Source organism: Acipenser ruthenus, chromosome 7 (assembly GCF_902713425.1).
Source record: "Acipenser ruthenus chromosome 7, fAciRut3.2 maternal haplotype, whole genome shotgun sequence".
In the NCBI taxonomy this organism is placed as follows: domain Eukaryota; kingdom Metazoa; phylum Chordata; class Actinopteri; order Acipenseriformes; family Acipenseridae; genus Acipenser; species Acipenser ruthenus.
Genome location: NC_081195.1, coordinates 51,913,785 through 51,985,873, shown reverse-complemented (window position 1 = coordinate 51,985,873; position 72,089 = coordinate 51,913,785). Strand labels below are relative to the sequence as shown.

The 72,089-nt window shown below is 43.5% G+C and overlaps 2 protein-coding genes across 4 annotated transcripts; one reads left to right on the top strand and one right to left on the bottom strand.

The window, feature by feature from the left end:
* The first annotated feature begins 55,655 nt into the window (after window positions 1-55,655).
* On the top strand, window positions 55,656-59,034 carry LOC117420690 (uncharacterized). Of its 2 annotated transcripts, XM_059027260.1 has the most exons (5): window positions 55,656-55,971; window positions 56,585-56,730; window positions 56,883-57,106; window positions 57,368-57,512; window positions 57,784-59,034. In XM_059027260.1, the coding sequence occupies exons 1-5, from the start codon at window positions 55,744-55,746 to the stop codon at window positions 58,553-58,555; spliced, it is 1,515 nt and encodes a 504-aa protein (XP_058883243.1). In that variant the 5' UTR covers window positions 55,656-55,743; the 3' UTR covers window positions 58,556-59,034. The 2 variants fall into 2 exon arrangements, with proteins under 2 accessions (XP_058883243.1, XP_058883244.1); XM_059027261.1 differs by lacking the exon at window positions 55,656-55,971 and having other exon boundaries at window positions 55,986-56,730.
* Window positions 59,035-59,486: 452 nt separating this feature from the next.
* On the bottom strand, window positions 59,487-65,958 carry LOC117420546 (G2/M phase-specific E3 ubiquitin-protein ligase-like). 2 transcript variants are annotated; one of them, XM_059027258.1, is made up of 10 exons: window positions 65,673-65,958; window positions 64,070-64,285; window positions 63,725-63,881; window positions 63,326-63,549; window positions 62,989-63,090; window positions 62,202-62,500; window positions 61,945-62,126; window positions 61,232-61,407; window positions 60,351-60,565; window positions 59,487-60,148 (listed from the first exon to the last, which is right to left on the bottom strand). In XM_059027258.1, exons 1-10 carry the CDS (start codon window positions 65,954-65,956, stop codon window positions 59,889-59,891), a joined length of 2,115 nt encoding a protein of 704 aa, XP_058883241.1. In that variant the 5' UTR covers window positions 65,957-65,958; the 3' UTR covers window positions 59,487-59,888. The 2 variants fall into 2 exon arrangements, with proteins under 2 accessions (XP_058883241.1, XP_058883242.1); XM_059027259.1 differs by lacking the exon at window positions 64,070-64,285.
* Window positions 65,959-72,089: the final 6,131 nt, after the last annotated feature.

Below are 72,089 nucleotides of genomic sequence, written 5' to 3'. Positions count from 1 at the left end.
GTTTTATTTCTTTGATCACCAACTGCCACGACAACACACTCGTTTTTTTATGCAGTACTCCTGACGAACTTCACCAATTGACCGCATCGTACCGGCTCTTAAGGTAGCTTGTGTTGGAGCAGCAGGACAAGCTCGCCATCCCGCCCGCTGCTTTCCTGCATTATTGCTCACCAAAACCGTTCGCCGAAACAAAAATAGGTAAATATGTAACCTATTTACCATGGTATCTCTCCCCTGGGTGCCTTGTGTTTTGCGCCGGCTGCTCTTGATCTCCGTGAACGCACCCGCTGTCTCCAAACCTTGCTGAGCAGCACATTGAAGCGCTTGAAAACACAGCACAACATTCTCTAATAACACTTGCAATGCATAATGACTTCAAAGGTATGGCTTTAAGTCTATGACATTATTATTTATTGATTTTATTTTGTTTTATTTCTTTGATCACCAACTGCCACGACAACACACTCGTTTTTATATGCAGTACTCCTGACGAACTTCACCCATTGCCCGCATCGTACCGGCTCTTAAGCTAGCTTGTGTTCGAGCAGCAGGACAAGCTCGCCATCCCGCCCGCTGCTTTCCTGCATTAATGCTCACCAAAACACAACGCACCCAGGGGAGAGATACCATGGTAAATAGGTAACCTATTTACCATGGTATCCCTCCCCTGCGGCGGCTGCTCTTGATCTCCGGCTGCTCTTGATCTCCGTGAACGCACCCGCTGTCACATTGAAGCGCTTGAAAACACAGCACAACATTCCCTAATAACACTTGCAATGCATTATGACTTCAAAGGTATGACTTTAAGTCTATGACATTATTATTTATTGATTTTATTTTGTTTTATTTCTTTGATCACCAACTGCCACCACAACACACTCGTTTTTTTATGCAGTACTCCTTACGAACTTCACCCATTGCCCGCATCGTACCGGCTCTTAAGGTAACTTGTGTTGGAGCAGCAGGACAAGCTCGCCATCCCGCCCGCTGCTTTCCTGCATTAATGCTCACCAAAACACAACGCACCCAGGGGAGAGATACCATGGTAAATAGGTAACCTATTTACCATGGTATCCCTCCCCTGCGGCGGCTGGCTGCTCTTGATCTCCGTGAACGCACCCGCTGTCACATTGAAGCGCTTGAAAACACAGCACAACATTCCCTAATAACACTTGCAATGCATTATGACTTCAAAGGTATGACTTTAAGTCTATGAAATTATTATTTATTGATTTTATTTTGTTTTATTTCTTTGATCACCAACTGCCACGACAACACACTCGTTTTTTTATGCAGTACTCCTGACGAACTTCACCAATTGACCGCATCGTACCGGCTCTTAAGGTAGCTTGTGTTGGAGCAGCAGGACAAGCTCGCCATCCCGCCCGCTGCTTTCCTGCATTATTGCTCACCAAAACCGTTCGCCGAAACAAAAATAGGTAAATATGTAACCTATTTACCATGGTATCTCTCCCCTGGGTGCCTTGTGTTTTGCGCCGGCTGCTCTTGATCTCCGTGAACGCACCCGCTGTCTCCAAACCTTGCAGAGCAGCACATTGAAGCGCTTGAAAACACAGCACAACATTCCCTAATAACACTTGCAATGCATTATGACTTCAAAGGTATGACTTTAAGTCTATGACATTATTATTTATTGATTTTATTTTGTTTTATTTCTTTGATCACAACTGCCACGACAACACACTCGTTTTTTTATGCAGTACCCCTGACGAACTTCACCCATTGCACGCATCGTACCGGCTCTTAAGGTAGCTTGTGTTGGAGCAGCAGGACAAGCTCGCCATCCCGCCCGCTGCTTTCCTGCATTAATGCTCACCAAAACACAACGCACCCAGGGGAGAGATACCATGGTAAATAGGTAACCTATTTACCATGATATCCCTCCCCTGCGGCGGCTGCTCTTGATCTCCAGCTGCTCTTGATCTCCGTGAACGCACCCGCTGTCACATTGAAGCGCTTGAAAACACAGCACAACATTCCCTAATAACACTTGCAATGCATTATGACTTCAAAGGTATGACTTTAAGTCTATGACATTATTATTTATTGATTTTATTTTGTTTTATTTCTTTGATCACCAACTGCCACCACAACACACTCGTTTTTTTATGCAGTACTCCTGACGAACTTCACCAATTGACCGCATCGTACCGGCTCTTAAGGTAGCTTCTGTTGGAGCAGCAGGACAAGCTCGCCATCCCGCCCGCTGCTTTCCTGCATTATTGCTCACCAAAACCGTTCGCCGAAACAAAAATAGGTAAATATGTAACCTATTTACCATGGTATCTCTCCCCTGGGTGCCTTGTGTTTTGCGCCGGCTGCTCTTCATCTCCGTGAACGCACCCGCTGTCTCCAAACCTTGCAGAGCAGTACATTGAAGCGCTTGAAAACACAGCACAACATTCCCTAATAACACTTGCAATGCATTATGACTTCAAAGGTATGACTTTAAGTCTATGACATTATTATTTATTGATTTTATTTTGTTTTATTTCTTTGATCACCAACTGCCACGACAACACACTCGTTTTTTTATGCAGTACTCCTGACGAACTTCACCCATTGCCCGCATCGTACCGGCTCTTAAGGTAACTTGTGTTGGAGCAGCAGGACAAGCTCGCCATCCCGCCCGCTGCTTTCCTGCATTAATGCTCACCAAAACACAACGCACCCAGGGGAGAGATACCATGGTAAATAGGTAACCTATTTACCATGGTATCCCTCCCCTGCGGCGGCTGGCTGCTCTTGATCTCCGTGAACGCACCCGCTGTCACATTGAAGCGCTTGAAAACACAGCACAACATTCCCTAATAACACTTGCAATGCATTATGACTTCAAAGGTATGACTTTAAGTCTATGACATTATTATTTATTGATTTTATTTTGTTTTATTTCTTTGATCACCAACTGCCACGACAACACACTCGTTTTTTTATGCAGTACTCCTGACGAACTTCACCAATTGACCGCATCGTACCGGCTCTTAAGGTAGCTTCTGTTGGAGCAGCAGGACAAGCTCGCCATCCCGCCCGCTGCTTTCCTGCATTATTGCTCACCAAAACCGTTCGCCGAAACAAAAATAGGTAAATATGTAACCTATTTAACATGGTATCTCTCCCCTGGGTGCCTTGTGTTTTGCGCCGGCTGCTCTTGATCTCCGTGAACGCACCCGCTGTCTCCAAACCTTGCAGAGCAGCACATTGAAGCGCTTGAAAACACAGCACAACATTCCCTAATAACACTGGCAATGCATTATGACTTCAAAGGTATGACTTTAAGTCTATGACATTATTATTTATTGATTTTATTTTGTTTTATTTCTTTGATCACCAACTGCCACCACAACACACTCGTTTTTTTATGCAGTACTCCTGACGAACTTCACCCATTGCCCGCATCGTACCGGCTCTTAAGGTAACTTGTGTTGGAGCAGCAGGACAAGCTCACCATCCCGCCCGCTGCTTTCCTGCATTAATGCTCACCAAAACACAACGCACCCAGGGGAGAGATACCATGGTAAATAGGTAACCTATTTACCATGGTATCCCTCCCCTGCGGCGGCTGGCTGCTCTTGATCTCCGTGAACGCACCCGCTGTCACATTGAAGCGCTTGAAAACACAGCACAACATTCCCTAATAACACTTGCAATGCATTATGACTTCAAAGGTATGACTTTAAGTCTATGACATTATTATTTATTGATTTTATTTTGTTTTATTTCTTTGATCACCAACTGCCACGACAACACACTCGTTTTTTTATGCAGTACTCCTGACGAACTTCACCAATTGACCGCATCGTACCGGCTCTTAAGGTAGCTTGTGTTGGAGCAGCAGGACAAGCTCGCCATCCCGCCCGCTGCTTTCCTGCATTATTGCTCACCAAAACCGTTCGCCGAAACAAAAATAGGTAAATATGTAACCTATTTACCATGGTATCTCTCCCCTGGGTGCCTTGTGTTTTGCGCCGGCTGCTCTTGATCTCCGTGAACGCACCCGCTGTCTCCAAACCTTGCAGAGCAGCACATTGAAGCGCTTGAAAACACAGCACAACATTCCCTAATAACACTGGCAATGCATTATGACTTCAAAGGTATGACTTTAAGTCTATGACATTATTATTTATTGATTTTATTTTGTTTTATTTCTTTGATCACCAACTGCCACCACAACACACTCGTTTTTTTATGCAGTACTCCTGACGAACTTCACCAATTGCCCGCATCGTACCGGCTCTTAAGGTAACTTGTGTTGGAGCAGCAGGACAAGCTCGCCATCCCGCCCGCTGCTTTCCTGCATTAATGCTCACCAAAACACAACGCACCCAGGGGAGAGATACCATGGTAAATAGGTAACCTATTTACCATGGTATCCCTCCCCTGCGGCGGCTGGCTGCTCTTGATCTCCGTGAACGCACCCGCTGTCACATTGAAGCGCTTGAAAACACAGCACAACATTCCCTAATAACACTTGCAATGCATTATGACTTCAAAGGTATGACTTTAAGTCTATGACATTATTATTTATTGATTTTATTTTGTTTTATTTCTTTGATCACCAACTGCCACGACAACACACTCGTTTTTTTATGCAGTACTCCTGACGAACTTCACCAATTGACCGCATCGTACCGGCTCTTAAGGTAGCTTGTGTTGGAGCAGCAGGACAAGCTCGCCATCCCGCCCGCTGCTTTCCTGCATTATTGCTCACCAAAACCGTTCGCCGAAACAAAAATAGGTAAATATGTAACCTATTTACCATGGTATCTCTCCCCTGGGTGCCTTGTGTTTTGCGCCGGCTGCTCTTGATCTCCGTGAACGCACCCGCTGTCTCCAAACCTTGCAGAGCAGCACATTGAAGCGCTTGAAAACACAGCACAACATTCCCTAATAACACTTGCAATGCATTATGACTTCAAAGGTATGACTTTAAGTCTATGACATTATTATTTATTGATTTTATTTTGTTTTATTACTTTGATCACCAACTGCCACGACAACACACTCGTTTTTTTATGCAGTACTCCTGACGAACTTCACCCATTGCCTGCATCGTACCGACTCTTAAGCTAGCTTGTGTTGGAGCAGCAGGACAAGCTCGCCATCCCGCCCGCTGCTTTCCTGCATTAATGCTCACCAAAACACAACGCACCCAGGGGAGAGATACCATGGTAAATAGGTAACCTATTTACCATGGTATCCCTCCCCTGCGGCGGCTGGCTGCTCTTGATCTCCGTGAACGCACCCGCTGTCACATTGAAGCGCTTGAAAACACAGCACAACATTCCCTAATAACACTTGCAATGCATTATGACTTCAAATGTATGACTTTAAGTCTATGACATTATTATTTATTGATTTTATTTTGTTTTATTTCTTTGATCACAACTGCCACGACAACACACTCGTTTTTTTATGCAGTACTCCTGACGAACTTCACCCATTGCACGCATCGTACCGGCTCTTAAGCTAGCTTGTGTTGGAGCAGCAGGACAAGCTCGCCATCCCGCCCGCTGCTTTCCTGCATTAATGCTCACCAAAACCGTTCGCCGAAACAAAAATAGGTAAATAGGTAACCTATTTACCATGGTATCTCTCCCCTGGGTGCCTTGTGTTTTGCGCCGGCTGCTCTTCATCTCCGTGAACGCACCCGCTGTCTCCAAACCTTGCAGAGTTGCACATTGAAGCGCTTGAAAACACAGCACAACATTCTCTAATAACACTTGCAATGCATAATGACTTCAAAGGTATGGCTTTAAGTCTATGACATTATTATTTATTGATTTTATTTTGTTTTATTACTTTGATCACCAACTGCCACGACAACACACTCGTTTTTTTATGCAGTACTCCTGACGAACTTCACCCATTGCCTGCATCGTACCGACTATTAAGCTAGCTTGTGTTGGAGCAGCAGGACAAGCTCGCCATCCCGCCCGCTGCTTTCCTGCATTAATGCTCACCAAAACACAACGCACCCAGGGGAGAGATACCATGGTAAATAGGTAACCTATTTACCATGGTATCCCTCCCCTGCGGCGGCTGGCTGCTCTTGATCTCCGTGAACGCACCCGCTGTCACATTGAAGCGCTTGAAAACACAGCACAACATTCCCTAATAACACTTGCAATGCATTATGACTTCAAATGTATGACTTTAAGTCTATGACATTATTATTTATTGATTTTATTTTTTTTTATTTCTTTGATCACAACTGCCACGACAACACACTCGTTTTTTTATGCAGTACTCCTGACGAACTTCACCCATTGCACGCATCGTACCGGCTCTTAAGGTAGCTTGTGTTGGAGCAGCAGGACAAGCTCGCCATCCCGCCCGCTGCTTTCCTGCATTAATGCTCACCAAAACACAACGCACCCAGGGGAGAGATACCATGGTAAATAGGTAACCTATTTACCATGGTATCCCTCCCCTGCGGCGGCTGCTCTTGATCTCCGGCTGCTCTTGATCTCCGTGAACGCACCCGCTGTCACATTGAAGCGCTTGAAAACACAGCACAACATTCCCTAATAACACTTGCAATGCATTATGACTTCAAAGGTATGACTTTAAGTCTATGACATTATTATTTATTGATTTTATTTTGTTTTATTTCTTTGATCACCAACTGCCACGACAACACACTCGTTTTTTTATGCAGTACTCCTGACGAACTTCACCAATTGACCGCATCGTACCGGCTCTTAAGGTAGCTTGTGTTGGAGCAGCAGGACAAGCTCGCCATCCCGCCCGCTGCTTTCCTGCATTATTGCTCACCAAAACCGTTCGCCGAAACAAAAATAGGTAAATATGTAACCTATTTACCATGGTATCTCTCCCCTGGGTGCCTTGTGTTTTGCGCCGGCTGCTCTTGATCTCCGTGAACGCACCCGCTGTCTCCAAACCTTGCAGAGCAGCACATTGAAGCGCTTGAAAACACAGCACAACATTCCCTAATAACACTGGCAATGCATTATGACTTCAAAGGTATGACTTTAAGTCTATGACATTATTATTTATTGATTTTATTTTGTTTTATTTCTTTGATCACCAACTGCCACCACAACACACTCGTTTTTTTATGCAGTACTCCTGACGAACTTCACCCATTGCCCGCATCGTACCGGCTCTTAAGGTAACTTGTGTTGGATCAGCAGGACAAGCTCACCATCCCGCCCGCTGCTTTCCTGCATTAATGCTCACCAAAACACAACGCACCCAGGGGAGAGATACCATGGTAAATAGGTAACCTATTTACCATGGTATCCCTCCCCTGCGGCGGCTGGCTGCTCTTGATCTCCGTGAACGCACCCGCTGTCACATTGAAGCGCTTGAAAACACAGCACAACATTCCCTAATAACACTTGCAATGCATTATGACTTCAAAGGTATGACTTTAAGTCTATGACATTATTATTTATTGATTTTATTTTGTTTTATTTCTTTGATCACCAACTGCCACCACAACACACTCGTTTTTTTATGCAGTACTCCTGACGAACTTCACCAATTGACCGCATCGTACCGGCTCTTAAGGTAGCTTCTGTTGGAGCAGCAGGACAAGCTCGCCATCCCGCCCGCTGCTTTCCTGCATTATTGCTCACCAAAACCGTTCGCCGAAACAAAAATAGGTAAATATGTAACCTATTTACCATGGTATCTCTCCCCTGGGTGCCTTGTGTTTTGCGCCGGCTGCTCTTGATCTCCGTGAACGCACCCGCTGTCTCCAAACCTTGCAGAGCAGCACATTGAAGCGCTTGAAAACACAGCACAACATTCTCTAATAACACTTGCAATGCATAATGACTTCAAAGGTATGGCTTTAAGTCTATGACATTATTATTTATTGATTTTATTTTGTTTTATTTCTTTGATCACCAACTGCCACGACAACACACTCGTTTTTTTATGCAGTACTCCTGACGAACTTCACCCATTGCCTGCATCGTACCGACTCTTAAGCTAGCTTGTGTTGGAGCAGCAGGACAAGCTCGCCATCCCGCCCGCTGCTTTCCTGCATTAATGCTCACCAAAACACAACGCACCCAGGGGAGAGATACCATGGTAAATAGGTAACCTATTTACCATGGTATCCCTCCCCTGCGGCGGCTGGCTGCTCTTGATCTCCGTGAACGCACCCGCTGTCACATTGAAGCGCTTGAAAACACAGCACAACATTCCCTAATAACACTTGCAATGCATTATGACTTCAAAGGTATGACTTTAAGTCTATGACATTATTATTTATTGATTTTATTTTGTTTTATTTCTTTGATCACAACTGCCACGACAACACACTCGTTTTTTTATGCAGTACTCCTGACGAACTTCACCCATTGCACGCATCGTACCGGCTCTTAAGGTAGCTTGTGTTGGAGCAGCAGGACAAGCTCGCCATCCCGCCCGCTGCTTTCCTGCATTAATGCTCACCAAAACACAACGCACCCAGGGGAGAGATACCATGGTAAATAGGTAACCTATTTACCATGGTATCCCTCCCCTGCGGCGGCTGCTCTTGATCTCCGGCTGCTCTTGATCTCCGTGAACGCACCCGCTGTCACATTGAAGCGCTTGAAAACACAGCACAACATTCCCTAATAACACTTGCAATGCATTATGACTTCAAAGGTATGACTTTAAGTCTATGACATTATTATTTATTGATTTTATTTTGTTTTATTTCTTTGATCACCAACTGCCACCACAACACACTCGTTTTTTTATGCAGTACTCCTGACGAACTTCACCAATTGACCGCATCGTACCGGCTCTTAAGGTAGCTTGTGTTGGAGCAGCAGGACAAGCTCGCCATCCCGCCCGCTGCTTTCCTGCATTATTGCTCACCAAAACCGTTCGCCGAAACAAAAATAGGTAAATATGTAACCTATTTACCATGGTATCTCTCCCCTGGGTGCCTTGTGTTTTGCGCCGGCTGCTCTTGATCTCCGTGAACGCACCCGCTGTCTCCAAACCTTGCAGAGCAGCACATTGAAGCGCTTGAAAACACAGCACAACATTCCCTAATAACACTTGCAATGCATTATGACTTCAAAGGTATGACTTTAAGTCTATGACATTATTATTTATTTATTTTATTTTGTTTTATTTCTTTGATCACCAACTGCCACGACAACACACTCGTTTTTTTATGCAGTACTCCTGACGAACTTCACCCATTGCCCGCATCGTACCGGCTCTTAAGGTAACTTGTGTTGGAGCAGCAGGACAAGCTCGCCATCCCGCCCGCTGCTTTCCTGCATTAATGCTCACCAAAACACAACGCACCCAGTGGAGAGATACCATGGTAAATAGGTAACCTATTTACCATGGTATCCCTCCCCTGCGGCGGCTGGCTGCTCTTGATCTCCGTGAACGCACCCGCTGTCACATTGAAGCGCTTGAAAACACAGCACAACATTCCCTAATAACACTTGCAATGCATTATGACTTCAAAGGTATGACTTTAAGTCTATGACATTATTATTTATTGATTTTATTTTGTTTTATTTCTTTTATCACCAACTGCCACGACAACACACTCGTTTTTTTATGCAGTACTCCTGACGAACTTCACCAATTGACCGCATCGTACCGGCTCTTAAGGTAGCTTCTGTTGGAGCAGCAGGACAAGCTCGCCATCCCGCCCGCTGCTTTCCTGCATTATTGCTCACCAAAACCGTTCGCCGAAACAAAAATAGGTAAATATGTAACCTATTTACCATGGTATCTCTCCCCTGGGTGCCTTGTGTTTTGCGCCGGCTGCTCTTGACCTCCGTGAACGCACCCGCTGTCTCCAAACCTTGCAGAGCAGCACATTGAAGCGCTTGAAAACACAGCACAACATTCCCTAATAACACTGGCAATGCATTATGACTTCAAAGGTATGACTTTAAGTCTATGACATTATTATTTATTGATTTTATTTTGTTTTATTTCTTTGATCACCAACTGCCACCACAACACACTCGTTTTTTTATGCAGTACTCCTGACGAACTTCACCCATTGCCCGCATCGTACCGGCTCTTAAGGTAACTTGTGTTGGAGCAGCAGGACAAGCTCGCCATCCCGCCCGCTGCTTTCCTGCATTAATGCTCACCAAAACACAACGCACCCAGGGGAGAGATACCATGGTAAATAGGTAACCTATTTACCATGGTATCCCTCCCCTGCGGCGGCTGGCTGCTCTTGATCTCCGTGAACGCACCCGCTGTCACATTGAAGCGCTTGAAAACACAGCACAACATTCCCTAATAACACTTGCAATGCATTATGACTTCAAAGGTATGACTTTAAGTCTATGACATTATTATTTATTGATTTTATTTTGTTTTATTTCTTTGATCACCAACTGCCACGACAACACACTCGTTTTTTTATGCAGTACTCCTGACGAACTTCACCAATTGACCGCATCGTACCGGCTCTTAAGGTAGCTTCTGTTGGAGCAGCAGGACAAGCTCGCCATCCCGCCCGCTGCTTTCCTGCATTATTGCTCACCAAAACCGTTCGCCGAAACAAAAATAGGTAAATATGTAACCTATTTACCATGGTATCTCTCCCCTGGGTGCCTTGTGTTTTGCGCCGGCTGCTCTTGATCTCCGTGAACGCACCCGCTGTCTCCAAACCTTGCAGAGCAGCACATTGAAGCGCTTGAAAACACAGCACAACATTCCCTAATAACACTTGCAATGCATTATGACTTCAAAGGTATGACTTTAAGTCTATGACATTATTATTTATTGATTTTATTTTGTTTTATTTCTTTGATCACCAACTGCCACGACAACACACTCGTTTTTTTATGCAGTACTCCTTACGAACTTCACCCATTGCCCGCATCGTACCGGCTCTTAAGGTAACTTGTGTTGGAGCAGCAGGACAAGCTCGCCATCCCGCCCGCTGCTTTCCTGCATTAATGCTCACCAAAACACAATGCACCCAGTGGAGAGATACCATGGTAAATAGGTAACCTATTTACCATGGTATCCCTCCCCTGCGGCGGCTGGCTGCTCTTGATCTCCTTGAACGCACCCGCTGTCACATTGAAGCGCTTGAAAACACAGCACAACATTCCCTAATAACACTTGCAATGCATTATGACTTCAAAGGTATGACTTTAAGTCTATGACATTATTATTTATTGATTTTATTTTGTTTTATTTCTTTGATCACCAACTGCCACCACAACACACTCGTTTTTTTATGCAGTACTCCTGACGAACTTCACCAATTGACCGCATCGTACCGGCTCTTAAGGTAGCTTCTGTTGGAGCAGCAGGACAAGCTCGCCATCCCGCCCGCTGCTTTCCTGCATTATTGCTCACCAAAACCGTTCGCCGAAACAAAAATAGGTAAATATGTAACCTATTTACCATGGTATCTCTCCCCTGGGTGCCTTGTGTTTTGCGCCGGCTGCTCTTGATCTCCGTGAACGCACCCGCTGTCTCCAAACCTTGCAGAGCAGCACATTGAAGCGCTTGAAAACACAGCACAACATTCTCTAATAACACTTGCAATGCATAATGACTTCAAAGGTATGACTTTAAGTCTATGACATTATTATTTATTGATTTTATTTTGTTTTATTTCTTTGATCACCAACTGCCACGACAACACACTCGTTTTTTTATGCAGTACTCCTGACGAACTTCACCCATTGCCTGCATCGTACCGACTCTTAAGCTAGCTTGTGTTGGAGCAGCAGGACAAGCTCGCCATCCCGCCCGCTGCTTTCCTGCATTAATGCTCACCAAAACACAACGCACCCAGGGGAGAGATACCATGGTAAATAGGTAACCTATTTACCATGGTATCCCTCCCCTGCGGCGGCTGGCTGCTCTTGATCTCCGTGAACGCACCCGCTGTCACATTGAAGCGCTTGAAAACACAGCACAACATTCCCTAATAACACTTGCAATGCATTATGACTTCAAAGGTATGACTTTAAGTCTATGACATTATTATTTATTGATTTTATTTTGTTTTATTTCTTTGATCACAACTGCCACGACAACACACTCGTTTTTTTATGCAGTACTCCTGACGAACTTCACCCATTGCACGCATCGTACCGGCTCTTAAGGTAGCTTGTGTTGGAGCAGCAGGACAAGCTCGCCATCCCGCCCGCTGCTTTCCTGCATTAATGCTCACCAAAACACAACGCACCCAGGGGAGAGATACCATGGTAAATAGGTAACCTATTTACCATGGTATCCCTCCCCTGCGGCGGCTGCTCTTGATCTCCGGCTGCTCTTGATCTCCGTGAACGCACCCGCTGTCACATTGAAGCGCTTGAAAACACAGCACAACATTCCCTAATAACACTTGCAATGCATTATGACTTCAAAGGTATGACTTTAAGTCTATGACATTATTATTTATTGATTTTATTTTGTTTTATTTCTTTGATCACCAACTGCCACCACAACACACTCGTTTTTTTATGCAGTACTCCTGACGAACTTCACCAATTGACCGCATCGTACCGGCTCTTAAGGTAGCTTCTGTTGGAGCAGCAGGACAAGCTCGCCATCCCGCCCGCTGCTTTCCTGCATTATTGCTCACCAAAACCGTTCGCCGAAACAAAAATAGGTAAATATGTAACCTATTTACCATGGTATCTCTCCCCTGGGTGCATTGTGTTTTGCGCCGGCTGCTCTTGATCTCCGTGAACGCACCCGCTGTCTCCAAACCTTGCAGAGCAGCACATTGAAGCGCTTGAAAACACAGCACAACATTCCCTAATAACACTTGCAATGCATTATGACTTCAAAGGTATGACTTTAAGTCTAAGACATTATTATTTATTGATTTTATTTTGTTTTATTTCTTTGATCACCAACTGCCACGACAACACACTCGTTTTTTTATGCAGTACTCCTGACGAACTTCACCCATTGCCTGCATCGTACCGACTCTTAAGCTAGCTTGTGTTGGAGCAGCAGGACAAGCTCGCCATCCCGCCCGCTGCTTTCCTGCATTAATGCTCACCAAAACACAACGCACCCAGGGGAGAGATACCATGGTAAATAGGTAACCTATTTACCATGGTATCCCTCCCCTGCGGCGGCTGGCTGCTCTTGATCTCCGTGAACGCACCCGCTGTCACATTGAAGCGCTTGAAAACACAGCACAACATTCCCTAATAACACTTGCAATGCATTATGACTTCAAAGGTATGACTTTAAGTCTATGACATTATTATTTATTGATTTTATTTTGTTTTATTTCTTTGATCACAACTGCCACGACAACACACTCGTTTTTTTATGCAGTACTCCTGACGAACTTCACCCATTGCACGCATCGTACCGGCTCTTAAGGTAGCTTGTGTTGGAGCAGCAGGACAAGCTCGCCATCCCGCCCGCTGCTTTCCTGCATTAATGCTCACCAAAACACAACGCACCCAGGGGAGAGATACCATGGTAAATAGGTAACCTATTTACCATGGTATCCCTCCCCTGCGGCGGCTGCTCTTGATCTCCGGCTGCTCTTGATCTCCGTGAACGCACCCGCTGTCACATTGAAGCGCTTGAAAACACAGCACAACATTCCCTAATAACACTTGCAATGCATTATGACTTCAAAGGTATGACTTTAAGTCTATGACATTATTATTTATTGATTTTATTTTGTTTTATTTCTTTGATCACCAACTGCCACCACAACACACTCGTTTTTTTATGCAGTACTCCTGACGAACTTCACCAATTGACCGCATCGTACCGGCTCTTAAGGTAGCTTCTGTTGGAGCAGCAGGACAAGCTCGCCATCCCGCCCGCTGCTTTCCTGCATTATTGCTCACCAAAACCGTTCGCCGAAACAAAAATAGGTAAATATGTAACCTATTTACCATGGTATCTCTCCCCTGGGTGCATTGTGTTTTGCGCCGGCTGCTCTTGATCTCCGTGAACGCACCCGCTGTCTCCAAACCTTGCAGAGCAGCACATTGAAGCGCTTGAAAACACAGCACAACATTCCCTAATAACACTTGCAATGCATTATGACTTCAAAGGTATGACTTTAAGTCTAAGACATTATTATTTATTGATTTTATTTTGTTTTATTTCTTTGATCACCAACTGCCACGACAACACACTCGTTTTTTTATGCAGTACTCCTGACGAACTTCACCCATTGCCCGCATCGTACCGGCTCTTAAGGTAACTTGTGTTGGAGCAGCAGGACAAGCTCGCCATCCCGCCCGCTGCTTTCCTGCATTAATGCTCACCAAAACACAACGCACCCAGGGGAGAGATACCATGGTAAATAGGTAACCTATTTACCATGGTATCCCTCCCCTGCGGCGGCTGGCTGCTCTTGATCTCCTTGAACGCACCCGCTGTCACATTGAAGCGCTTGAAAACACAGCACAACATTCCCTAATAACACTTGCAATGCATTATGACTTCAAAGGTATGACTTTAAGTCTATGACATTATTATTTATTGATTTTATTTTGTTTTATTTCTTTGATCACCAACTGCCACCACAACACACTCGTTTTTTTATGCAGTACTCCTGACGAACTTCACCAATTGACCGCATCGTACCGGCTCTTAAGGTAGCTTCTGTTGGAGCAGCAGGACAAGCTCGCCATCCCGCCCGCTGCTTTCCTGCATTATTGCTCACCAAAACCGTTCGCCGAAACAAAAATAGGTAAATATGTAACCTATTTACCATGGTATCTCTCCCCTGGGTGCCTTGTGTTTTGCGCCGGCTGCTCTTGATCTCCGTGAACGCACCCGCTGTCTCCAAACCTTGCAGAGCAGCACATTGAAGCGCTTGAAAACACAGCACAACATTCTCTAATAACACTTGCAATGCATAATGACTTCAAAGGTATGGCTTTAAGTCTATGACATTATTATTTATTGATTTTATTTTGTTTTATTTCTTTGATCACCAACTGCCACGACAACACACTCGTTTTTTTATGCAGTACTCCTGACGAACTTCACCCATTGCCTGCATCGTACCGACTCTTAAGCTAGCTTGTGTTGGAGCAGCAGGACAAGCTCGCCATCCCGCCCGCTGCTTTCCTGCATTAATGCTCACCAAAACACAACGCACCCAGGGGAGAGATACCATGGTAAATAGGTAACCTATTTACCATGGTATCCCTCCCCTGCGGCGGCTGGCTGCTCTTGATCTCCGTGAACGCACCCGCTGTCACATTGAAGCGCTTGAAAACACAGCACAACATTCCCTAATAACACTTGCAATGCATTATGACTTCAAAGGTATGACTTTAAGTCTATGACATTATTATTTTATTGATTTTATTTTGTTTTATTTCTTTGATCACAACTGCCACGACAACACACTCGTTTTTTTATGCAGTACTCCTGACGAACTTCACCCATTGCACGCATCGTACCGGCTCTTAAGGTAGCTTGTGTTGGAGCAGCAGGACAAGCTCGCCATCCCGCCCGCTGCTTTCCTGCATTAATGCTCACCAAAACACAACGCACCCAGGGGAGAGATACCATGGTAAATAGGTAACCTATTTACCATGGTATCCCTCCCCTGCGGCGGCTGCTCTTGATCTCCGGCTGCTCTTGATCTCCGTGAACGCACCCGCTGTCACATTGAAGCGCTTGAAAACACAGCACAACATTCCCTAATAACACTTGCAATGCATTATGACTTCAAAGGTATGACTTTAAGTCTATGACATTATTATTTATTGATTTTATTTTGTTTTATTTCTTTGATCACCAACTGCCACCACAACACACTCGTTTTTTTATGCAGTACTCCTGACGAACTTCACCAATTGACCGCATCGTACCGGCTCTTAAGGTAGCTTCTGTTGGAGCAGCAGGACAAGCTCGCCATCCCGCCCGCTGCTTTCCTGCATTATTGCTCACCAAAACCGTTCGCCGAAACAAAAATAGGTAAATATGTAACCTATTTACCATGGTATCTCTCCCCTGGGTGCATTGTGTTTTGCGCCGGCTGCTCTTGATCTCCGTGAACGCACCCGCTGTCTCCAAACCTTGCAGAGCAGCACATTGAAGCGCTTGAAAACACAGCACAACATTCCCTAATAACACTTGCAATGCATTATGACTTCAAAGGTATGACTTTAAGTCTATGACATTATTATTTATTGATTTTATTTTGTTTTATTTCTTTGATCACCAACTGCCACGACAACACACTCGTTTTTTTATGCAGTACTCCTGACGAACTTCACCCATTGCCCGCATCGTACCGGCTCTTAAGGTAACTTGTGTTGGAGCAGCAGGACAAGCTCGCCATCCCGCCCGCTGCTTTCCTGCATTAATGCTCACCAAAACACAACGCACCCAGGGGAGAGATACCATGGTAAATAGGCAACCTATTTACCATGGTATCCCTCCCCTGCGGCGGCTGGCTGCTCTTGATCTCCGTGAACGCACCCGCTGTCACATTGAAGCGCTTGAAAACACAGCACAACATTCCCTAATAACACTTGCAATGCATTATGACTTCAAAGGTATGACTTTAAGTCTATGACATTATTATTTATTGATTTTATTTTGTTTTATTTCTTTGATCACCAACTGCCACGACAACACACTCGTTTTTTTATGCAGTACTCCTGACGAACTTCACCAATTGACCGCATCGTACCGGCTCTTAAGGTAGCTTCTGTTGGAGCAGCAGGACAAGCTCGCCATCCCGCCCGCTGCTTTCCTGCATTATTGCTCACCAAAACCGTTCGCCGAAACAAAAATAGGTAAATATGTAACCTATTTACCATGGTATCTCTCCCCTGGGTGCCTTGTGTTTTGCGCCGGCTGCTCTTGACCTCCGTGAACGCACCCGCTGTCTCCAAACCTTGCAGAGCAGCACATTGAAGCGCTTGAAAACACAGCACAACATTCCCTAATAACACTGGCAATGCATTATGACTTCAAAGGTATGACTTTAAGTCTATGACATTATTATTTATTGATTTTATTTTGTTTTATTTCTTTGATCACCAACTGCCACGACAACACACTCGTTTTTTTATGCAGTACTCCTGACGAACTTCACCAATTGACCGCATCGTACCGGCTCTTAAGGTAGCTTGTGTTGGAGCAGCAGGACAAGCTCGCCATCCCGCCCGCTGCTTTCCTGCATTATTGCTCACCAAAACCGTTCGCCGAAACAAAAATAGGTAAATATGTAACCTATTTACCATGGTATCTCTCCCCTGGGTGCCTTGTGTTTTGCGCCGGCTGCTCTTGATCTCCGTGAACGCACCCGCTGTCTCCAAACCTTGCAGAGCAGCACATTGAAGCGCTTGAAAACACAGCACAACATTCCCTAATAACACTGGCAATGCATTATGACTTCAAAGGTATGACTTTAAGTCTATGACATTATTATTTATTGATTTTATTTTGTTTTATTTCTTTGATCACCAACTGCCACGACAACACACTCGTTTTTTTATGCAGTACTCCTGACGAACTTCACCAATTGACCGCATCGGACCGGCTCTTAAGGTAGCTTGTGTTGGAGCAGCAGGACAAGCTCGCCATCCCGCCCGCTGCTTTCCTGCATTAATGCTCACCAAAACACAACGCACCCAGGGGAGAGATACCATGGTAAATAGGTAACCTATTTACCATGGTATCCCTCCCCTGCGGCGGCTGGCTGCTCTTGATCTCCGTGAACGCACCCGCTGTCACATTGAAGCGCTTGAAAACACAGCACAACATTCCCTAATAACACTTGCAATGCATTATGACTTCAAAGGTATGACTTTAAGTCTATGACATTATTATTTATTGATTTTATTTTGTTTTATTTCTTTGATCACCAACTGCCACGACAACACACTCGTTTTTTTATGCAGTACTCCTGACGAACTTCACCAATTGACCACATCGTACCGGCTCTTAAGGTAGCTTCTGTTGGAGCAGCAGGACAAGCTCGCCATCCCGCCCGCTGCTTTCCTGCATTATTGCTCACCAAAACCGTTCGCCGAAACAAAAATAGGTAAATATGTAACCTATTTACCATGGTATCTCTCCCCTGGGTGCCTTGTGTTTTGCGCCGGCTGCTCTTCATCTCCGTGAACGCACCCGCTGTCTCCAAACCTTGCAGAGCAGTACATTGAAGCGCTTGAAATCACAGCACAACATTCCCTAATAACACTTGCAATGCATTATGACTTCAAAGGTATGACTTTAAGTCTATGACATTATTATTTATTGATTTTATTTTGTTTTATTTCTTTGATCACCAACTGCCACCACAACACACTCGTTTTTTTTATGCAGTACTCCTGACGAACTTCACCAATTGACCGCATCGTACCGGCTCTTAAGGTAGCTTGTGTTGGAGCAGCAGGACAAGCTCGCCATCCCGCCCGCTGCTTTCCTGCATTATTGCTCACCAAAACCGTTCGCCGAAACAAAAATAGGTAAATATGTAACCTATTTACCATGGTATCTCTCCCCTGGGTGCCTTGTGTTTTGCGCCGGCTGCTCTTGATCTCCGTGAACGCACCCGCTGTCTCCAAACCTTGCAGAGCAGCACATTGAAGCGCTTGAAAACACAGCACAACATTCCCTAATAACACTTGCAATGCATTATGACTTCAAAGGTATGAGTTTAAGTCTATGACATTATTATTTATTGATTTTATTTTGTTTTATTTCTTTGATCACCAACTGCCACGACAACACACTCGTTTTTTTATGCAGTACTCCTGACGAACTTCACCCATTGCCCGCATCGTACCGGCTCTTAAGGTAACTTGTGTTGGAGCAGCAGGACAAGCTCGCCATCCCGCCCGCTGCTTTCCTGCATTAATGCTCACCAAAACACAACGCACCCAGGGGAGAGATACCATGGTAAATAGGTAACCTATTTACCATGGTATCCCTCCCCTGCGGCGGCTGGCTGCTCTTGATCTCCGTGAACGCACCCGCTGTCACATTGAAGCGCTTGAAAACACAGCACAACATTCCCTAATAACACTTGCAATGCATTATGACTTCAAAGGTATGACTTTAAGTCTATGACATTATTATTTATTGATTTTATTTTGTTTTATTTCTTTGATCACCAACTGCCACGACAACACACTCGTTTTTTTATGCAGTACTCCTGACGAACTTCACCAATTGACCGCATCGTACCGGCTCTTAAGGTAGCTTCTGTTGGAGCAGCAGGACAAGCTCGCCATCCCGCCCGCTGCTTTCCTGCATTATTGCTCACCAAAACCGTTCGCCGAAACAAAAATAGGTAAATATGTAACCTATTTACCATGGTATCTCTCCCCTGGGTGCCTTGTGTTTTGCGCCGGCTGCTCTTGATCTCCGTGAACGCACCCGCTGTCTCCAAACCTTGCAGAGCAGCACATTGAAGCGCTTGAAAACACAGCACAACATTCTCTAATAACACTTGCAATGCATAATAACTTCAAAGGTATGGCTTTAAGTCTATGACATTATTATTTATTGATTTTATTTTGTTTTATTTCTTTGATCACCAACTGCCACGACAACACACTCGTTTTTTTATGCAGTACTCCTGACGAACTTCACCCATTGCCTGCATCGTACCGACTCTTAAGCTAGCTTGTGTTGGAGCAGCAGGACAAGCTCGCCATCCCGCCCGCTGCTTTCCTGCATTAATGCTCACCAAAACACAACGCACCCAGGGGAGAGATACCATGGTAAATAGGTAACCTATTTACCATGGTATCCCTCCCCTGCGGCGGCTGGCTGCTCTTGATCTCCGTGAACGCACCCGCTGTCACATTGAAGCGCTTGAAAACACAGCACAACATTCCCTAATAACACTTGCAATGCATTATGACTTCAAAGGTATGACTTTAAGTCTATGACATTATTATTTATTGATTTTATTTTGTTTTATTTCTTTGATCACAAATGCCACGACAACACACTCGTTTTTTTATGCAGTACTCCTGACGAACTTCACCCATTGCACGCATCGTACCGGCTCTTAAGGTAGCTTGTGTTGGAGCAGCAGGACAAGCTCGCCATCCCGCCCGCTGCTTTCCTGCATTAATGCTCACCAAAACACAACGCACCCAGGGGAGAGATACCATGGTAAATAGGTAACCTATTTACCATGGTATCCCTCCCCTGCGGCGGCTGCTCTTGATCTCCGGCTGCTCTTGATCTCCGTGAACGCACCCGCTGTCACATTGAAGCGCTTGAAAACACAGCACAACATTCCCTAATAACACTTGCAATGCATTATGACTTCAAAGGTATGACTTTAAGTCTATGACATTATTATTTATTGATTTTATTTTGTTTTATTTCTTTGATCACCAACTGCCACGACAACACACTCGTTTTTTTATGCAGTACTCCTGACGAACTTCACCAATTGACCGCATCGTACCGGCTCTTAAGGTAGCTTCTGTTGGAGCAGCAGGACAAGCTCGCCATCCCGCCCGCTGCTTTCCTGCATTATTGCTCACCAAAACCGTTCGCCGAAACAAAAATAGGTAAATATGTAACCTATTTACCATGGTATCTCTCCCCTGGGTGCCTTGTGTTTTGCGCCGGCTGCTCTTGATCTCCGTGAACGCACCCGCTGTCTCCAAACCTTGCAGAGCAGCACATTGAAGCGCTTGAAAACACAGCACAACATTCCCTAATAACACTGGCAATGCATTATGACTTCAAAGGTATGACTTTAAGTCTATGACATTATTATTTATTGATTTTATTTTGTTTTATTTCTTTGATCACCAACTGCCACCACAACACACTCGTTTTTTTATGCAGTACTCCTGACGAACTTCACCCATTGCCCGCATCGTACCGGCTCTTAAGGTAACTTGTGTTGGAGCAGCAGGACAAGCTCGCCATCCCGCCCGCTGCTTTCCTGCATTAATGCTCACCAAAACCGTTCGCCGAAACAAAAATAGGTAAATATGTAACCTATTTACCATGGTATCTCTCCCCTGGGTGCCTTGTGTTTTGCGCCGGCTGCTCTTGATCTCCGTGAACGCACCCGCTGTCTCCAAACCTTGCAGAGCAGCACATTGAAGCGCTTGAAAACACAGCACAACATTCCCTAATAACACTTGCAATGCATTATGACTTCAAAGGTATGACTTTAAGTCTATGACATTATTATTTATTGATTTTATTTTGTTTTATTTCTTTGATCACCAACTGCCACCCCAACACACTCGTTTTTTTATGCAGTACTCCTGACGAACTTCACCCATTGCCCGCATCGTACCGGCTCTTAAGGTAACTTGTGTTGGAGCAGCAGGACAAGCTCGCCATCCCGCCCGCTGCTTTCCTGCATTAATGCTCACCAAAACACAACGCACCCAGGGGAGAGATACCATGGTAAATAGGTAACCTATTTACCATGGTATCCCTCCCCTGCGGCGGCTGGCTGCTCTTGATCTCCGTGAACGCACCCGCTGTCACATTGAAGCGCTTGAAAACACAGCACAACATTCCCTAATAACACTTGCAATGCATTATGACTTCAAAGGTATGACTTTAAGTCTATGACATTATTATTTATTGATTTTATTTTGTTTTATTTCTTTGATCACCAACTGCCACGACAACACACTCGTTTTTTTATGCAGTACTCCTGACGAACTTCACCAATTGACCGCATCGTACCGGCTCTTAAGGTAGCTTCTGTTGGAGCAGCAGGACAAGCTCGCCATCCCGCCCGCTGCTTTCCTGCATTATTGCTCACCAAAACCGTTCGCCAAAACAAAAATAGGTAAATATGTAACCTATTTACCATGGTATCTCTCCCCTGGGTGCCTTGTGTTTTGCGCCGGCTGCTCTTGATCTCCGTGAACGCACCCGCTGTCTCCAAACCTTGCAGAGCAGCACATTGAAGCGCTTGAAAACACAGCACAACATTCCCTAATAACACTTGTAATGCATTATGACTTCAAAGGTATGACTTTAAGCCTATGACATTATTATTTATTGATTTTATTTTGTTTTATTTCTTTGATCACCAACTGCCACCACAACACACTCGTTTTTTTATGCAGTACTCCTGACGAACTTCACCCATTGCCCGCATCGTACCGGCTCTTAAGGTAACTTGTGTTGGAGCAGCAGGACAAGCTCGCCATCCCGCCCGCTGCTTTCCTGCATTAATGCTCACCAAAACACAACGCACCCAGGGGAGAGATACCATGGTAAATAGGTAACCTATTTACCATGGTATCCCTGCCCTGCGGCGGCTGGCTGCTCTTGATCTCCGTGAACGCACCCGCTGTCACATTGAAGCGCTTGAAAACACAGCACAACATTCCCTAATAACACTTGCAATGCATTATGACTTCAAAGGTATGACTTTAAGTCTATGACATTATTATTTATTGATTTTATTTTGTTTTATTTCTTTGATCACCAACTGCCACGACAACACACTCGTATTTTTATGCAGTACTCCTGACGAACTTCACCAATTGACCGCATCGTACCGGCTCTTAAGGTAGCTTCTGTTGGAGCAGCAGGACAAGCTCGCCATCCCGCCCGCTGCTTTCCTGCATTATTGCTCACCAAAACCGTTCGCCAAAACAAAAATAGGTAAATATGTAACCTATTTACCATGGTATCTCTCCCCTGGGTGCCTTGTGTTTTGCGCCGGCTGCTCTTGATCTCCGTGAACGCACCCGCTGTCTCCAAACCTTGCAGAGCAGCACATTGAAGCGCTTGAAAACACAGCACAACATTCCCTAATAACACTTGCAATGCATTATGACTTCAAAGGTATGACTTTAAGTCTATGACATTATTATTTATTGATTTTATTTTGTTTTATTTCTTTGATCACAAACTGCCACCACAACACACTCGTTTTTTTATGCAGTACTCCTGACGAACTTCACCCATTGCCCGCATCGTACCGGCTCTTAAGGTAACTTGTGTTGGAGCAGCAGGACAAGCTCGCCATCCCGCCCGCTGCTTTCCTGCATTAATGCTCACCAAAACACAACGCACCCAGGGGAGAGATACCATGGTAAATAGGTAACCTATTTACCATGGTATCCCTCCCCTGCGGCGGCTGGCTGCTCTTGATCTCCGTGAACGCACCCGCTGTCACATTGAAGCGCTTGAAAACACAGCACAACATTCCCTAATAACACTTGCAATGCATTATGACTTCAAAGGTATGACTTTAAGTCTATGACATTATTATTTATTGATTTTATTTTGTTTTATTTCTTTGATCACCAACTGCCACCACAACACACTCGTTTTTTTATGCAGTACTCCTGACGAACTTCACCAATTGACCGCATCGTACCGGCTCTTAAGGTAGCTTCTGTTGGAGCAGCAGGACAATCTCGCCATCCTGCCCGCTGCTTTCCTGCATTATTGCTCACCAAAACCGTTCGCCGAAACAAAAATAGGTAAATATGTAACCTATTTACCATGGTATCTCTCCCCTGGGTGCCTTGTGTTTTGCGCCGGCTGCTCTTGATCTCCGTGAACGCACCCGCTGTCTCCAAACCTTGCAGAGCAGCACATTGAAGCGCTTGAAAACACAGCACAACATTCCCTAATAACACTTGCAATGCATTATGACTTCAAAGGTATGACTTTAAGTCTATGACATTATTATTTATTGATTTTATTTTGTTTTATTTCTTTGATCACCAACTGCCACGACAACACACTCGTTTTTTTATGCAGTACTCCTGACGAACTTCACCCATTGCCCGCATCGTACCGGCTCTTAAGGTAACTTGTGTTGGAGCAGCAGGACAAGCTCGCCATCCCGCCCGCTGCTTTCCTGCATTAATGCTCACCAAAACACAACGCACCCAGGGGAGAGATACCATGGTAAATAGGTAACCTATTTACCATGGTATCCCTCCCCTGCGGCGGCTGGCTGCTCTTGATCTCCGTGAACGCACCCGCTGTCACATTGAAGCGCTTGAAAACACAGCACAACATTCCCTAATAACACTTGCAATGCATTATGACTTCAAAGGTATGACTTTAAGTCTATGACATTATTATTTATTGATTTTATTTTGTTTTATTTCTTTGATCACAACTGCCACGACAACACACTCGTTTTTTTATGCAGTACTCCTGACGAACTTCACCCATTGCACGCATCGTACCGGCTCTTAAGGTAGCTTGTGTTGGAGCAGCAGGACAAGCTCGCCATCCCGCCCGCTGCTTTCCTGCATTAATGCTCACCAAAACACAACGCACCCAGGGGAGAGATACCATGGTAAATAGGTAACCTATTTACCATGGTATCCCTCCCCTGCGGCGGCTGCTCTTGATCTCCGGCTGCTCTTGATCTCCGTGAACGCACCCGCTGTCACATTGAAGCGCTTGAAAACACAGCACAACATTCCCTAATAACACTTGCAATGCATTATGACTTCAAAGGTATGACTTTAAGTCTATGACATTATTATTTATTGATTTTATTTTGTTTTATTTCTTTGATCACCAACTGCCACGACAACACACTCGTTTTTTTATGCAGTACTCCTGACGAACTTCACCAATTGACCGCATCGTACCGGCTCTTAAGGTAGCTTCTGTTGGAGCAGCAGGACAAGCTCGCCATCCCGCCCGCTGCTTTCCTGCATTATTGCTCACCAAAACCGTTCGCCGAAACAAAAATAGGTAAATATGTAACCTATTTACCATGGTATCTCTCCCCTGGGTGCCTTGTGTTTTGCGCCGGCTGCTCTTGATCTCCGTGAACGCACCCGCTGTCTCCAAACCTTGCAGAGCAGCACATTGAAGCGCTTGAAAACACAGCACAACATTCCCTAATAACACTTGCAATGCATTATGACTTCAAAGGTATGACTTTAAGTCTATGACATTATTATTTATTGATTTTATTTTGTTTTATTTCTTTGATCACCAACTGCCACCACAACACACTCGTTTTTTTATGCAGTACTCCTGACGAACTTCACCCATTGCCCGCATCGTACCGGCTCTTAAGGTAACTTGTGTTGGAGCAGCAGGACAAGCTCGCCATCCCGCCCGCTACTTTCCTGCATTAATGCTCACCAAAACACAACGCACCCAGGGGAGAGATACCATGGTAAATAGGTAACCTATTTACCATGGTATCCCTCCCCTGCGGCGGCTGGCTGCTCTTGATCTCCGTGAACGCACCCGCTGTCACATTGAAGCGCTTGAAAACACAGCACAACATTCCCTAATAACACTTGCAATGCATTATGACTTCAAAGGTATGACTTTAAGTCTATGACATTATTATTTATTGATTTTATTTTGTTTTATTTCTTTGATCACCAACTGCCACGACAACACACTCGTTTTTTTATGCAGTACTCCTGACGAACTTCACCAATTGACCGCATCGTACCGGCTCTTAAGGTAGCTTCTGTTGGAGCAGCAGGACAAGCTCGCCATCCCGCCCGCTGCTTTCCTGCATTATTGCTCAACAAAACCGTTCGCCGAAACAAAAATAGGTAAATATGTAACCTTTTTACCATGGTATCTCTCCCCTGGGTGCCTTTTGTTTTGCGCCGGCTGCTCTTGATCTCCGTGAACGCACCCGCTGTCTCCAAACCTTGCAGAGCAGCACATTGAAGCGCTTGAAAACACAGCACAACATTCCCTAATAACACTGGCAATGCATTATGACTTCAAAGGTATGACTTTAAGTCTATGACATTATTATTTATTGATTTTATTTTGTTTTATTTCTTTGATCACCAACTGCCACCACAACACACTCGTTTTTTTATGCAGTACTCCTTACGAACTTCACCCATTGCCCGCATCGTACCGGCTCTTAAGGTAACTTGTGTTGGAGCAGCAGGACAAGCTCGCCATCCCGCCCGCTGCTTTCCTGCATTAATGCTCACCAAAACACAACGCACCCAGGGGAGAGATACCATGGTAAATAGGTAACCTATTTACCATGGTATCCCTCCCCTGCGGCGGCTGGCTGCTCTTGATCTCCGTGAACGCACCCGCTGTCACATTGAAGCGCTTGAAAACACAGCACAACATTCCCTAATAACACTTGCAATGCATTATGACTTCAAAGGTATGACTTTAAGTCTATGACATTATTATTTATTGATTTTATTTTGTTTTATTTCTTTGATCACCAACTGCCACGACAACACACTCGTTTTTTTATGCAGTACTCCTGACGAACTTCACCAATTGACCGCATCGTACCGGCTCTTAAGGTAGCTTCTGTTGGAGCAGCAGGACAAGCTCGCCATCCCGCCCGCTGCTTTCCTGCATTATTGCTCACCAAAACCGTTCGCCGAAACAAAAATAGGTAAATATGTAACCTTTTTACCATGGTATCTCTCCCCTGGGTGCCTTTTGTTTTGCGCCGGCTGCTCTTGATCTCCGTGAACGCACCCGCTGTCTCCAAACCTTGCAGAGCAGCACATTGAAGCGCTTGAAAACACAGCACAACATTCCCTAATAACACTGGCAATGCATTATGACTTCAAAGGTATGACTTTAAGTCTATGACATTATTATTTATTGATTTTATTTTGTTTTATTTCTTTGATCACCAACTGCCACCACAACACACTCGTTTTTTTATGCAGTACTCCTGACGAACTTCACCCATTGCCCGCATCGTACCGGCTCTTAAGGTAACTTGTGTTGGAGCAGCAGGACAAGCTCGCCATCCCGCCCGCTGCTTTCCTGCATTAATGCTCACCAAAACACAACGCACCCAGGGGAGAGATACCATGGTAAATAGGTAACCTATTTACCATGGTATCCCTCCCCTGCGGCGGCTGGCTGCTCTTGATCTCCGTGAACGCACCCGCTGTCACATTGAAGCGCTTGAAAACACAGCACAACATTCCCTAATAACACTGGCAATGCATTATGACTTCAAAGGTATGACTTTAAGTCTATGACATTATTATTTATTGATTTTATTTTGTTTTATTTCTTTGATCACCAACTGCCACCACAACACACTCGTTTTTTTATGCAGTACTCCTGACGAACTTCACCAATTGACCGCATCGTACTGGCTCTTAAGGTAGCTTCTGTTGGAGCAGCAGGACAAGCTCGCCATCCCGCCCGCTGCTTTCCTGCATTATTGCTCACCAAAACCGTTCGCCGAAACAAAAATAGGTAAATATGTAACCTATTTACCATGGTATCTCTCCCCTGGGTGCCTTGTGTTTTGCGCCGGCTGCTCTTGATCTCCGTGAACGCACCCGCTGTCTCCAAACCTTGCAGAGCAGCACATTGAAGCGCTTGAAAACACAGCACAACATTCTCTAATAACACTTGCAATGCATTATGACTTCAATTTACCATGGTATCCCTCCCCTGCGGCGGCTGGCTGCTCTTGATCTCCGTGAACGCACCCGCTGTCACATTGAAGCGCTTGAAAACACAGCACAACATTCCCTAATAACACTTGCAATGCATTATGACTTCAAAGGTATGACTTTAAGTCTATGACATTATTATTTATTGATTTTATTTTGTTTTATTTCTTTGATCACCAACTGCCACCACAACACACTCGTTTTTTTATGCAGTACTCCTGACGAACTTCACCCATTGCCCGCATCGTACCGGCTCTTAAGCTAGCTTGTGTTGGAGCAGCAGGACAAGCTCGCCATCCCGCCCGCTGCTTTCCTGCATTAATGCTCACCAAAACACAACGCACCCAGGGGAGAGATACCATGGTAAATAGGTAACCTATTTACCATGGTATCCCTCCCCTGCGGCGGCTGCTCTTGATCTCCGGCTGCTCTTGATCTCCGTGAACGCACCCGCTGTCACATTGAAGCGCTTGAAAACACAGCACAACATTCCCTAATAACACTTGCAATGCATTATGACTTCAAAGGTATGACTTTAAGTCTATGACATTATTATTTATTGATTTTATTTTGTTTTATTTCTTTGATCACCAACTGCCACCACAACACACTCGTTTTTTTATGCAGTACTCCTGACGAACTTCACCAATTGACCGCATCGTACCGGCTCTTAAGGTAGCTTCTGTTGGAGCAGCAGGACAAGCTCGCCATCCCGCCCGCTGCTTTCCTGCATTAATGCTCACCAAAACACAACGCACCCAGGGGAGAGATACCATGGTAAATAGGTAACCTATTTACCATGGTATCCCTCCCCTGCGGCGGCTGCTCTTGATCTCCGGCTGCTCTTTATCTCCGTGAACGCACCCGCTGTCACATTGAAGCGCTTGAAAACACAGCACAACATTCCCTAATAACATTTGCAATGCATTATGACTTCAAAGGTATGACTTTAAGTCTATGACATTATTATTTATTGATTTTATTTTGTTTTATTTCTTTGATCACCAACTGCCACGACAACACACTCGTTTTTGTATGCAGTACTCCTGACGAACTTCACCAATTGACCGCATCGTACCGGCTCTTAAGGTAGCTTCTGTTGGAGCAGCAGGACAAGCTCACCATCCCGCCCGCTGCTTTCCTGCATTATTGCTCACCAAAACCGTTCGCCGAAACAAAAATAGGTAAATATGTAACCTATTTACCATGGTATCTCTCCCCTGGGTGCCTTGTGTTTTGCGCCGGCTGCTCTTGATCTCCGTGAACGCACCCGCTGTCTCCAAACCTTGCAGAGCAGCATATTGAAGCGCTTGAAAACACAGCACAACATTCCCTAATAACACTTGCAATGCATTATGACTTCAAAGGTATGACTTTAAGTCTATGACATTATTATTTATTGATTTTATTTTGTTTTATTTCTTTGATCACCAACTGCCACCACAACACACTCGTTTTTTTATGCAGTACTCCTGACGAACTTCACCCATTGCCCGCATCGTACCGGCTCTTAAGGTAACTTGTGTTGGAGCAGCAGGACAAGCTCGCCATCCCGCCCGCTACTTTCCTGCATTAATGCTCACCAAAACACAACGCACCCAGGGGAGAGATACCATGGTAAATAGGTAACCTATTTACCATGGTATCCCTCCCCTGCGGCGGCTGGCTGCTCTTGATCTCCGTGAACGCACCCGCTGTCACATTGAAGCGCTTGAAAACACAGCACAACATTCCCTAATAACACTTGCAATGCATTATGACTTCAAAGGTATGACTTTAAGTCTATGACATTATTATTTATTGATTTTATTTTGTTTTATTTCTTTGATCACCAACTGCCACGACAACACACTCGTTTTTTTATGCAGTACTCCTGACGAACTTCACCAATTGACCGCATCGTACCGGCTCTTAAGGTAGCTTCTGTTGGAGCAGCAGGACAAGCTCGCCATCCCGCCCGCTGCTTTCCTGCATTATTGCTCAACAAAACCGTTCGCCGAAACAAAAATAGGTAAATATGTAACCTTTTTACCATGGTATCTCTCCCCTGGGTGCCTTTTGTTTTGCGCCGGATGCTCTTGATCTCCGTGAACGCACCCGCTGTCTCCAAACCTTGCAGAGCAGCACATTGAAGCGCTTGAAAACACAGCACAACATTCCCTAATAACACTGGCAATGCATTATGACTTCAAAGGTATGACTTTAAGTCTATGACATTATTATTTATTGATTTTATTTTGTTTTATTTCTTTGATCACCAACTGCCACCACAACACACTCGTTTTTTTATGCAGTACTCCTTACGAACTTCACCCATTGCCCGCATCGTACCGGCTCTTAAGGTAACTTGTGTTGGAGCAGCAGGACAAGCTCGCCATCCCGCCCGCTGCTTTCCTGCATTAATGCTCACCAAAACACAACGCACCCAGGGGAGAGATACCATGGTAAATAGGTAACCTATTTACCATGGTATCCCTCCCCTGCGGCGGCTGGCTGCTCTTGATCTCCGTGAACGCACCCGCTGTCACATTGAAGCGCTTGAAAACACAGCACAACATTCCCTAATAACACTTGCAATGCATTATGACTTCAAAGGTATGACTTTAAGTCTATGACATTATTATTTATTGATTTTATTTTGTTTTATTTCTTTGATCACCAACTGCCACGACAACACACTCGTTTTTTTATGCAGTACTCCTGACGAACTTCACCAATTGACCGCATCGTACCGGCTCTTAAGGTAGCTTCTGTTGGAGCAGCAGGACAAGCTCGCCATCCCGCCCGCTGCTTTCCTGCATTATTGCTCACCAAAACCGTTCGCCGAAACAAAAATAGGTAAATATGTAACCTTTTTACCATGGTATCTCTCCCCTGGGTGCCTTTTGTTTTGCGCCGGCTGCTCTTGATCTCCGTGAACGCACCCGCTGTCTCCAAACCTTGCAGAGCAGCACATTGAAGCGCTTGAAAACACAGCACAACATTCCCTAATAACACTGGCAATGCATTATGACTTCAAAGGTATGACTTTAAGTCTATGACATTATTATTTATTGATTTTATTTTGTTTTATTTCTTTGATCACCAACTGCCACCACAACACACTCGTTTTTTTATGCAGTACTCCTGACGAACTTCACCCATTGCCCGCATCGTACCGGCTCTTAAGGTAACTTGTGTTGGAGCAGCAGGACAAGCTCGCCATCCCGCCCGCTGCTTTCCTGCATTAATGCTCACCAAAACACAACGCACCCAGGGGAGAGATACCATGGTAAATAGGTAACCTATTTACCATGGTATCCCTCCCCTGCGGCGGCTGGCTGCTCTTGATCTCCGTGAACGCACCCGCTGTCACATTGAAGCGCTTGAAAACACAGCACAACATTCCCTAATAACACTTGCAATGCATTATGACTTCAAAGGTATGACTTTAAGTCTATGACATTATTATTTATTGATTTTATTTTGTTTTATTTCTTTGATCACCAACTGCCACCACAACACACTCGTTTTTTTATGCAGTACTCCTGACGAACTTCACCAATTGACCGCATCGTACTGGCTCTTAACGTAGCTTCTGTTGGAGCAGCAGGACAAGCTCGCCATCCCGCCCGCTGCTTTCCTGCATTATTGCTCACCAAAACCGTTCGCCGAAACAAAAATAGGTAAATATGTAACCTATTTACCATGGTATCTCTCCCCTGGGTGCCTTGTGTTTTGCGCCGGCTGCTCTTGATCTCCGTGAACGCACCCGCTGTCTCCAAACCTTGCAGAGCAGCACATTGAAGCGCTTGAAAACACAGCACAACATTCTCTAATAACACTTGCAATGCATTATGACTTCAATTTACCATGGTATCCCTCCCCTGCGGCGGCTGGCTGCTCTTGATCTCCGTGAACGCACCCGCTGTCACATTGAAGCGCTTGAAAACACAGCACAACATTCCCTAATAACACTTGCAATGCATTATGACTTCAAAGGTATGACTTTAAGTCTATGACATTATTATTTATTGATTTTATTTTGTTTTATTTCTTTGATCACCAACTGCCACCACAACACACTCGTTTTTTTATGCAGTACTCCTGACGAACTTCACCCATTGCCCGCATCGTACCGGCTCTTAAGCTAGCTTGTGTTGGAGCAGCAGGACAAGCTCGCCATCCCGCCCGCTGCTTTCCTGCATTAATGCTCACCAAAACACAACGCACCCAGGGGAAAGATACCATGGTAAATAGGTAACCTATTTACCATGGTATCCCTCCCCTGCGGCGGCTGCTCTTGATCTCCGGCTGCTCTTGATCTCCGTGAACGCACCCGCTGTCACATTGAAGCGCTTGAAAACACAGCACAACATTCCCTAATAACACTTGCAATGCATTATGACTTCAAAGGTATGACTTTAAGTCTATGACATTATTATTTATTGATTTTATTTTGTTTTATTTCTTTGATCACCAACTGCCACCACAACACACTCGTTTTTTTATGCAGTACTCCTGACGAACTTCACCAATTGACCGCATCGTACCGGCTCTTAAGGTAGCTTCTGTTGGAGCAGCAGGACAAGCTCGCCATCCCGCCCGCTGCTTTCCTGCATTAATGCTCACCAAAACACAACGCACCCAGGGGAGAGATACCATGGTAAATAGGTAACCTATTTACCATGGTATCCCTCCCCTGCGGCGGCTGCTCTTGATCTCCGGCTGCTCTTTATCTCCGTGAACGCACCCGCTGTCACATTGAAGCGCTTGAAAACACAGCACAACATTCCCTAATAACATTTGCAATGCATTATGACTTCAAAGGTATGACTTTAAGTCTATGACATTATTATTTATTGATTTTATTTTGTTTTATTTCTTTGATCACCAACTGCCACGACAACACACTCGTTTTTGTATGCAGTACTCCTGACGAACTTCACCAATTGACCGCATCGTACCGGCTCTTAAGGTAGCTTCTGTTGGAGCAGCAGGACAAGCTCACCATCCCGCCCGCTGCTTTCCTGCATTATTGCTCACCAAAACCGTTCGCCGAAACAAAAATAGGTAAATATGTAACCTATTTACCATGGTATCTCTCCCCTGGGTGCCTTGTGTTTTGCGCCGGCTGCTCTTGATCTCCGTGAACGCACCCGCTGTCTCCAAACCTTGCAGAGCAGCACATTGAAGCGCTTGAAAACACAGCACAACATTCCCTAATAACACTTGCAATGCATTATGACTTCAAAGGTATGACTTTAAGTCTATGACATTATTATTTATTGATTTTATTTTGTTTTATTTCTTTGATCACCAACTGCCACCACAACACACTCGTTTTTTTATGCAGTACTCCTGACGAACTTCACCCATTGCCCGCATCGTACCGGCTCTTAAGGTAACTTGTGTTGGAGCAGCAGGACAAGCTGGCCATCCCGCCCGCTGCTTTCCTGCATTAATGCTCACCAAAACACAACGCACCCAGGGGAGAGATACCATGGTAAATAGGTAACCTATTTACCATGGTATCCCTCCCCTGCGGCGGCTGCTCTTGATCTCCGGCTGCTCTTGATCTCCGTGAACGCACCCGCTGTCACATTGAAGCGCTTGAAAACACAGCACAACATTCCCTAATAACACTTGCAATGCATTATGACTTCAAAGGTATGACTTTAAGTCTATGACATTATTATTTATTGATTTTATTTTGTTTTATTTCTTTGATCACCAACTGCCACGACAACACACTCGTTTTTTTTATGCAGTACTCCTGACGAACTTCACCAATTGACCGCATCGTACCGGCTCTTAAGGTAGCTTGTGTTGGAGCAGCAGGACAAGCTCGCCATCCCGCCCGCTGCTTTCCTGCATTATTGCTCACCAAAACCGTTCGCCGAAACAAAAATAGGTAAATATGTAACCTATTTACCATGGTATCTCTCCCCTGGGTGCCTTGTGTTTTGCGCCGGCTGCTCTTGATCTCCGTGAACGCACCCGCTGTCTCCAAACCTTGCAGAGCAGCACATTGAAGCGCTTGAAAACACAGCACAACATTCCCTAATAACACTTGCAATGCATTATGACTTCAAAGGTATGACTTTAAGTCTATGACATTATTATTTATTGATTTTATTTTGTTTTATTTCTTTGATCACAAACTGCCACCACAACACACTCGTTTTTTTATGCAGTACTCCTGACGAACTTCACCCATTGCCCGCATCGTACCGGCTCTTAAGGTAACTTGTGTTGGAGCAGCAGGACAAGCTCGCCATCCCGCCCGCTGCTTTCCTGCATTAATGCTCACCAAAACACAACGCACCCAGGGGAGAGATACCATGGTAAATAGGTAACCTATTTACCATGGTATCCCTCCCCTGCGGCGGCTGGCTGCTCTTGATCTCCGTGAACGCACCCGCTGTCACATTGAAGCGCTTGAAAACACAGCACAACATTCCTTAATAACACTTGCAATGCATTATGACTTCAAAGGTATGACTTTAAGTCTATGACATTATTATTTATTGATTTTATTTTGTTTTATTTCTTTGATCACCAACTGCCACGACAACACACTCGTTTTTTTATGCAGTACTCCTGACGAACTTCACCAATTGACCGCATCGTACCGGCTCTTAAGGCAGCTTCTGTTGGAGCAGCAGGACAAGCTCGCCATCCCGCCCGCTGCTTTCCTGCATTATTGCTCACCAAAACCGTTCGCCGAAACAAAAATAGGTAAATATGTAACCTATTTACCATGGTATCTCTCCCCTGGGTGCCTTGTGTTTTGCGCCGGCTGCTCTTGATCTCCGTGAACGCACCCGCTGTCTCCAAACCTTGCAGAGCAGCACATTGAAGCGCTTGAAAACACAGCACAACATTCTCTAATAACACTTGCAATGCATAATGACTTCAAAGGTATGGCTTTAAGTCAATGACATTATTATTTATTGATTTTATTTTGTTTTATTTCCTTGATCACCAACTGCCACGACAACACACTCGTTTTTATATGCAGTACTCCTGACGAACTTCACCCATTGCCCGCATCGTACCGGCTCTTAAGCTAGCTTGTGTTGGAGCAGCAGGACAAGCTCGCCATCCCGCCCGCTCCTTTCCTGCATTAATGCTCACCAAAACACAACGCACCCAGGGGAGAGATACCATGGTAAATAGGTAACCTATTTACCATGGTATCCCTCCCCTGCGGCGGCTGCTCTTGATCTCCGGCTGCTCTTGATCTCCGTGAACGCACCCGCTGTCACATTGAAGCGCTTGAAAACACAGCACAACATTCCCTAATAACACTTGCAATGCATTATGACTTCAAAGGTATGACTTTAAGTCTATGACATTATTATTTATTGATTTTATATTGTTTTATTTCTTTGATCACCAACTGCCACGACAACACACTCGTTTTTTTTATGCAGTACTCCTGACGAACTTCACCAATTGACCGCATCGTACCGGCTCTTAAGGTAGCTTGTGTTGGAGCAGCAGGACAAGCTCGCCATCCCGCCCGCTGCTTTCCTGCATTAATGCTCACCAAAACACAACGCACCCAGGGGAGAGATACCATGGTAAATAGGTAACCTATTTACCATGGTATCCCTCCCCTGCGGCGGCTGCTCTTGATCTCCGGCTGCTCTTGATCTCCGTGAACGCACCCGCTGTCACATTGAAGCGCTTGAAAACACAGCACAACATTCCCTAATAACACTTGCAATGCATTATGACTTCAAAGGTATGACTTTAAGTCTATGACATTATTATTTATTGATTTTATTTTGTTTTATTTCTTTGATCACCAACTGCCACCACAACACACTCGTTTTTTTATGCAGTACTCCTGACGAACTTCACCAATTGACCGCATCGTACCGGCTCTTAAGGTAGCTTCTGTTGGAGCAGCAGGACAAGCTCGCCATCCCGCCCGCTGCTTTCCTGCATTATTGCTCACCAAAACCGTTCGCCGAAACAAAAATAGGTAAATATGTAACCTATTTACCATGGTATCTCTCCACTGGGTGCCTTGTGTTTTGCGCCGGCTGCTCTTGATCTCCGTGAACGCACCCGCTGTCTCCAAACCTTGCAGAGCAGCACATTGAAGCGCTTGAAAACACAGCACAACATTCCCTAATAACACTTGCAATGCATTATGACTTCAAAGGTATGACTTTAAGTCTATGACATTATTATTTATTGATTTTATTTTGTTTTATTTCTTTGATCACCAACTGCCACCACAACACACTCGTTTTTTTATGCAGTACTCCTGACGAACTTCACCCATTGCCCGCATCGTACCGGCTCTTAAGGTAACTTGTGTTGGAGCAGCAGGACAACCTCGCCATCCCGCCCGCTGCTTTCCTGCATTAATGCTCACCAAAACACAACGCATCCAGGGGAGAGATACCATGGTAAATAGGTAACCTATTTACCATGGTATCCCTCCCCTGCGGCGGCTGGCTGCTCTTGATCTCCGTGAACGCACCCGCTGTCACATTGAAGCGCTTGAAAACACAGCACAACATTCCCTAATAACACTTGCAATGCATTATGACTTCAAAGGTATGACTTTAAGTCTATGACATTATTATTTATTGATTTTATTTTGTTTTATTTCTTTGATCACCAACTGCCACGACAACACACTCGTTTTTTTATGCAGTACTCCTGACGAACTTCACCAATTGACCGCATCGTACCGGCTCTTAAGGTAGCTTCTGTTGGAGCAGCAGGACAAGCTCGCCATCCCGCCCGCTGCTTTCCTGCATTATTGCTCACCAAAACCGTTCGCCGAAACAAAAATAGGTAAATATGTAACCTATTTACAATGGTATCTCTCCCCTGGGTGCCTTGTGTTTTGCGCCGGCTGCTCTTGATCTCCGTGAACGCACCCGCTGTCTCCAAACCTTGCAGAGCAGCACATTGAAGCGCTTGAAAACACAGCACAACATTCCCTAATAACACTTGCAATGCATCATGACTTCAAAGGTATGACTTTAAGTCTATGACATTATTATTTATTGATTTTATTTTGTTTTATTTCTTTGATCACCAACTGCCACCACAACACACTCGTTTTTTTATGCAGTACTCCTGACGAACTTCACCCATTGCCCGCATCGTACCGGCTCTTAAGGTAACTTGTGTTGGAGCAGCAGGACAAGCTCGCCATCCCGCCCGCTGCTTTCCTGCATTAATGCTCACCAAAACACAACGCACCCAGGGGAGAGATACCATGGTAAATAGGTAACCTATTTACCATGGTATCCCTCCCCTGCGGCGGCTGGCTGCTCTTGATCTCCGTGAACGCACCCGCTGTCACATTGAAGCGCTTGAAAACACAGCACAACATTCCCTAATAACACTTGCAATGCATTATGACTTCAAAGGTATGACTTTAAGTCTATGACATTATTATTTATTGATTTTATTTTGTTTTATTTCTTTGATCACCAACTGCCACCACAACACACTCGTTTTTTTATGCAGTACTCCTGACGAACTTCACCCATTGCCCGCATCGTACCGGCTCTTAAGGTAACTTGTGTTGGAGCAGCAGGACAAGCTCGCCATCCCGCCCGCTGCTTTCCTGCATTAATGCTCACCAAAACACAACGCACCCAGGGGAGAGATACCATGGTAAATAGGTAACCTATTTACCATGGTATCCCTCCCCTGCGGCGGCTGGCTGCTCTTGATCTCCGTGAACGCACCCGCTGTCACATTGAAGCGCTTGAAAACACAGCACAACATTCCCTAATAACACTTGCAATGCATTATGACTTCAAAGGTATGACTTTAAGTCTATGACATTATTATTTATTGATTTTATTTTTTTTTATTTCTTTGATCACCAACTGCCACGACAACACACTCGTTTTTTTATGCAGTACTCCTGACGAACTTCACCAATTGACCGCATCGTACCGGCTCTTAAGGTAGCTTGTGTTGGAGCAGCAGGACAAGCTCGCCATCCCGCCCGCTGCTTTCCTGCATTATTGCTCACCAAAACCGTTCGCCGAAACAAAAATAGGTAAATATGTAACCTATTTACCATGGTATCTCTCCCCTGGGTGCCTTGTGTTTTGCGCCGGCTGCTCTTGATCTCCGTGACCGCACCCGCTGTCTCCAAACCTTGCAGAGCAGCACATTGAAGCGCTTGAAAACACAGCACAACATTCCCTAATAACACTTGCAATGCATTATGACTTCAAAGGTATGACTTTAAGTCTATGACATTATTATTTATTGATTTTATTTTGTTTTATTTCTTTGATCACCAACTGCCACCACAACACACTCGTTTTTTTATGCAGTACTCCTGACGAACTTCACCCATTGCCCGCATCGTACCGGCTCTTAAGGTAACTTGTGTTGGAGCAGCAGGACAAGCTCGCCATCCCGCCCGCTGCTTTCCTGCATTAATGCTCACCAAAACACAACGCACCCAGGGGAGAGATACCATGGTAAATAGGTAACCTATTTACCATGGTATCCCTCCCCTGCGGCGGCTGGCTGCTCTTGATCTCCGTGAACGCACCCGCTGTCACATTGAAGCGCTTGAAAACACAGCACAACATTCCCTAATAACACTTGCAATGCATTATGACTTCAAAGGTATGACTTTAAGTCTATGACATTATTATTTATTGATTTTATTTTGTTTTATTTCTTTGATCACCAACTGCCACCACAACACACTCGTTTTTTTATGCAGTACTCCTGACGAACTTCACCCATTGCCCGCATCGTACCGGCTCTTAAGGTAACTTGTGTTGGAGCAGCAGGACAAGCTCGCCATCCCGCCCGCTGCTTTCCTGCATTAATGCTCACCAAAACACAACGCACCCAGGGGAGAGATACCATGGTAAATAGGTAACCTATTTACCATGGTATCCCTCCCCTGCGGCGGCTGGCTGCTCTTGATCTCCGTGAACGCACCCGCTGTCACATTGAAGCACTTGAAAACAAAGCACAACATTCCCTAATAACACTTGCAATGCATTATGACTTCAAAGGTATGACTTTAAGTCTATGACATTATTATTTATTGATTTTATTTTGTTTTATTTCTTTGATCACCAACTGCCACGACAACACACTCGTTTTTTTTATGCAGTACTCCTGACGAACTTCACCAATTGACCGCATCGTACCGGCTCTTAAGGTAGCTTGTGTTGGAGCAGCAGGACAAGCTCGCCATCCCGCCCGCTGCTTTCCTGCATTATTGCTCACCAAAACCGTTCGCCGAAACAAAAATAGGTAAATATGTAACCTATTTACCATGGTATCTCTCCCCTGGGTGCCTTGTGTTTTGCGCCGGCTGCTCTTGATCTCCGTGAACGCACCCGCTGTCTCCAAACCTTGCAGAGCAGCACATTGAAGCGCTTGAAAACACAGCACAACATTCCCTAATAACACTTGCAATGCATTATGACTTCAAAGGTATGACTTTAAGTCTATGACATTATTATTTATTGATTTTATTTTGTTTTATTTCTTTGATCACCAACTGCCACCACAACACACTCGTTTTTTTATGCAGTACTCCTTACGAACTTCACCCATTGCCCGCATCGTACCGGCTCTTAAGGTAACTTGTGTTGGAGCAGCAGGACAAGCTCGCCATCCCGCCCGCTGCTTTCCTGCATTAATGCTCACCAAAACACAACGCACCCAGGGGAGAGATACCATGGTAAATAGGTAACCTATTTACCATGGTATCCCTCCCCTGCGGCGGCTGGCTGCTCTTGATCTCCGTGAACGCACCCGCTGTCACATTGAAGCGCTTGAAAACACAGCACACCATTCCCTAATAACACTTGCAATGCATTATGACTTCAAAGGTATGACTTTAAGTCTATGACATTATTATTTATTGATTTTATTTTGTTTTATTTCTTTGATCACCAACTGCCACGACAACACACTCGTTTTTTTATGCAGTACTCCTGACGAACTTCACCAATTGACCGCATCGTACCGGCTCTTAAGGTAGCTTGTGTTGGAGCAGCAGGACAAGCTCGCCATCCCGCCCGCTGCTTTCCTGCATTATTGCTCACCAAAACCGTTCGCCGAAACAAAAATAGGTAAATATGTAACCTATTTACCATGGTATCTCTCCCCTGGGTGCCTTGTGTTTTGCGCCGGCTGCTCTTGATCTCCGTGAACGCACCCACTGTCTCCAAACCTTGCAGAGCAGCACATTGAAGCGCTTGAAAACACAGCACAACATTCCCTAATAACACTTGCAATGCATTATGACTTCAAAGGTATGACTTTAAGTCTATGACATTATTATTTATTGATTTTATTTTGTTTTATTTCTTTGATCACCAACTGCCACGACAACACACTCGTTTTTTTATGCAGTACTCCTGACGAACTTCACCAATTGACCGCATCGTACCGGCTCTTAAGGTAGCTTGTGTTGGAGCAGCAGGACAAGCTCGCCATCCCGCCCGCTGCTTTCCTGCATTATTGCTCACCAAAACCGTTTGCCGAAACAAAAATAGGTAAATATGTAACCTATTTACCATGGTATCTCTCCCCTGGGTGCCTTGTGTTTTGCGCCGGCTGCTCTTGATCTCCGTGAACGCACCCGCTGTCTCCAAACCTTGCAGAGCAGCACATTAAAGCGCTTGAAAACACAGCACAACATTCCCTAATAACACTTGCAATGCATTATGACTTCAAAGGTATGACTTTAAGTCTATGACATTATTATTTATTGATTTTATTTTGTTTTATTTCTTTGATCACCAACTCCCACCACAACACACTCGTTTTTTTATGCAGTACTCCTGACGAACTTCACCAATTGCCCGCATCGTACCGGCTCTTAAGGTAACTTGTGTTGGAGCAGCAGGACAAGCTCGCCATCCCGCCCGCTGCTTTCCTGCATTACTGCTCACCAAAACCGTTCGCCGAAACAAAAATAGGTAAATATGTAACCTATTTACCATGGTATCTCTCCCCTGGGTGCCTTGTGTTTTGCGCCGGCTGCTCTTGATCTCCGTGAACGCACCCACTGTCTCCAAACCTTGCAGAGCAGCACATTGAAGCGCTTGAAAACACAGCACAACATTCCCTAATAACACTTGCAATGCATTATGACTTCAAAGGTATGACTTTAAGTCTATGACATTATTATTTATTGATTTTATTTTGTTTTATTTCTTTGATCACCAACTGCCACCACAACACACTCGTTTTTTTATGCAGTACTCCTGACGAACTTCACCCATTGCCCGCATCGTACCGGCTCTTAAGGTAACTTGTGTTGGAGCAGCAGGACAAGCTCGCCATCCCGCCCGCTGCTTTCCTGCATTAATGCTCACCAAAACACAACGCACCCAGGGGAGAGATACCATGGTAAATAGGTAACCTATTTACCATGGTATCCCTCCCCTGCGGCGGCTGGCTGCTCTTGATCTCCGTGAACGCACCCGCTGTCACATTGAAGCGCTTGAAAACACAGCACAACATTCCCTAATAACACTTGCAATGCATTATGACTTCAAAGGTATGACTTTAAGTCTATGACATTATTATTTATTGATTTTATTTTGTTTTATTTCTTTGATCACCAACTGCCACGACAACACACTCGTTTTTTTATGCAGTACTCCTGACGAACTTCACCAATTGACCGCATCGTACCGGCTCTTAAGGTAGCTTGTGTTGGAGCAGCAGGACAAGCTCGCCATCCCGCCCGCTGCTTTCCTGCATTATTGCTCACCAAAACCGTTCGCCGAAACAAAAATAGGTAAATATGTAACCTATTTACCATGGTATCTCTCCCCTGGGTGCCTTGTGTTTTGCGCCGGCTGCTCTTGATCTCCGTGAACGCACCCGCTGTCTCCAAACCTTGCAGAGCAGCACATTGAAGCGCTTGAAAACACAGCACAACATTCCCTAATAACACTTGCAATGCATTATGACTTCAAAGGTATGACTTTAAGTCTATGACATTATTATTTATTGATTTTATTTTGTTTTATTTCTTTGATCACCAACTGCCACCACAACACACTCGTTTTTTTATGCAGTACTCCTGACGAACTTCACCCATTGCCCGCATCGTACCGGCTCTTAAGGTAACTTGTGTTGGAGCAGCAGGACAAGCTCGCCATCCCGCCCGCTGCTTTCCTGCATTATTGCTCACCAAAACCGTTCGCCGAAACAAAAATAGGTAAATATGTAACCTATTTACCATGGTATCTCTCCCCTGGGTGCCTTGTGTTTTGCGCCGGCTGCTCTTGATCTCCGTGAACGCACCCGCTGTCTCCAAACCTTGCAGAGCAGCACATTGAAGCGCTTGAAAACACAGCACAACATTCCCTAATAACACTTACAATGCATTATGACTTCAAAGGTATGACTTTAAGTCTATGACATTATTATTTATTGATTTTATTTTGTTTTATTTCTTTGATCACCAACTGCCACCACAACACACTCGTTTTTTTATGCAGTACTCCTGACGAACTTCACCCATTGCCCGCATCGTACCGGCTCTTAAGGTAACTTGTGTTGGAGCAGCAGGACAAGCTCGCCATCCCGCCCGCTGCTTTCCTGCATTAATGCTCACCAAAACACAACGCACCCAGGGGAGAGATACCATGGTAAATAGGTAACCTATTTACCATGGTATCCCTCCCCTGCGGCGGCTGGCTGCTCTTGATCTCCGTGAACGCACCCGCTGTCACATTGAAGCGCTTGAAAACACAGCACAACATTCCCTATTAACACTTGCAATGCATTATGACTTCAAAGGTATGACTTTAAGTCTATGACATTATTATTTATTGATTTTATTTTGTTTTATTTCTTTGATCACCAACTCCCACCACAACACACTCGTTTTTTTATGCAGTACTCCTGACGAACTTCACCAATTGCCCGCATCGTACCGGCTCTTAAGGTAACTTGTGTTGGAGCAGCAGGACAAGCTCGCCATCCCGCCCGCTGCTTTCCTGCATTAATGCTCACCAAAACACAACGCACCCAGGGGAGAGATACCATGGTAAATAGGTAACCTATTTACCATGGTATCCCTCCCCTGCGGCGGCTGGCTGCTCTTGATCTCCGTGAACGCACCCGCTGTCACATTGAAGCGCTTGAAAACACAGCACAACATTCCCTAATAACACTTGCAATGCATTATGACTTCAAAGGTATGACTTTAAGTCTATGACATTATTATTTATTGATTTTATTTTGTTTTATTTCTTTGATCACCAACTGCCACGACAACACACTCGTTTTTTTATGCAGTACTCCTGACGAACTTCACCAATTGACCGCATCGTACCGGCTCTTAAGGTAGCTTCTGTTGGAGCAGCAGGACAAGCTCGCCATCCCGCCCGCTGCTTTCCTTCATTATTGCTCACCAAAACCGTTCGCCGAAACAAAAATAGGTAAATATGTAACCTATTTACCATGGTATCTCTCCCCTGGGTGCCTTGTGTTTTGCGCCGGCTGCTCTTGATCTCCGTGAACGCACCCGCTGTCTCCAAACCTTGCAGAGCAGCACATTGAAGCGCTTGAAAACACAGCACAACATTCTCTAATAACACTTGCAATGCATAATGACTTCAAAGGTATGGCTTAAAGTCTATGACATTATTATTTATTGATTTTATTTTGTTTTATTTCTTTGATCACCAACTGCCACCACAACACACTCGTTATTTTATGCAGTACTCCTGACGAACTTCACCCATTGCACGCATCGTACCGGTTCTTAAGCTAGCTTGTGTTGGAGCAGCAGGACAAGCTCGCCATCCCGCCCGCTGCTTTCCTGCATTAATGCTCACCAAAACACAACGCACCCAGGGGAGAGATACCATGGTAAATAGGTAACCTATTTACCATGGTATCCCTCCCCTGCGGCGGCTGGCTGCTCTTGATCTCCGTGAACGCAGCCGCTGTCACATTGAAGCGCTTGAAAACACAGCACAACATTCCCTATTAACACTTGCAATGCATTATGACTTCAAAGGTATGACTTTAAGTCTATGACATTATTATTTATTGATTTTATTTTGTTTTATTTCTTTGATCACCAACTGCCACGACAACACACTCGTTTTTTTATGCAGTACTCCTGACGAACTTCACCAATTGACCGCATCGTACCGGCTCTTAAGGTAGCTTCTGTTGGAGCAGCAGGACAAGCTCGCCATCCCGCCCGCTGCTTTCCTGCATTATTGCTCACCAAAACCGTTCGCCGAAACAAAAATAGGTAAATATGTAACCTATTTACCATGGTATCTCTCCCCTGGGTGCCTTGTGTTTTGCGCCGGCTGCTCTTGATCTCCGTGAACGCACCCGCTGTCTCCAAACCTTGCAGAGCAGCACATTGAAGCGCTTGAAAAAACAGCACAACTTTCCCTAATAACACTTGCAATGCATTATGACTTCAAAGGTATGACTTTAAGTCTATGACATTATTATTTATTGATTTTATTTTGTTTTATTTCTTTGATCACAACTGCCACGACAACACACTCGTTTTTTTATGCAGTACTCCTGACGAACTTCACCCATTGCACGCATCGTACCGGCTCTTAAGCTAGCTTGTGTTGGAGCAGCAGGCCAAGCTCGCCATCCCGCCAACTGCTTTCCTGCATTAATGCTCACCAAAACACAACGCACCCAGGGGAGAGATACCATGGTAAATAGGTAACCTATTTACCATGGTATCCCTCCCCTGCGGCGGCTGCTCTTGATCTCCGGCTGCTCTTGATCTCCGTGAACGCACCCGCTGTCACATTGAAGCGCTTGAAAACACAGCACAACATTCCCTAATAACACTTGCAATGCATTATGACTTCAAAGGTATGACTTTAAGTCTATGACATTATTATTTATTGATTTTATTTTGTTTTATTTCTTTGATCACCAACTGCCACGACAACACACTCGTTTTTTTATGCAGTACTCCTGACGAACTTCACCAATTGACCGCATCGTACCGGCTCTTAAGGTAGCTTCTGTTGGAGCAGCAGGACAAGCTCGCCATCCCGCCCGCTGCTTTCCTGCATTATTGCTCACCAAAACCATTCGCCGAAACAAAAATAGGTAAATATGTAACCTATTTACCATGGTATCTCTCCCCTGGGTGCCTTGTGTTTTGCGCCGGCTGCTCTTGATCTCCGTGAACGCACCCGCTGTCTCCAAACCTTGCAGAGCAGCACATTGAAGCGCTTGAAAACACAGCACAACATTCCCTAATAACACTTGCAATGCATTATGACTTCAAAGGTATGACTTTAAGTCTATGACATTATTATTTATTGATTTTATTTTGTTTTATTTCTTTGATCACCAACTGCCACCACAACACACTCGTTTTTTTATGCAGTACTCCTGACGAACTTCACCCATTGCCCGCATCGTACCGGCTCTTAAGGTAACTTGTGTTGGAGCAGCAGGACAAGCTCGCCATCCCGCCCGCTGCTTTCCTGCATTAATGCTCACCAAAATACAACGCACCCAGGGGAGAGATACCATGGTAAATAGGTAACCTATTTACCATGGTATCCCTCCCCTGCGGCGGCTGGCTGCTCTTGATCTCCGTGAACGCACCCGCTGTCACATTGAAGCGCTTGAAAACACAGCACAACATTCCCTAATAACACTTGCAATGCATTATGGCTTCAAAGGTATGACTTTAAGTCTATGACATTATTATTTATTGATTTTATTTTGTTTTATTTCTTTGATCACCAACTGCCACGACAACACACTCGTTTTTTTATGCAGTACTCCTGACGAACTTCACCCATTGCACGCATCGTACCGGTTCTTAAGCTAGCTTGTGTTGGAGCAGCAGGACAAGCTCGCCATCCCGCCCGCTGCTTTCCTGCATTAATGCTCACCAAAACACAACGCACCCAGGGGAGAGATACCATGGTTAATAGGTAACCTATTTACCATGGTATCCCTCCTCTGCGGCGGCTGCTCTTGATCTCCGGCTGCTCTTTATCTCCGTGAACGCACCCGCTGTCACATTGAAGCGCTTGAAAACACAGCACAACATTCCCTAATAACACTTGCAATGCATTATGACTTCAAAGGTATGACTTTAAGTCTATGACATTATTATTTATTGATTTTATTTTGTTTTATTTCTTTGATCACCAACTGCCACGACAACACACTCGTTTTTGTATGCAGTACTCCTGACGAACTTCACCAATTGACCGCATCGTACCGGCTCTTAAGGTAGCTTCTGTTGGAGCAGCAGGACAAGCTCACCATCCCGCCCGCTGCTTTCCTGCATTATTGCTCACCAAAACCGTTCGCCGAAACAAAAATAGGTAAATATGTAACCTATTTACCATGGTATCTCTCCCCTGGGTGCCTTGTGTTTTGCGCCGGCTGCTCTTGATCTCCGTGAACGCACCCGCTGTCTCCAAACCTTGCAGAGCAGCACATTGAAGCGCTTGAAAACACAGCACAACATTCCCTAATAACACTTGCAATGCATTATGACTTCAAAGGTATGACTTTAAGTCTATGACATTATTATTTATTGATTTTATTTTGTTTTATTTCTTTGATCACCAACTGCCACCACAACACACTCGTTTTTTTATGCAGTACTCCTGACGAACTTCACCCATTGCCCGCATCGTACCGGCTCTTAAGGTAACTTGTGTTGGAGCAGCAGGACAAGCTCGCCATCCCGCCCGCTGCTTTCCTGCATTATTGCTCACCAAAACCGTTCGCCGAAACAAAAATAGGTAAATATGTAACCTATTTACCATGGTATCTCTCCCCTGGGTGCCTTGTGTTTTGCGCCGGCTGCTCTTGATCTCCGTGAACGCACCCGCTGTCTCCAAACCTTGCAGAGCAGCACATTGAAGCGCTTGAAAAAACAGCACAACTTTCCCTAATAACACTTGCAATGCATTATGACTTCAAAGGTATGACTTTAAGTCTATGACATTATTATTTATTGATTTTATTTTGTTTTATTTCTTTGATCACCAACTGCCACCACAACACACTCGTTTTTTTATGCAGTACTCCTGACGAACTTCACCCATTGCCCGCATCGTACCGGCTCTTAAGGTAACTTGTGTTGGAGCAGCAGGACAAGCTCGCCATCCCGCCCGCTGCTTTCCTGCATTAATGCTCACCAAAACACAACGCACCCAGGGGAGAGATACCATGGTAAATAGGTAACCTATTTACCATGGTATCCCTCCCCTGCGGCGGCTGGCTGCTCTTGATCTCCGTGAACGCACCCGCTGTCACATTGAAGCGCTTGAAAACACAGCACAACATTCCCTAATAACACTTGCAATGCATTATGACTTCAAAGGTATGACTTTAAGTCTATGACATTATTATTTATTGATTTTATTTTGTTTTATTTCTTTGATCACCAACTGCCACGACAACACACTCGTTTTTTTATGCAGTACTCCTGACGAACTTCACCAATTGACCGCATCGTACCGGCTCTTAAGGTAGCTTCTGTTGGAGCAGCAGGACAAGCTCGCCATCCCGCCCGCTGCTTTCCTGCATTATTGCTCACCAAAACCGTTCGCCGAAACAAAAATAGGTAAATATGTAACCTATTTACCATGGTATCTCTCCCCTGGGTGCCTTGTATTTTGCGCCGGCTGCTCTTGATCTCCGTGAACGCACCCGCTGTCTCCAAACCTTGCAGAGCAGCACATTGAAGCGCTTGAAAACACAGCACAACATTCCCTAATAACACTTGCAATGCATTATGACTTCAAAGGTATGACTTTAAGTCTATGACATTATTATTTATTGATTTTATTTTGTTTTATTTCTTTGATCACCAACTGCCACCACAACACACTCGTTTTTTTATGCAGTACTCCGGACGAACTTCACCCATTGCCCGCATCGTACCGGCTCTTAAGGTAACTTGTGTTGGAGCAGCAGGACAAGCTCGCCATCCCGCCCGCTGCTTTCCTGCATTAATGCTCACCAAAACACAACGCACCCAGGGGAGAGATACCATGGTAAATAGGTAACCTATTTACCATGGTATCCCTCCCCTGCGGCGGCTGGCTGCTCTTGATCTCCGTGAACGCACCCGCTGTCACATTGAAGCGCTTGAAAACACAGCACAACATTCCCTAATAACACTTGCAATGCATTATGACTTCAAAGGTATGACTTTAAGTCTATGACATTATTATTTATTGATTTTATTTTGTTTTATTTCTTTGATCACCAACTGCCACGACAACACACTCGTTTTTTTATGCAGTACTCCTGACGAACTTCACCAATTGACCGCATCGTACCGGCTCTTAAGGTAGCTTCTGTTGGAGCAGCAGGACAAGCTCGCCATCCCGCCCGCTGCTTTCCTGCATTATTGCTCACCAAAACCGTTCGCCGAAACAAAAATAGGTAAATATGTAACCTATTTACCATGGTATCTCTCCCCTGGGTGCCTTGTGTTTTGCGCCGGCTGCTCTTGATCTCCGTGAACGCACCCGCTGTCTCCAAACCTTGCAGAGCAGCACATTGAAGCGCTTGAAAACACAGCACAACATTCCCTAATAACACTTGCAATGCATTATGACTTCAAAGGTATGACTTTAAGTCTATGACATTATTATTTATTGATTTTATTTTGTTTTATTTGTTTGATCACCAACTGCCACCACAACACACTCGTTTTTTTATGCAGTACTCCTGACGAACTTCACCAATTGCCCGCATCGTACCGGCTCTTAAGGTAACTTGTGTTGGAGCAGCAGGACAAGCTCGCCATCCCGCCCGCTGCTTTCCTGCATTACTGCTCACCAAAACACAACGCACCCAGGGGAGAGATACCATGGTAAATAGGTAACCTATTTACCATTGTATCCCTCCCCTGCGGCGGCTGCTCTTGATCTCCGGCTGCTCTTGATCTCCGTGAACGCACCCGCTGTCACATTGAAGCGCTTGAAAACACAGCACAACATTCTCTAATAACACTGGCAATGCATTATGACTTCAAAGGTATGACTTTAAGTCTATGACATTATTATTTATTGATTTTATTTTGTTTTATTTCTTTGATCACCAACTGCCACCACAACACTCTCGTTTTTTTATGCAGTACTCCTGACGAACTTCACCCATTGCCCGCATCGTACCGGCTCTTATGGTAACTTCTGTTGGAGCAGCAGGACAAGCTCGCCATCCCGCCCGCTGCTTTCCTGCATTAATGCTCACCAAAACACAACGCACCCAGGGGAGAGATACCATGGTAAATAGGTAACCTATTTACCATGGTATCCCTCCCCTGCGGCGGCTGGCTGCTCTTGATCTCCGTGAACGCACCCGCTGTCACATTGAAGCGCTTGAAAACACAGCACAACATTCCCTAATAACACTTGCAATGCATTATGACTTCAAAGGTATGACTTTAAGTCTATGACATTATTATTTATTGATTTTATTTTGTTTTATTTCTTTGATCACCAACTGCCACGACAACACACTCGTTTTTTTATGCAGTACTCCTGACGAACTTCACCAATTGACCGCATCGTACCGGCTCTTAAGGTAGCTTGTGTTGGAGCAGCAGGACAAGCTCGCCATCCCGCCCGCTGCTTTCCTGCATTATTGCTCACCAAAACCGTTCGCCGAAACAAAAATAGGTAAATAAGTAACCTATTTACCATGGTATCTCTCCCCTGGGTGCCTTGTGTTTTGCGCCGGCTGCTCTTCATCTCCGTGAACGCACCCGCTGTCTCCAAACCTTGCAGAGCAGCACATTGAAGCGCTTGAAAACACAGCACAACATTCTCTAATAACACTTGCAATGCATAATGACTTCAAAGGTATGGCTTTAAGTCTATGACATTATTATTTATTGATTTTATTTTGTTTTATTTCTTTGATCACCAACTGCCACGACAACACACTCGTTTTTTTATGCAGTACTCCTGACGAACTTCACCCATTGCCTGCATCGTACCGGCTCTTAAGCTAGCTTGTGTTGGAGCAGCAGGACAAGCTCGCCATCCCGCCCGCTGCTTTCCTGCATTAATGCTCACCAAAACACAACGCACCCAGGGGAGAGATACCATGGTAAATAGGTAACCTATTTACCATGGTATCCCTCCCCTGCGGCGGCTGCTCTTGATCTCCGGCTGCTCTTGATCTCCGTGAACGCACCCGCTGTCACATTGAAGCGCTTGAAAACACAGCACAACATTCCCTAATAACACTTGCAATGCATTATGACTTCAAAGGTATGACTTTAAGTCTATGACATTATTATTTATTGATTTTATTTTGTTTTATTTCTTTGATCACCAACTGCCACGACAACACACTCGTTTTTTTATGCAGTACTCCTCACGAACTTCACCAATTGATCGCATCGTACCGGCTCTTAAGGTAGCTTCTGTTGGAGCAGCAGGACAAGCTCGCCATCCCGCCCGCTGCTTTCCTGCATTATTGCTCACCAAAACCGTTCGCCGAAACAAAAATAGGTAAATATGTAACCTATTTACCATGGTATCTCTCCCCTGGGTGCCTTGTGTTTTGCGCCGGCTGCTCTTGATCTCCGTGAACGCACCCGCTGTCTCCAAACCTTGCAGAGCAGCACATTGAAGCGCTTGAAAACACAGCACAACATTCCCTAATAACACTTGCAATGCATTATGACTTCAAAGGTATGACTTTAAGTCTATGACATTATTATTTATTGATTTTATTTTGTTTTATTTCTTTGATCACCAACTGCCACCACAACACACTCATTTTTTTATGCAGTACTCCTGACGAACTTCACCCATTGCCCGCATCGTACCGGCTCTTAAGGTAGCTTGTGTTGGAGCAGCAGGACAAGCTCGCCATCCCGCCCGCTGCTTTCCTGCATTAATGCTCACCAAAAAACAACGCACCCAGGGGAGAGATACCATGGTAAATAGGTAACCTATTTACCATGGTATCCCTCCCCTGCGGCGGCTGGCTGCTCTTGATCTCCGTGAACGCACCCGCTGTCACATTGAAGCGCTTGAAAACACAGCACAACATTCCCTAATAACACTTGCAATGCATTATGACTTCAAAGGTATGACTTTAAGTCTATGACATTATTATTTATTGATTTTATTTTGTTTTATTTCTTTGATCACCAACTGCCACGACAACACACTCGTTTTTTTATGCAGTACTCCTGACGAACTTCACCAATTGACCGCATCCTACCGGCTCTTAAGGTAGCTTGTGTTGGAGCAGCAGGACAAGCTCGCCATCCCGCCCGCTGCTTTCCTGCATTATTGCTCACCAAAACCGTTCGCCGAAACAAAAATAGGTAAATATGTAACCTATTTACCATGGTATCTCTCCCCTGGCTGCCTTGTGTTTTGCGCCGGCTGCTCTTGATCTCCGTGAACGCACCCGCTGTCTCCAAACCTTGCAGAGCAGCACATTGAAGCGCTTGAAAACACAGCACAACATTCCCTAATAACACTTGCAATGCATTATGACTTCAAAGGTATGACTTTAAGTCTATGACATTATTATTTATTGATTTTATTTTGTTTTATTTCTTTGATCACCAACTGCCACCACAACACACTCGTTTTTTTATGCAGTACTCCTGACGAACTTCACCCATTGCCCGCATCGTACCGGCTCTTAAGGTAACTTGTGTTGGAGCAGCAGGACAAGCTCGCCATCCCGCCCGCTGCTTTCCTGCATTAATGCTCACCAAAACACAACGCACCCAGGGGAGAGATACCATGGTAAATAGGTAACCTATTTACCATGGTATCCCTCCCCTGCGGCGGCTGCTCTTGATCTCCGGCTGCTCTTGATCTCCGTGAACGCACCCGCTGTCACATTGAAGCGCTTGAAAACACAGCACAACATTCCCTAATAACACTTGCAATGCATTATGACTTCAAAGGTATGACTTTAAGTCTATGACATTATTATTTATTGATTTTATTTTGTTTTATTTCTTTGATCACCAACTGCCACGACAACACACTCGTTTTTTTATGCAGTACTCCTGACGAACTTCACCAATTGACCGCATCGTACCGGCTCTTAAGGTAACTTGTGTTGGAGCAGCAGGACAAGCTCGCCATCCCGCCCGCTGCTTTCCTGCATTATTGCTCACCAAAACCGTTCGCCGAAACAAAAATAGGTAAATATGTAACCTATTTACCATGGTATCTCTCCCCTGGGTGCCTTGTGTTTTGCGCCGGCTGCTCTTGATCTCCGTGAACGCACCCGCTGTCTCCAAACCTTGCAGAGCAGCACATTGAAGCGCTTGAAAACACAGCACAACATTCCCTAATAACACTTGCAATGCATTATGACTTCAAAGGTATGACTTTAAGTCTATGACATTATTATTTATTGATTTTATTTTGTTTTATTTCTTTGATCACCAACTGCCACCACAACACACTCGTTTTTTTATGCAGTACTCCTGACGAACTTCACCCATTGCCCGCATCGTACCGGCTCTTAAGGTAACTTGTGTTGGAGCAGCAGGACAAGCTCGCCATCCCGCCCGCTGCTTTCCTGCATTATTGCTCACCAAAACCGTTCGCCGAAACAAAAATAGGTAAATATGTAACCTATTTACCATGGTATCTCTCCCCTGGGTGCCTTGTGTTTTGCGCCGGCTGCTCTTGATCTCCGTGAACGCACCCGCTGTCTCCAAACCTTGCAGAGCAGCACATTGAAGCGCTTGAAAACACAGCACAACATTCCCTAATAACACTTGCAATGCATTATGACTTCAAAGGTATGACTTTGTGACGACTGTCACACAATGTGTTGTAATAAGCACAACACCTGTTTAATTCGTACCTGAATTGCAGATGGTCTGGACGTGTTACTTCTTTACTTTCTATGTTCTATATTCTGTGCTTCTAACAAATTAAATATACTTTTGAATATCATCCATGGCTAAAAAATATATATATAATCTGTCAAGTATTTTATTTGATCAGATTTTCTAATATATATGACGTGGTGTGGTTAGCAGTAGTTATTTGACTAAGATTGCCTTGCTTAATTTTTTCACTTGGAATTACTGCTACGCTTTTTTCAATTCTGTCCCTTTCGGCTTGCCATACTTTTTTTTACACAGGTCTCGTTTCCTGACTGGTAGCCGGGTAATTTAAAAGATGGTAGAAAATTATTTTAGAGAGTTCTTTGTTCTCAGCTGGTGCTCTCAGGACTTGCCATTCTTTTGGAACCTTTGGCTAAGTTTATTTACTTCTTTATCTATTTCGTTAGTCTGGGTTTTAGTATGTCTATTGATTTTTAAGATGTAGTTTCCTTTGTTTAGGATTAGATATTCAGTCTTTTTCATGGACATTATCTTTTACTCGGCTTTACTAACGTTTGTTAATAGTAAGTTTAATGTTTTGTTTTGCTTTGATACTTTCGTGTTTGCTAGTCGTGTTCTTTTTCTATATTTGCGTTGGATTTGGTGTGAACGCACTATTTTCAATCGCTGGTGCGAGTTTTCTTTTTTCTCAAGCATGGATTAAAAGGAACATTGCAGCTCTATTAAGAAGTTTCATCACCGTGGACCTGAACAGTAGAATTGGGTGAGATCAATCCTTTTGGGGTTTTGTTTTTTTTCTTTTTTCTGCTGCTATTGGATTACAATTTTTTGAATGGCCATTTTTTGTTTTGTTTTCTGGGACATTGTTTTTTTTTCTTGTTTGAGTTTTATGGATCTTTGGATTAAGACTGTGTTTGTTTTTTGTTTTTGAACATTATTTTTTTTTTCTCTGTGCTATCTCTTGAGTGGATTATATTATTGGGTCTCTAACCTGTAATTGTTAGTTACTCTTATTGTTGGGTGAAGGGATATCAATCTCTAAAATCTGTATAAGTGATTGTTTTTCTCTCGGTGGTGTTAACATCTAAAGGGTGCATATAATTGTTAAACTTTGCCAATTTAGTCAATATACTCCTGGGTTGTGATATTATTGTCTTATATATCCCTAAACAAATAGTATTTTCTGAGTTACTTATATTTATATAGCTAACTCAGAAAAATATGAGTTACCTTTCTTTGTAGTGGATTTTGTTTATCTTTTGTCAGGGGTTGCCAGACTTATTAATTACTATTTACATAAGATCTGAGGGTTAATTGTATAGTTTCGCTATTGGCTGGATAAGTAATAAATCTTATATTTTGCTTCTATCTGTTACTTGCCCTGGATTCCCTTTTTTTGTGCTGTGGCTGATTTCTGACTGAGTTGTTTTATCTTTTTTGTAAAGAGAGATTTTTAACTTCTGTTAATTCTTTGGAACAAAGTGTTTTAGCAATTCAGTTTAAGAAATCTGTTACAACTTTAAGTCTATGACATTATTATTTATTGATTTTATTTTGTTTTATTTCTTTGATCACCAACTGCCACCACAACACACTCGTTTTTTTATGCAGTACTCCTGACGAACTTCACCAATTGACCGCATCGTACCGGCTCTTAAGGTAACTTGTGTTGGAGCAGCAGGACAAGCTCGCCATCCCGCCCGCTGCTTTCCTGCATTATTGCTCACCAAAACCGTTCGCCGAAACAAAAATAGGTAAATATGTAACCTATTTACCATGGTATCTCTCCCCTGGGTGCCTTGTGTTTTGCGCCGGCTGCTCTTGATCTCCGTGAACGCACCCGCTGTCTCCAAACCTTGCAGAGCAGCACATTGAAGCGCTTGAAAACACAGCACAACATTCCCTAATAACACTGGCAATGCATTATGACTTCAAAGGTATGACTTTAAGTCTATGACATTATTATTTATTGATTTTATTTTGTTTTATTTCTTTGATCACCAACTGCCACGACAACACACTCGTTTTTTTATGCAGTACTCCTGACGAACTTCACCCATTGCCCGCATCGTACCGGCTCTTAAGGTAACTTGTGTTGGAGCAGCAGGACAAGCTCGCCATCCCGCCCGCTGCTTTCCTGCATTAATGCTCACCAAAACACAACGCACCCAGGGGAGAGATACCATGGTAAATAGGTAACCTATTTACCATGGTATCCCTCCCCTGCGGCGGCTGGCTGCTCTTGATCTCCGTGAACGCACCCGCTGTCACATTGAAGCGCTTGAAAACATAGCACAACATTCCCTAATAACACTTGCAATGCATTATGACTTCAAAGGTATGACTTTAAGTCTATGACATTATTATTTATTGATTTTATTTTGTTTTATTTCTTTGATCACCAACTGCCACCACAACACACTCGTTTTTTTATGCAGTACTCCTGACGAACTTCACCCATTGCCCGCATCGTACCGGCTCTTAAGGTAACTTGTGTTGGAGCAGCAGGACAAGCTCGCCATCCCGCCCGCTGCTTTCCTGCATTATGGTATCCCTCCCCTGCGGCGGCTGGCTGCTCTTGATCTCCGTGAACGCACCCGCTGTCACATTGAAGCGCTTGAAAACACAGCACAACATTCCCTAATAATGCAGTACTCCTGACGAACTTCACCCATTGCCCGCATCGTACCGGCTCTTAAGGTAACTTGTGTTGGAGCAGCAGGACAAGCTCGCCATCCCGCCCGCTGCTTTCCTGCATTATGGTATCCCTCCCCTGCGGCGGCTGGCTGCTCTTGATCTCCGTGAACGCACCCGCTGTCACATTGAAGCGCTTGAAAACACAGCACAACATTCCCTAATAACACTTGCAATGCATTATGACTTCAAAGGTATGACTTTAAGTCTATGACATTATTATTTATTGATTTTATTTTGTTTTATTTCTTTGATCACCAACTGCCACCACAACACACTCGTTTTTTTATGCAGTACTCTATGAGGGGCCGTTTCGGACAAAAGTCTGTCAAAAACGGCGAGTGAAGGGTCACGTTTCCGCGCGCAGGGAATCAGGTTGCACGATAGGGTGCCGTTCCGGACAAAAGTCTGTCAAAAACGGCGAGTGATGGGTCACTTTTCTGCGCGCAGGGAATCAGGTTTCCGCGCGCAGGGAATCAGGTTTCCGCGCGCAGGGAATCAGGTTTCCGCGCGCAGGGAATCAGGTTTCCGCGCGCAGGGAATCAGGTTTCCGCGCGCAGGGAATCATGTTTTCCGCGCGCAGGGAATCAGGTTTCCGCGCGCAGGGAATCAGGTTTCCGCGCGCAGGGAATCAGGTTTCCGCGCGCAGGGAATCATGTTTTCCGCGCGCAGGGAATCAGGTTTCCGCGCGCAGGGAATCAGGTTTCCGCGCGCAGGGAATCAGGTTTCCGCGCGCAGGGAATCAGGTTTCCGCGCGCAGGGAATCAGGTTTTCCGCGCGCAGGGAATCAGGTTTCCGCGCGCAGGGAATCAGGTTTTCTGCGCGCAGGGAATCACGTTTCTTTGAGGGAGGAGTCGCCTTTATGAATTGACACAAGGAAATCAGTAAATCGTCATAAACAGAAGAAAAATGGCTACTTGTATACATTTTTTCATTATAGTATTGTGCGCTATCTGTTCCGTTACTGACAATATCGAGGATCTAAATTTATATTTTTTGGAGCTGGATGACTGTTTAGAACAAGTTCAACAGGCATTAGATACTAATGATTTTAATACATTTGACCATCTACATCGTTTACTCGAAGAACATGTAAGGATTTTGTCAACTTTAGCATCCGTCCTGGACAGTTGTGAAGTAAGAACAATACCTTAAACTGGTTGTCTCAAAAATCTACTCTTTATTTGATGAATAGAGAAATGTAATGCATTTCTTAAAAAAAAAATACATTAAGTAATAATACCAAAAAAATAACATGTACACAGACCAATTCATACATTGACAGACATTAAAAGGAATACACTAGTAAATACTATTGCAGGATTTCATTATAGGACAAGTTACAGAAAAAAAAAACTGTTTTACATGGTATTTAACTGAATTGGACTGTTTTACATGGTATTTTATCTGAACACCTGACCGATATTTGTCCTTAATTAATAATCAGTTTGGACTGAGCACTTTCTGCACGTCATCACTTTATTTGCCTGCTCTTTAATCAATAAAATAATATTTTTTCACATGGTTTTGATCAGTGATTTTTCATCACCATTCTTCAAAATGCATTTGGAGATCTACACACCTGGTTGTGTTTGTTTGGACATCATTTTTAAGGCGCAGTAAGGACTTCATTTAAGACTTAAAAATAAATACAAACATTGGACACAAGGAAACATGTTTTTCTTTCTGGCTTTCTTTCCTTGCATTTATTTCAAACAAATAACTAATTTTAATCTTGATTTTTCAACAGGGAGTGGATCAAGTATGTTTGCTGATAAATAGATTATTTGACGCTGTGAGGACAGTGTATGGTGAAGTTGACCAAAGATTGGCTCCTCGATCCCAATTTGAATTTCTTTTCAACAGTCCCCTTGAAAGCACAAGAGGTCGCCCAAGGTATGGTTAAAAGCATTAAAGTATATTGATTTAAATGCTTATTGTATTGCTATTGCTACATTTTATGCTGAGAAAATGCACTACCATATTTAATCAGAGTAATAATAATATGTGTTATTTTATTATTAAACAAATTACATTTAATGTTGCAGATACTGCATAACCAAAGATCAACTACAGCAACTACGTGCAACAGGAATGCCATGGTGTTCAATTGCAGCTTGCCTCTGCACAAGTGAGCGGACACTGTTTCGCAGAAGGCAGCAATATGGAATGACAGGAGAAAATTATGCCAACATCTCAAATAGTGAACTGGATAATATTATAAGGGAAATCCTGAGAGAAACGCCAAATGCAGGAGGCAACTATGTTCAAGGTAAAATAAATTTTTCGCTGTAGAATTTTTGGTATTTGTTCATCAAAGGTGTGTAATAAAGCATAGGTCTCAATCAGTGCATATCCTCTTACCCAGTGCAACTTAGAGGTTTCACAAAAAATACACATTTCAGTAGTTATTTGTTATATATATTGCATGTTATTTTAGGCAATACAGGTGAAAGTGTACTTGCATGTAGTTATGATTAGGTTTATTTAATTCGAACTAAACAACATTATGAACTATTGCTCTTATTCTAAGGTGGTGTCCTAGCCAGAGGATTAAGAGTTCAGAGAAGGAGAATTAGAGATCGATTAAATGCCCTGGACCCAGTTGGCAGAGCCCTTAGAAGACGGCATACAATTAGAAGGAGAATATATAATGTCAGAGGACCTAATCATTTATGGTAGGAACTTAAACATTTATATAATGATTAAGGAAAGTTTAAGGTAAAAATAAAGTTTAAGGTAAATTATAAATCCAGCAGTCCTGTACTGCTAGGGATTAAGGATTTTAAATTATATATATATATATATATATATATATATATATATAAAAATAACACTATTTGGTTGTGGATTCACAAGGTCCATTGTGTACATTATGTGTAAATTGTTTTATTGGAAACCATGGAAACCTAATACTTAAAACTTCTATTTTTTCTTTTGTCATTTCAGGCACATTGATTCAAATCACAAGCTTATTTCATGGAGATTTGTGTACCATGGATGCATTGATGGTTACAGTAGAATGATTATATACCTGACATGCTGCACAAACAATTGTGCAGCTACTGTTTTGCATTTCTTTGAAGAGGGTGTATCAGGGTATGGGTTACCACTGAGAGTTAGAGGGGATCGAGGTGGTGAAAACATTGATGTTGCTAGATACAAGATTATGAGCCGTGGCAGAAACAGAGGAAGTTTTATTGCAGGCAGAAGTGTTCACAACCAGAGAATAGAGCGTCTTTGGGGTGAAGTGAACAGAGTGGTTTCTGAGTTTTATAGGCAATTGTTTATGTACATGGAAAACATTGGAATCTTAGATTCTACAAATGAAGTTGATTTATGTGCATTACACTTTGTTTACATTCCAAGAATAGGAAATTCTGTGCAAGAATTCACTCGCCAGTGGAATTACCATCGACTTAGCACTGTTCAGTCAATGTCTCCCTTAGCATTATGGCATTCTGGAATACTTTCAGATCTTACTACAGTAAATTCACAAGATCTTCTGAGTGGCATAGATAATTATGGAATTGACCATGCAGGCCCAATTACAGCAAATGAGGCAGACACATACATTCATGTTCCACATAATACAGTACAAATGAGCGCTGAAAACCACAGGGAGCTTCTATCTCTTTGTGATCCATTATCAGATGATGACAATAGTGGTATTAATCATTATTTATTTGTTTTGGATTATGTGATAAACAATGTTAGATAGTGTTGTATACAAATAATTACGTTCCAACTCAATTAATTGCAAAAATGGTGTTGTTGTATCACTCCCGATGCTACATATGTGGGTGGATACTCATCCCCCTGTCCCTTTTAAGTTGGGTTAGTAGCCTGTCCAGGTCAAAAGCTTCAATCCCCATAGTTCCTAGCAAACCTCCTTTGTTTGTCCTCTTTCTTTCTTCTTCCTTTTTCCAATAATTCCTTTCTGTTATCTTCAACTCCATCTCTGCCACATCTCTCTCCTCTACCTCTGATCACTTACAACCATCTGCTAATGCTGTGCATGCAAACCTTTCCTCTAGTCTTATTCTTGATTTTTCGCCAGCCTTCAACACCGTGGATCATTCTGTCCTCTCTACCACTCTGTCTAATCTTGGTATTTCTGGTACACCTTTATCTTGGATTCAATCTTACCTCTGTTAACGTACTACTGTGGTTTCTCTTTTCTCTTCTTGCCCCCCCCCCCCCCCTCCTTCAATGGAACAGGCTCCCCCTTAATATTAAGCAGTCTCCCAACCCAATGACATTCCGTTCCTCCCTCAAACCCACCTATTTTCTGTGGCCTACCCTAATTCTCCTCCGAATCCTTCCATACCATCTTTCCAATTAGATTTGTTGTTGTCTTTTTGTTTGTCTATTGTCCTCTCCTGCCCTTCCCAGCATTCATTTATTTACATATTTGTCAGTTTCCTTTGTTTAATACAATTTTCATTTATCCTATACTGTACTGTTACACTTTGTAAAGCACTTTGATAAAAGCGCTATATAAATATCAATAAATAAATAAATACATACATAATTGGCCCACTTAAGTAATTTAGAGCACACCCCTGCTTGTCAGTTTTTTTTTCAAAACCATTATTAAACATTCAATTTTGTGTTATGACTAATAATAAAAAGTAGTGCTGAGCCAAATATATTTAATACAAATAATATTTAATATAAATAAATTTGCATTTGCCATGGAAATAATAAATGATCAAATCAGTTGCCCATTTAGTGTTTGTTGTTTGAAACTGATGAATTGGTTAAAGCAGTGTTTCACAATTCTTTTCTATACCTGTAACTTCAAATTAACTTTAAGAGCTCCAAAGAAAAGAAAAAGCTCAGATTAGGTAAAGTATTAGTTAAATGAAGGGTGCAATTAAATCATTGAGTTGGGGGAAAAAAAACAGAACACACAGATCTCCCCAGGACCAGGAAAAACAAGAAATCCCAAGTATACTGTATTTTTTTTCTCATTTTTTTTTTATTTTTCCTTTCTTTGGTTTTATCTGGAGCGTCCCTACCATCCAGCACACCAGAAGATCAATAGTTGACTATGCAAAGCCAAAGCCCTGACAATTTAGAACAGCATATCTCATGGCTTCAGTGAATTCTTCATAAACTACATGTATAGTTGGTAAAAACAGCGTGCAGTTGCATGTATTTGCCTTTGGAAATCTTGATTTCTCTCCATTGTCCTCAGCATCATGTAAAAAATCTACAGTGGGTTCTGGTCTGAATCCCAGTGGTGGTACGGTCTTGCAGCCAGTAATAAAGAATAGTAGTGACTTCAATGTGACATCTGATGGCTCATCTGAAATTAATAAAATAAATAAATAAATAAAGCAAGCTTGTTACTTACTGTGTTTGTGTGGCCAACATCAACATAATCAAAATACTTCCAAAGACAGTGTGCCCAGCTGAGTGAAAGATGAATCCCCTAAACAAGTTAGAAAAGTAACCTAACTACAAAGAAGTATGTATTTTTTTCTAGTGAACAACAGTAGTACAGTCACCTTGTAGTTCTTGTATAAAGTCTTTCCAGTGAGACAATACAAGATTTTCTGTTCCCCTTTTATTGGAGCCCAATGGGTGTAGAACAGGGCGGAAGATATTATCAAATGTCTTGGCTGTGAGGGTGTCTTCTGTGTAGCACATGACATGCTTGAATGCATTGGGATACTTGGTCATAGCATCCAGTACACCTAGAGTTTTCAGCCCTTCCTTTAATCTGAAAAAGAATGGACATTTTAAGAATTAAAAACATAGGGCCTGATTCAGCTTACCATGTGCTATCTGCTTTCCATGCTCTATCTGCTTTTTAACACATGGACTATATACCGGGGACAAATGCCATTGAAATGTATGCAAATGACACTACGAGGGAGGTATTTAATATTCAGAAGGGTGCTTCCTTCCACAGTTGCCTTACTGTGTGTTAAAAATAACAATTACTAAAACAATCATTTCGTACAAAATCACAAGATAAAAAGAGCAGACCACTGGAGTGAAGTCTGTGTGAAATATGGATATCGTACAGTGCCAGAGAACAAAGAGCCCAACCATAAACCGAGCCTGAACAAGCACATTGTTTTTAATGACCCCACTACAGCCCTCTTAAAAATGAAAAATAAACATCAAAATGAATTAAACATTAATTAAAAACCAATTACCTTTCATTTATAATGCAAAGCAAAGTTAACCAACAAACATAAAATCTACATTGCAGCTTTGCATTGTTTAATAAGAATTAAAAGCAGGGCCAAACGCAGGGCATGGCCGAGCAGAGCGGGGCAGAGCAGGGCAGAACGGCAGAACAGAGCCACGTAGGGGGCCAAGTGCACATGGCCGGGGATGGCCGAGCAGGACAGGGCAGGGCCGAGCAGAATGAGTGTACCTCTCAAATGCTGCCCGTGTTCTTCCAAAAATGTACCAATGTGCAGTTTCTTCAGCAATCTTGCGATAATCATCAGCATTACGGATAACTTTGTGTGTTCCAGCCAGCTGCATCAGAGTTTGGATTGGTTCAAATAAGTCTGCTGTGTTTGAATGTTCTTCCTGGTAAGTTAGAAGCTGTAAAAAATAAAAATGCAATTTGTCTTTATAAATCTTTCATATTACATTTTGCAAAGAAAAGACTACTTATATTCATTTCCAGGCAATCGGTTATGGAGTGAGATTACTGTCAAATATTTTGTACTATTTACAAGAATAAAAAAAAATATGACTATGAATCAAAAAAGCTACGAGTTGGATGGAGTGTGATATCACTGTCAAAAATACATCACAGAAGCCACAGATTGTTAATGGTGGGAACAATTGATTAGGACTTCTGAGCGTATAATCTTCATCCAAAATGTAGTTTTTTGTTTTTTTTTACTCGCACTCCTGTTTTTTTTTTTTTGTGGTCGTATTTACGATTCATAGTCGTATTTTTTATTCATAATGGTAAATACAAGTACATACTATTTTACAGTAATCTCACTCCATACCTGTGCAATATAACGTGAATAATTGTTCTAATCAATAGATACATTGATGAATAAGATTAGAAAAAGCTGTAAATATGATGGTAGATTACTTTTGCAAACACAATTGGCAAATATTTACCTTCTCCAGATAGTTCCTTATGTCCATATCAGGGATATCTTGCACTGCCACAAATGTGGACTCGGGTGTACTTGAAAGCGCCTCAAAAAGTACTGGTGATAAGAACTGTGGGCCAGGTCCACCATGAACCAGTGATGTTGCAATAGTCATACCCGCATAAAAATAGTCATCCGAGACCATCACTGAAATAAAGAATGTTAGACTTAGACAGACTGAAAACTTAATGATAAAGAATTAAAAAAGCATGGATTCATTACATCCACTAATGTAGTTTAGGAACTTGGCATGGTCTGGTCCCACAAAGAGGCTTCCTTGGTGCAAGGACTCCATTAGCATGGTTAAAAATTCTCTCCTTGGTCCTCCGAGGTCGACGGCTCCTTCGCTCACTCCTATATCGTCCATAAATTTCACCGAAAGCCTTTTGCAAGGTAAGAAAGTTTTTTTTTTAAAGCCTCGTTTCACTCCGTCCCATAGGTGATTCCGGCTGATATTAAACAGGGAGACATTTTCTGTATCAATCTGGGAGGCCAGCTCACAGAGAATATCCCCAATGTCTCTGGTGAAATAATAAGAAATATTAAAAGAAAATAATTATTTATTTTTAGCAGATATTATTGTATCAAATATCTTGTCAGAAACACTTGACTGTGATACTATAAATGTAAAAATCAAAGAAATACCTGACAAATAAAACTACATTAACTCATAAGAATATATACCTATACATCAAACTAAATGCCTATAAAAGGAAAGATAATAAAAAGTTGTCTTTAATTTTAAATGGTTTACAGATAAAAGCTACAATGGTCCCCCTTTTAACAGTTAAAATTTGAATGTATTACAAGTAGAGCCCTGCGTTTTATTCCAACCTGCACCGCAAGATGCCGATACAGTGTCCTCATGAAACTACCACTTAAGCAATTATTAACACTCACCCCATTGCGTTACTTTAATCAACTGAAACACGGTTTAAAAAAACAAGTAGCGAAAAACACAGGGCCCTGATTATAAGGAAGGAAGTATGAAACACAAATGCAACTTTACCGTTCATGGTGGGATGTTTCAATACCAGTGGAACGGGGTATTGGATCTTCAAAGCTTTCGCTGAGCTCTTCATCAACAAATAAAGCAGCATACTGCCATTCACTAGAAAATAGATTTGATAGGAGTCCAGGTATTGTGACACCGATTTCACAGCATGACCTGCAAATCTGTTGCTATTCAAGAAAAACTATGACCTGTTGTGATATACTAATAGCTAAAGTCTTAATATTTGTAAAAATAAAAAACTAGCACTTTTTTTTTATCGTACAACTGGGACATAATACACAATCTGGATCAAATAAAGTGTAAGCACATTACTATAGTTGTGATTTCTTACCTTGGACAATCAAGAACCCTGGAAACTGTGGCATTTTCTTCTTCTGTTATGATAAGAGGCCCATCTGAACCTGCTGTCGAATATGGAGCATCTATGAGTTCTGAAGGAGCATCCTCAATGACCTGAAGAACTGTTACATTCAGGCTGTTCATTGGTGGACTGGAATCAGTCAAATCTATTTCAATATCATCATCATCATTATTTGACAGAGTACCTCTGTTCTTCTGCAAAAAAAAAAAATCTCCTGTAGTGAATTAAGTTTAGAAAACTAAAGTGCCTGAATTAGTTGCTTTTAAAAATAAATACAGTAAGACTGTGAATGAATGACTACAATCTTTAACAATTGCTATTTCTATATACTGTACATTCGAACAAATAGAAACAGTCATTGACTGTTACCTTTGCATTTGCAGGAACGACCAGCAGTTGTAAAGATGGACGAAGGTACACAGTTTTGTCCTTGAAAATGTTATTTAGTAACAGTCCATTCATCTTTTGGTCTCGCTCCAGACTTGGCTTTATTAATTTGTTGTTGAGTGTCACCATTATTTCAAATCTACAAGAATAGAGAATGCAAGCTAAAATATATCATGGTCTTAGGAAACCGAATACATCATAAGCTAAAGCACACTTCTTCAAAATGCAACATTATAATATATATTTAAATCTTAACTACCAATTATCATTATATTAACACAAATGATAAAGTGCTTATGTTTACAAAGACTGCCTTCCTTTACTCACTGAATGTTTTCTGTCAGGATTCTTTCAAAGACTGTGTGCAAGTGGTTTTGCACCTCATGTGGCTCCCACTCCTTCATAAATCTCACACCTAAAACCAGATGCCCTTGCTCTGCCAGGTATAAGCGTATTTTGCCTTTCGGGATGTCTGTGTCATTGGGACCCGTTAGTAGACAAACATCTTTGTGGAAAGGGCCACAAACATTTCTGGGTCTCTTTCTGTGCAAAATATATATATTTAAAAATGTTATGACCACTGCATTCATTATATTACTCAGGACTAACTAGCCTTAAAATAGGATTATCTACTCAAAATAGTATATTGTTTAGTATAATTCATGATATACCTATAAGGAAAGAGCAGCAGTGTGGAGTAGTGGTTAGGGCTCTGGGCTCTGGACTCTTGACCGGAGGGTCGTGGGTTCAATCCCCGGTGGGGACACTGCTGCTGTACCCTTGAGCAAGGTACTTTACCTAGATTGCTCTAGTAAAAACCCAACTGTATAAATGGGTAATTGTATATAAAAATGATGTGATATCTTGTAACAATTGTAAGTCGCCCTGGATAAGGACGTCAGCTAAGAAATTAATTAAAATATATACAGTAAAAGCAAAACATCAACCCAGTAGATTTAACATATATCACTTAATGGCAACTCGTTTATTTCTCATCTGTTCCTAAAGCAAACGGACATGCAGTTGTACAAACTACAATGATATGACAATGCCCATAAATTACTTCCATGAGCAGATTTTTAATTTTTTTGCATTGCAGGAAATGAAGATCTGGTTACATTTGCCTCATATTCACTTAATATTAATATAGCCTATATTAACACCCCCCCCCCCCCCCCCCCAAATAGGCCCATAAACCATACATTTAGTTCCACATTTCAATATGTATACATATACATTATAATAGTCATATTTACTGTATTATACAACCAAAAGATAAATATTGTATAATTCACTGCAGTAGTACTGGGTAATTGTATGTAAAAATAATACAATAATTATAAGTCGCCCTGGACAAAATATTTGCTTTCATGGAGGCCTTTTTTTTGGGGGGGGGGGGGTTGCAGTTAGCAGTTGAATTAAATTGAACAGTAGGCCTCATTATTAGAAATTAACTTACTAAAAGCTTTACAATTGTTGGTGCCATTGTAATCCTACCTTCCGTTTGTAATATGTAAATACAGCTACTAAAATACAAATACAGCTCGTAAATAATAAATACAAATAAAAGAAAGAATAATAGGCCTACATTTGTTATTATTAGTAGTACTAGAAGATGCCCTTACCCAGGGCGACTACAAAGCAAAGATAATGGGTATTAATTACTTTATTACTACTGTGTCCAAAACATTGCATTTGTACATTATTCTGTGTAATACGGGATGTTAAATCGGTTCTTTTACATCGTTTATTTATTTATTTATTTTATTTTATTTATCTTTTTGCATATACTAATGAGTAGACTTTCACTAGAGTAGAAGTATTAATCATGAGTTGGAGGTATGTATTTCTGAATCAAATTAAAATAGTCCTTAGCAGCATAACCTAAGAAATGAATTGCATATATGTTTTTAGAAATAATAATAATTACCTGGCCCTTCTATTTAAAATCCCTGGAACTGCTCCGGCTGTGATAAAGTTTCTTTGCATATTGAATGCAGGGGAATTATTTTGAGCGGGACGATCAGCGACCACATTCCGCCCTTGAAACAATTGACGAACTTCTTCATCAATAGTTGATGTCTCCTGTCTTGTAGTAGGCATACGATTGTTTTTACCATTCAGGGCACTTTCCAGGCGTTGAAGGATTTCCGGGTTGTTAATTATTTCTTCGGCGATTCCCCGGGCTACATTACTATTCGATTGTGAAGACATGTCTAGCTCCTTAGTTTTTTTTATCGCCTCCTCTGGCAAAATACGTTTGTGTGACGACAAAAGTAACCCCTCCCCTCTAGCAGCATAGCCTGCTGATTCCCTGCGCGCAGAAACGTGATTCCCTGCGCGCAGAAACGTGATTCCCTGCGCGCAGAAACGTGATTCCCTGCGCGCAGAAACGTGATTCCCTGCGCGCAGAAACCTGATTCCCTGCGCGCAGAAACCTGATTCCCTGCGCGCAGAAACCTGATTCCCTGCGCGCAGAAACGTGACCCATCACTCGCCGTTTTTGACAGACTTTTGTCCGAAACGGCCCCTCATAGTACTCCTGACGAACTTCACCAATTGACCGTATCGTACCGGCTCTTAAGGTAGCTTGTGTTGGAGCAGCAGGACAAGCTCGCCATCCCGCCCGCTGCTTTCCTGCATTAATGCTCACCAAAACACAACGCACCCAGGGGAGAGATACCATGGTAAATAGGTAACCTATTTACCATGGTATCCCTCCCCTGCGGCGGCTGCTCTTGATCTCCGGCTGTTCTTGATCTCCGTGAACGCACCCGCTGTCACATTGAAGCGCTTGAAAACACAGCACAACATTCCCTAATAACACTTGCAATGCATTATGACTTCAAAGGTATGACTTTAAGTCTATGACATTATTATTTATTGATTTTATTTTGTTTTATTTCTTTGATCACCAACTGCCACGACAACACACTCGTTTTTTTATGCAGTACTCCTGACGAACTTCACCAATTGACCGCATCGTACCGGCTCTTAAGGTAGCTTGTGTTGGAGCAGCAGGACAAGCTCGCCATCCCGCCCGCTGCTTTCCTGCATTATTGCTCACCAAAATCGTTCGCCGAAACAAAAATAGGTAAATATGTAACCTATTTACCATGGTATCTCACCCCTGGGTGCCTTGTGTTTTGCGCCCGCTGCTCTTGATCTCCGTGAACGCACCCGCTGTCTCCAAACCTTGCAGAGCAGCACATTGAAGTGCTTGAAAACACAGCACAACATTCTCTAATAACACTTGCAATGCATAATGACTTCAAAGGTATGGCTTTAAGTCTATGACATTATTATTTATTGATTTTATTTTGTTTTATTTCTTTGATCACCAACTGCCACGACAACACACTCGTTTTTTTATGCAGTACTCCTGACGAACTTCACCCATTGCCCGCATCGTACCGGCTCTTAAGCTAGCTTGTGTTGGAGCAGCAGGACAAGCTCGCCATCCCGCCCGCTGCTTTCCTGCATTATTGCTCACCAAAACCGTTCGCCGAAACAAAAATAGGTAAATATGTAATCTATTTACCATGGTATCTCTCCCCTGGGTGCCTTGTGTCTTGCGCCGGCTGCTGATCTCTGTGAACGCACCCCCTGTCTCCAAACCTTGCAGAGCAGCACATTGAAGCGCTTGAAAACACAGCACAACATTCCCTAATAACACTTGCAATGCATTATGACTTCAAAGGTATGACTTTAAGTCTATGACATTTTTATTTATTAATTTTATTTTGTTTTATTTCTTTGATCACCAACTGCCACGACAACACACTCGTTTTGTTATGCAGTACTCCTGACGAACTTCACCCATTGCCCGCATCGTACCGGCTCTTAAGCTAGCTTGTGTTGGAACAGCAGGACAAGCTCGCCATCCCGCCCGCTGCTTTCCTGCATTACTGCTCACCAAAACACAACGCACCCAGGGGAGAGATACCATGGTAAATAGGTAACCTATTTACCATGGTATCTCTCCCCTGGGTGCCTTGTGTTTTGCACCGGCTGCTCTTGATCTCCGTGAACGCACCCGCTGTCTCCAAACCTTGCAGAGCAGCACATTGAAGCGCTTGAAAACACAGCACAACATTCCCTAATAACACTTGCAATGCATTATGACTTCAAAGGTATGACTTTAAGTCTATGACATTATTATTTATTGATTTTATTTTGTTTTATTTCTTTGATCACCAACTGCCACCACAACACACTCGTTTTTTTATGCAGTACTCCTGACGAACTTCACCCATTGCCCGCATCGTACCGGCTCTTAAGGTAACTTGTGTTGGAACAGCAGGACAAGCTCGCCATCCCGCCCGCTGCTTTCCTGCATTACTGCTCACCAAAACCGTTCGCCGAAACAAAAATAGGTAAATAGGTAACCTATTTACCATGGTATCTCTCCCCTGGGTGCCTTGTGTTTTGCGCCGGCTGCTCTTCATCTCCGTGAACGCACCCGCTGTCTCCAAACCTTGCAGAGCAGCACATTGAAGCGCTTGAAAACACAGCACAACATTCTCTAATAACACTTGCAATGCATAATGACTTCAAAGGTATGGCTTTAAGTCTATGACATTATTATTTATTGATTTTATTTTGTTTTATTTCTTTGATCACCAACTGCCACGACAACACACTCGTTTTTTTATGCAGTACTCCTGACGAACTTCACCCGGCTCTTAAGCTAGCTTGTGTTGGAGCAGCAGGACAAGCTCGCCATCCCGCCCGCTGCTTTCCTGCATTAATGCTCACCAAAACACAACGCACCCAGGGGAGAGATACCATGGTAAATAGGTAACCTATTTACCATGGTATCCCTCCCCTGCGGCGGCTGCTCTTGATCTCCGGCTGCTCTTGATCTCCGTGAACGCACCCGCTGTCACATTGAAGCGCTTGAAAACACAGCACAACATTCCCTAATAACACTTGCAATGCATTATGACTTCAAAGGTATGACTTTAAGTCTATGACATTATTATTTATTGATTTTATTTTGTTTTATTTCTTTGATCACCAACTGCCACGACAACACACTCGTTTTTTTATGCAGTACTCCTGACGAACTTCACCAATTGACCGCATCGTACCGGCTCTTAAGGTAGCTTGTGTTGGAGCAGCAGGACAAGCTCGCCATCCCGCCCGCTGCTTTCCTGCATTATTGCTCACCAAAACCGTTCGCCGAAACAAAAATAGGTAAATATGTAACCCATTTACCATGGTATCTCTCCCCTGGGTGCCTTGTGTTTTGCGCCGGCTGCTGATCTCCGTGAACGCACCCGCTGTCTCCAAACCTTGCAGAGCAGCACATTGAAGCGTTTGAAAACACAGCACAACATTCCCTAATAACACTTGCAATGCATAATGACTTCAAAGGTATGGCTTTAAGTCTATGACATTATTATTTATTGATTTTATTTTGTTTTATTTCTTTGATCACCAACTGCCACGACAACACACTCGTTTTTTTATGCAGTACTCCTGACGAACTTCACCCATTGCCCGCATCGTACCGGCTCTTAAGCTAGCTTGTGTTGGAGCAGCAGGACAAGCTCGCCATCCCGCCCGCTGCTTTCCTGCATTAATGCTCACCAAAACACAACGCACCCAGGGGAGAGATACCATGGTAAATAGGTAACCTATTTACCATGGTATCCCTCCCCTGCGGCGGCTGCTCTTGATCTCCGGCTGCTCTTGATCTCCGTGAACGCACCCGCTGTCACATTGAAGCGCTTGAAAACACAGCACAACATTCCCTAATAACACTTGCAATGCATTATGACTTCAAAGGTATGACTTTAAGTCTATGACATTATTATTTATTGATTTTATTTTGTTTTATTTCTTTGATCACCAACTGCCACCACAACACACTCGTTTTTTTATGCAGTACTCCTGACGAACTTCACCAATTGACCGCATCGTACCGGCTCTTAAGGTAGCTTGTGTTGGAGCAGCAGGACAAGCTCGCCATCCCGCCCGCTGCTTTCCTGCATTATTGCTCACCAAAACCGTTCGCCGAAACAAAAATAGGTAAATATGTAACCTATTTACCATGGTATCTCTCCCCTGGGTGCCTTGTGTTTTGCGCCGGCTGCTGATCTCCGTGAACGCACCCGCTGTCTCCAAACCTTGCAGAGCAGCACATTGAAGCGTTTGAAAACACAGCACAACATTCCCTAATAACACTTGCAATGCATTATGACTTCAAAGGTATGACTTTAAGTCTATGACATTATTATTTATTGATTTTATTTTGTTTTATTTCTTTGATCACCAACTGCCACGACAACACACTCGTTTTTTTATGCAGTACTCCTGACGAACTTCACCCATTGCCCGCATCGTACCGGCTCTTAAGCTAGCTTGTGTTGGAGCAGCAGGACAAGCTCGCCATCCCGCCCGCTGCTTTCCTGCATTACTGCTCACCAAAACACAACGCACCCAGGGGAGAGATACCATTTACCATGGTATCTCTCCCCTGGGTGCCTTGTGTTTTGCGCCGGCTGCTCTTCATCTCCGTGAACGCACCCGCTGTCTCCAAACCTTGCAGAGCAGCACATTGAAGCGCTTGAAAACACAGCACAACATTCCCTAATAACACTTGCAATGCATTATGACTTCAAAGGTATGACTTTAAGTCTATGACATTATTATTTATTGATTTTATTTTGTTTTATTTCTTTGATCACCAACTGCCACGACAACACACTCGTTTTTTTATGCAGTACTCCTGACGAACTTCACCCATTGCCCGCATCGTACCGGCTCTTAAGGTAACTTGTGTTGGAGCAGCAGGACAAGCTCGCCATCCCGCCCGCTGCTTTCCTGCATTAATGCTCACCAAAACACAACGCACCCAGGGGAGAGATACCATGGTAAATAGGTAACCTATTTACCATGGTATCCCTCCCCTGCGGCGGCTGGCTGCTCTTGATCTCCGTGAACGCACCCGCTGTCACATTGAAGCGCTTGAAAACACAGCACAACATTCCCTAATAACACTTGCAATGCATTATGACTTCAAAGGTATGACTTTAAGTCTATGACATTATTATTTATTGATTTTATTTTGTTTTATTTCTTTGATCACCAACTGCCACGACAACACACACGTTTTTTTATGCAGTACTCCTGACGAACTTCACCCATTGCCTGCATCGTACCGGCTCTTAAGCTAGCTTGTGTTGGAGCAGCAGGACAAGCTCGCCATCCCGCCCGCTGCTTTCCTGCATTAATGCTCACCAAAAAACAACGCACCCAGGGGAGAGATACCATGGTAAATAGGTAACCTATTTACCATGGTATCCCTCCCCTGCGGCGGCTGCTCTTGATCTCCGGCTGCTCTTGATCTCCGTGAACGCACCCGCTGTCACATTGAAGCGCTTGAAAACACAGCACAACATTCCCTAATAACACTTGCAATGCATTATGACTTCAAAGGTATGGCTTTAAGTCTATGACATTATTATTTATTGATTTTATTTTGTTTTATTTCTTTGATCACCAACTGCCACGACAACACACTCGTTTTTTTATGCAGTACTCCTGACGAACTTCACCAATTGACCGCATCGTACCGGCTCTTAAGGTAGCTTGTGTTGGAGCAGCAGGACAAGCTCGCCATCCCGCCCGCTGCTTTCCTGCATTATTGCTCACCAAAACCGTTCGCCGAAACAAAAATAGGTAAATATGTAACCTATTTACCATGGTATCTCTCCCCTGGGTGCCTTGTGTTTTGCGCAGGCTGCTCTTGATCTCCGTGAACGCACCCGCTGTCTCCAAACCTTGCAGAGCAGCACATTGAAGCGCTTGAAAACACAGCACAACATTCCCTAATAACACTTGCAATGCATTATGACTTCAAAGGTATGACTTTAAGTCTATGACATTATTATTTATTGATTTTATTTTGTTTTATTTCTTTGATCACCAACTGCCACCACAACACACTCGTTTTTTTATGCAGTACTCCTGACGAACTTCACCCATTGCCCGCATCGTACCGGCTCTTAAGGTAACTTGTGTTGGAGCAGCAGGACAAGCTCGCCATCCCGCCCGCTGCTTTCCTGCATTAATGCTCACCAAAACACAACGCACCCAGGGGAGAGATACCATGGTAAATAGGTAACCTATTTACCATGGTATCCCTCCCCTGCGGCGGCTGCTCTTGATCTCCGGCTGCTCTTGATCTCCGTGAACGCACCCGCTGTCACATTGAAGCGCTTGAAAACACAGCACAACATTCCCTAATAACACTTGCAATGCATTATGACTTCAAAGGTATGACTTTAAGTCTATGACATTATTATTTATTGATTTTATTTTGTTTTATTTCTTTGAT

What these genes read in the sequence shown, in the direction of transcription:
- LOC117420690 (XM_059027260.1), top strand. Translation starts at nt 55,744, where the DNA reads ATGGCTACTTGTATACATTTTTTCATTATAGTATTGTGCGCTATCTGT. An exon ending in CCGTCCTGGACAGTTGTGAA is followed by an intron (nt 55,972 to 56,584) that starts GTAAGAACAATA and finishes ATTTTTCAACAG; the next exon opens with GGAGTGGATCAAGTATGTTT. An exon ending in AGAGGACCTAATCATTTATG is followed by an intron (nt 57,513 to 57,783) that starts GTAGGAACTTAA and finishes TTGTCATTTCAG; the next exon opens with GCACATTGATTCAAATCACA.
- LOC117420546 (XM_059027258.1), bottom strand. Translation starts at nt 65,956, where the DNA reads ATGTCTTCACAATCGAATAGTAATGTAGCCCGGGGAATCGCCGAAGAA. An exon ending in CCTAAACTACATTAGTGGAT is followed by an intron (nt 62,127 to 62,201) that starts GTAATGAATCCA and finishes TCTTTATTTCAG; the next exon opens with TGATGGTCTCGGATGACTAT. An exon ending in CTTTATACAAGAACTACAAG is followed by an intron (nt 60,149 to 60,350) that starts GTGACTGTACTA and finishes TATTAATTTCAG; the next exon opens with ATGAGCCATCAGATGTCACA.